At 48.8% G+C, this 60,948-nt stretch overlaps 1 protein-coding gene across 2 annotated transcripts; it reads right to left on the reverse strand.

Moving 5' to 3' along the window:
- Positions 1–29,724: 29,724 nt before the first annotated feature.
- Positions 29,725–58,616, reverse strand: PRSS55 (serine protease 55). Of its 2 annotated transcripts, none has more exons than XM_055288509.2 (5): positions 58,154–58,616; positions 54,179–54,371; positions 52,346–52,596; positions 50,832–50,974; positions 29,725–29,949 (listed from the first exon to the last, which is right to left on the reverse strand). In XM_055288509.2, exons 1-5 carry the CDS (start codon positions 58,500–58,502, stop codon positions 29,860–29,862), a joined length of 1,026 nt encoding a protein of 341 aa, XP_055144484.2. In that variant the 5' UTR covers positions 58,503–58,616; the 3' UTR covers positions 29,725–29,859. The 2 variants fall into 2 exon arrangements, with proteins under 2 accessions (XP_055144484.2, XP_055144474.2); XM_055288499.2 differs by lacking the exon at positions 29,725–29,949 and adding an exon at positions 45,086–45,429 and having other exon boundaries at positions 58,154–58,606.
- Between the last annotated feature and the right edge of the window lie 2,332 nt (positions 58,617–60,948).

The raw sequence follows: 60,948 nt of genomic DNA on the forward strand, positions 1-60,948 counted from the left end.
TTCTCTTGCGGGGCAGCAGCGGCAGCAGAGGCTGGACTCTGGATTGTTAGGCTGTGGGTCTGGTGATCCTTTCTGCATGCATTGTCGCCTGATACCCCATCCCTCAGTCCCGCAGTCTTAGGCCCTTTCTCGTCTTGACCCAGTGAAGCTCCAGCCGTACTCCTGGCCCAGTCTTCTCCTGCCCTGCTGGCCTCTGGTCCCCACCTCTCAGAAGGACCAGATCCCATATTTCAATCCTAAGAGACGCCGCTGGCTCTCTCCTCCTACCCTCTCATCGCACTTTCTCAGGAGCAGAACTTGTCAGCGGCTTTGTCTCCCTCTCCCTGCTTCCCTTGGCATGGACAGCGTAGTGGGAATCATGAGAAAAAACTTCCGGGCTGCCAGCGCCCCAGACCTGCGGAGTTGAGGGAAAGACATGCCTGGATCCCAGGCTCCTCACGCTCTCTGCCGTTGCTGGTGCTGGTCTCTGGCCTCCCAGACGGCTCCCCCATAATACCACAGGGTCAATTCTGACACAGACCAAAGGCCCAGCGCAGGTGCCTCCCGGGCTCCACACCTTCAGCAGCCCCTCTTGGCTTCAGAGGAGGCCCTGCCGCACTCGGCTCCCTCGTCTCATGCCCCAGGTGGGCAAAGCTGCTCTCGACCCTCCCTCCCTGCAGCCCTCGTCCCACAGCCTCTCCTCCTGCTCTGGCCTCCTCCAGATCTCATCCACGCCCCCAGGCCCCACCCACATGCTTGCTCCTTCAGGAAGTCTTCCCTTGTGATCCTATTTTGCAAAGGAGGAAACTGGGATGGGCAGGTTTCAATAACCTGCCCGAGGTTCTGCAGCGAGTGGGGAAGGGCTGGCTTCCTTCATCTGTTGGATCTTCATCTTTTGGATGTTTCCTCCCTCTGATGGACTCAAAAATCAGGCATCTCTCCGCGAAGCCCTGCCTCCTTGGGAAGGACAGGGGTCATGTCTTTAGTGCACTGCCCAGCACAAGTCACTGCAGCTGTATGAGCTCCCCTTGCCCCTCACATAGGGGCGGGAAGCTCAGAATGTGCTTCCCACCACCTAGAACACTTTGGGGGTGCAGGCAGTTCCCCCTGGAAAGACCTCGGTATTAACTGATAACATCAGCTGCCACTTGCCAAGTGCTAACCGCCTCGGAGCCCTCTGCTAACTCTAAGCACATCGCCCCATCTAATCCTCGCCCCCACCTCTCACGTTAGGTCTCATTATTTCCACTTTCAGAGGAAGATGCTGTGCTTAGAAAGCCTGCCGGAGCTCAGCATTTTCCCCACACTTCTGCCTCGCAACCATGTAAGGTGTTATTTCTACAGGACGGTTGGCAAAAGTGGGGTTCAAAAATCTTCAGCCACTGGCCCTTGCACGTGGTGGAGCTGGGATGAAAGTCCAGACCTGGGGACTTTGTTCCCTGGGTCCACTCTGCTGCTATTGACTGAGTGGAGGGAAGGCTCACCGTGGGAGCCCTGCAATGGCCTGCGGGCATTCCCATTGCTTCACCGAGTGGAGGAAAGGAGGTGAGGAGCTTGTCATTGCTTTCAAGGGACAATGAGGCACATCACATATGATGCGTGAGACAATTAACTAGGGGGTCCCAAGACCTGGGAAGAGGTCTTGCTTTTGTTACTAGCTGTGTGTCATGGGCAAATAACTTAACCTCTCTTAGCCTCCTTTTCCTTTAACTCTAATTTGGTGTATTAGGCCGTTCTTGCGTTGCTCTAAAGAACTTTGGGAGGCTGGATAATTTATAAGAGGTTTAATTGGCTCACAGTTCTGCAGGCTGTACAGGAAGCATAGTGGCATCTGCTTCTGGGGCAGCTTCAGGAAGCTTCCAGTCATGGTGGAAGGCAAAGGGGGAGCAGGTATGTCACATGGTGAGGGTGGGAGCAAGAGCAAGGGCGGGGTGCCATACACTTTTAAAAGACCAGATTTCATGTGAACTCAGAGCCAGAGCTGACTTATCACCAAGGGGATGGCCTAAGCCATTCATGGGCGATCTATCTCATGATCCAAACACCTCCCACCAGGCCCCACCTCCAGCATTGGCTACTACAATTCAACCTGAGATTTGGGCAGGGACATATATTCAAACTATATTACTTTCTTCCCGGCAAGAAGCAGAGCGGGAAACGGTGAGCAAGTAACAAATAAGATGCTTGCAGATAGTGATAATCTGATCACTGATATGGAGAAGAGGAACAGATTTGGTAGGGGGACGGGAGAGGGAGAGGGAGGCAGGGGATGGCATCAGCCTGTCCCTGCTGAATCTGTCCCTCATCCCCACTCCTGCCAAGCTGGAGCCAGGCCTGACCTTTCTCCCCTGTGCCTGAGTCATGGGTGATTTGCCTCCTCTTGTACCCTGGGCATGAAAATCTCCATCCTGTGTTTCTTCCACCTGCCTCCCCCTTTCCCTGCCCGGAAGGCATGAAAGCAGTGGCCTTGCTGGTGGTCATATTCCAGTTCTGCTTCCAAGGGGATTCCTTTGCTACGGGGATAGAATTTTCAGCTCTGGGGACAGTTGTTTAGTGGCTGGCTCACTTACCTCACAGCCCTGGCAGCAACCGCAAGCAAAGTCCAGAAACCAAGTGCAAAACCACAACATCTGCATAAACACAAGGAAACGCCAGGCAGCCAGTTCTCCCCACCTCCCATTCCACACCCTTCCCCAAAATACGAAGATTAGAAAGCCATCTACAGCCAACACAGCCATACCCAAAGTGTGAATTCTAAGCCACGGAGAGGGTCCTGGGGCCATTTTAGAATCGCTTATAATAAAACTGGATGGAAGCACAGCAGAGCATGTAATTGAATTCCTCCACTTTACACATGAGGAGACCGAGGGCTGCTCAACTAAGATCACGCAGGTAGAAAGTGGCTGTCCTGTGGCTGTCCCGTGATTCGGCACAGATATTTGGCATCTAGCTTGGTGGCTTTTTTTTCTACCACACTTCTCATCTGCCTTATGCCCAGCAGCCCTGAGCCTGACAGGCCTACAGACTGAAGAATGGAGGAGACACAGCTTTGCATCCTGCGGAGTCTAGCAGAGGCCCTAGGTCACTTTGCTTCCCAGAGGCACATCCGATTTCCTATACGTGTTGTAAGAGGAACTACAGTCGTCTAGTTCCAGTGGTGTTTCCAAGCCCAACAGACTCCCCCAGCAGGGCCAATATTCTGCTGGCCTGGCATCTTCTGGGCGGTGCCACTGTGCTAGGCAGCACTCTGCAGACCTGACTTTTTGACGGAAAAGACAAAAGATGGTCTCTCCCACTCATTAGTTATGAGACTTCTGACAACCCATGTGACTTCCTTGAGCCCCCGTGTTCTTATCTGTACAGTAATCTATACTCTGCTTACATCAATTAGTAGCTAGAACAAAAATAAAATGTCTGCTGTGAAAAGTCCATAGCTCTGCATTCAGCCCGAACTGTTGATCTGTGTCTCCTCCTCCTGACCATGGCCTGGGGGAGCTGAAGATGTGCATTATCTTGGATGTCATTACGCATAACTCTAATTAGTGATTACCAAAGGCCTCAGGGGACTAATGAGGATACCGATCAGATACTTGGACTGCGCAGAGTTGGAACGTGTATTCCCAACAACTTCCTCTTTTTTTGAGCTAGTCTCACTCTGTCACCCAGGCTAGAGTGCAGTGGTATGATCTTGGCTCACTGCAACCTCCGCCTCCCAGGTTCAAGCAATTCTCCTGCCTCAGCCTCCCGAGTAGCTGGAATTAAAGGCACATGCCACCATGCCTGGCTAATTTTCATATTTTTTGTAGAGAAGGGGTTTTGTCATGTTGGCCAGGCTGGTATTGAACTCCTGGCCTCAAGTCACCCACCCACCTTGGCCTACAGGCATGAGCCACTGCACCTGGCCTCAGAAAAGTTTCAGTGGGAGGACTGCTCTGCTCCCAGTAGTTTCTGTAAATACTGATTTCTTGACTCACCAACCTCTCCTGAAGGTGGAACCCAGAGAGGCTGGGCATGGAAGTGGTTATATTTCGGGCTCACAACAGGAGGTTCTACCACCAGCCCCGGCGATGCTGCAGCAGCTGGAACAGCACAGTGATCCCTGTAGAGGCATGCCTCCCAGACACTGCAGGCTCTGTTCCAGGCAGAGGCACGCCTCAGAGACATTGCAGGCTCCATTCCAGACAATGGCAATAAAGTGACTACAGAGCTAAAGCTACCCAACACTAATTTTTGGTTTGTTTGTTTCCTAGCATATATAAAAGTTATGTTTCCAGCCAGGTGCAGTGGCTCATACCTGTAATCCTGGCACTTTGGGAGGCTGAGGCGGGCAGATCACCTGAGGTCAGGAGTTCGAAAGCAGCCTCGCCAAATTGGTGAAACCCGGTCTCTACTAAAAATACAAAAATTAGCTGGGCATGGTGGTGGCATGCCTGTAATCCCAGCTACTCGGGAGGCTGAGGCTGGAGAATCACTTGAACCCAGGAGGCAGAGGTTACAGTGAGCTGAGATCGCACCATTGCACTCCAGCCTGGGCGACAAGGGTGAAATTCTGTCTCAAAAAAAAAAAAAAAAAAAAAAAACTGCCTGGCTGATTGACTAGTAAAGGCTGGTCTGTTACCAGACTATATAGAGGTGGGAAGGCTAAACTGAGGAATTTTGTCTGACAGAAGGGAAGAAATGACTGCAGTGGCCTTCTCAGACCCTATAGGAAAGGCCTGTATGTATCTAGTCAAAGTGTCTACTTAGACTAAGAGGTATTTTAGTTTTTGTGACTCGGGGCATGTTGAGTAAAGCTAATTTGCCAGTCCTGGTTGGGGGCAAATCCCTGAGCTTGATGTGTAGGGAAGGGAGGGGGCCTGAAGAATCCCTGAGGAGTAGTAGAATAGCAGATGGAACACTGAGAAGTTATTTCCTTGAGGATAGATTTCTATGATGGAAGGGAAATAAGAGGTTTTAAGAGGCGGGCTAGTGGCTTGTACTATAGCATAGCCTGCCTTCGCTGGTGTGTGGCAATTAGGCCTGGTGGAACTGCCATCAATAAACCAAGTGTGATCAGGGTGAGAAACAGACAAGAAGGAAATGTGGGGAAATAGGGTGAACATCAGGTGGATCAGAGAGATGCAGTCATGAGGGTCAGGTGTGGTATCAGGAATAATCTGGGAGGCCAGATTGAAGTCCGGGCCAGGAACAATGGTAATTGTGGGAGACTCAACAAAGAGTGAGTACAGCTGAAGGAGCCGGGGAGCAGAAAGTATATGCGTCAGGTGTTTGGAAGAAAATAGATTTTGGAAATTACGAGAGCTGTAGAGAGTGAGTTGAGCATAGTTTGCGATTTTAACGGCCTCTAAAATTATTATGGCGGCAGCAGCCGCTGCACAGAGACATGATGGCCAGCCTAAAACAGTAAGGTCAAGTTGTTTGGACAAAAAGGCTACAGGACGCGATCCTGGTCCTTGCGTAAGAATTCTGAGTGCACAGCCCTGCGCTTCGGCTGTATGTAATGAAAAGGGTTGGGATGAGTCAGGGAGAGCTAGAGTGGGGGCAGTCTCTAAAGCTGTCTTCAAGGAACAGAAAGAGGAGTGGGGGAAGGATTTAGGATCTATGGGGTCAACTAGGTTTCCTTTTGTGAGTTTATGTAACGGTTTTGATAGGATGGAAAAACCAGGTATCTAAAGGTGAAAGTATCCAACTATGCCCAGGAAGGAAGGGAGTTGTTGTTTTGTAGACAGGATTGGGGTTTGGGAGATTAGTCAAACACGATCGGCAGGGAGAGTACGTGTGTTTTTATGAAGAATTATGCTGAGGTAGGTAATGGATGGAGAATAAATTTGAGCTTTGGAAGAGGATACCTGATACTTTTTGGAGAATAAATGCTGAAGGAGCAGAAGTGTGTCTTGTTGAGAAGATTCAAAGGAGGGGTACAAAGAAGAAGGTCATCAATATATTGAATAAGGTGAGAAGAGGAGGGGTGGAAAGAAAGTAAATTATGAGAAAGAACTTGGCTGAAGTAATGAGGGCGGTCCCTGAAACCTTGCGGCAGTACAGCCCAGGTAAGCTGCTGGGACTGATGGGTGTCAGGGTCAGTCCAAGTGAAAGCAAAGAGAGGCTGGGATGAGGGGTGCAGAGGAATAGTAAAGAAATCATGTTTGAGATCCAGAACAGAATAATGAATTGTGGAGGGAGGCACTGAGGATAGGAGAATACATGGGTTTGGCACCATGGGGTGGATAGGCAAAACAATTTGGCCGATAAGGCATAGATCCTGAACTAACTTCTAAGGCTTGTCTGGTTTTAGGACAGGTAAAATTGGGGAATTGTATGGAGAGTTTGTAGGCTTTAAAAGGCCATGGTGTAGCAGGCGAGTGATAACAGGCTTTAATCCTTTCAAAGCGTGCTGTGGGATGGGATATTGGCATTGAGCGGGGTAAGGGTGACTAGGTTTTAATGAGATGGTAAGGGGTGCATGATTGGTCTCCAAGGAGGGAGTAGAGGTATCTTATACTTGTGGGTTAAGGTGGGGGAATACAAGAGGAGGACACAAAGGAGGCTTTGGATTGGGAAGAAGGGCGGCAATGAGATGTAGCTGTATTCCAGGAATAGTCAGGGAAGCAGGCAGTTTAAAGTGTCTTGGCCTATTAAGGGAACTGGGCAGGTGGGGATAAGTAAAAGGAGTGCTTAAAAGAGTATTGTCTAAGTTGGCACCAGAGTTAGGGAGTCTTAAGAGGTTTAGAAGCCTGGCTGTCAATACTTACAACAGTTATGGAGGCAAGGGAAACAGGCCTTTGAAAAGAAGGTAATGTGGAGTGGTTAGCCTCCGTATTGATTAAGAAGGGGACGGACTTACCTTCCACTGTGAGAGTTACTTAACTCTCGGTGTCCGTGATGGTCTACGGGACTTCCGAGGCGATCAGGCAGCGTCAGTCTTAAGCCACTAAGCGAAGAAGATCTGGGAAGGAGTCGGTCAGAGAGCCTTGGGCCAGAGGTCCAGGGGCTCTGGGAGTGGCTGCCAGGTGAGTTGAACAGTCCAATTTCCAGTGGGGTCCCACATAGACGGGAAACGGCTTAGGAGGAATCCTGGGCTGCGGGCATTCCTTGGCCTGGTGGCCAGATTTCTGGCACTTGTAGCAAGCTCCTGGGGAAGGTGGTTCTGGAGGAGTGCCTGGCCACTGCGCTTTAGGTGTTTGGAAGTTCTTGTTTGCTGGAGATGTGGCTGGGGTTTGTCTCACAGTGGAGGCAAGGAATTGCAACTCAGAAATATGCTGCTACTTGGCTGCCTCTATTATTGTACACCTTGAAGGCGAGGTTAATTAAGTCCTGTTGTGAGGTTTGAGGGCCGGAATTTGATTTTTGGAGTTTTATTTAATGTCGGGAGCAGATTGGGTAATAAAATGTATATCGAGAATAAGATGGCCTTTTGACTTTTTAGGGTCTAGGGCTGTAAAGCGTCTCAGGATTGCTGCCAAATAAGCCATGAACTGGGCTGGCTTTTTATATTTGATGAAAAAGAGCTTAAACACTATCTGATTTGGGATAAAGAAAAAGGAGCATTAACCTTGACTATGCCTTTAGCTCCAGCCACCTTTTTTTTTTTTTTTTTTTATTATACTTTAGGGTTTTAGGGTACATGTGCACAATGTGCAGGTTTGTTACATATGTATCCATGTGCCATGTTGATTTCCTGCACCCATTAACTCGTCATTTAGCATTAGGTGTATCTCCTAATGCTGTCCCTCCCCCCTCCCCCCACCCCACAACAGTCCCCGGAGCGTGATGTTCCCCTTCCTGTGTCCATGAGTTCTCATTGTTCAATTCCCACCTATGAGTGAGAACATGCGATGTTTGGTTTTTTGTCTTTGCAATAGTTTACTGAGAATGATGTTTTCCAGTTTCATCCATGTCCCTACAAAGGACACGAACTCATCATTTTTTATGGCTGCATAGTATTCCATGGTGTATATGTGCCACATTTTCTTAATCCAGTCTATCGTTGTTGGACATTTGGGTTGGTTCCAACTCTTTGCTATTGTGAATAGTGCCGCAATAAACATACGTGTGCATGTGTCTTTATAGCAGCATGATTTATAGTCCTTTGGGTATATACCCAGTAACGGGATGGCTGGGTCAAATGGTATTTCTAGTTCTAGATCCCTGAGGAATCGCCACACTGACTTCCACAATGGTTGAACTAGTTTACAGTCCCACCAACAGTGTAAAAGTGTTCCTATTTCTCCACATCCTCTCCAGCACCTGTTGTTTCCTGATTTTTTAATGATGGCCATTCTAACTGGTGTGAGATGGTATCTCACTGTGGTTTTGATTTGCATTTCTCTGATGGCCAGTGATGAGGAGCATTTCTTCATGTGTGTTTTGTCTGCATAAATGTCTTCTTTTGAGAAGTGTCTGTTCATGTCCTCTGCCCACTTTTTGATGGGGTTGTTTGTTTTTTTCTTGTAAATTTGTTTGAGTTCATTGTAGATTCTGGATATTAGCCCTTTGTCAGATGAGTAGGTTGCAAAAATTTTCTCCCATTGTGTAGGTTGCCTGTTCACTCTGATGATAGTTTCTTTTGCTGTGCAGAAGCTCTTTAGTTTAATGAGATCCCATTTGTCGATTTTGGCTTTTGTTGCCATTGCTTTTGGTGTTTTAGACATGAAGTCCTTGCCCACGCCTATGTCCTGAATGGTATTGCCTAGGTTTTCTTGTAGGATTTTAATGGTTTTAGGTCTAACATATAAGTCTTTAATCCATGTTGAATTAATTTTTGTATAAGGTGTAAGGAAGGGATCCAGTTGCAGCTTTCTACATATGGCTAGCCAGTTTTCCCAGCACCATTTATTAAATAGGGAAGCCTTTCCCCATTTCTTGTTTTTGTCAGGTTTGTCAAAGATCAGATAGTTGTAGCTATGCGGCATCATTTCTGAGGGCTCTGTTCTGTTCCATTGATCTATGTCTCTGTTGTGGTACCAGTACCATGCTGTTTTGGTTACTGTAGCCTTGTAGTATAGTTTAAAGTCAGGTAGCGTGATGCCTCCAGCTTTGTTCTTTTGGCTTAGGATTGACTTGGCGATGCGGGCTCTTTTTTGGTTCCACCCCATTGTCTCAGCCCAAAATCTCCTTAAGCTGATTAGCAACTTCAGCAAAGTCTCAGGATACAAAATTAATGTACAAAAATCACAAGCATTCTTGTACACCAATAACAGACAAACAGAGAGCCAAATCATGAGTGAATTCCCATTCACAATTGCTTCAAAGAGAATAAAATACCTAGGAATCCAACTTACAAGGGATGTGAAGGACCTCTTCAAGGAGAACTACAAACCACTGCTCAATGAAATAAAAGAGGATACAAACAAATGGAAGAACATTCCATGCTCATGGGTTGGAAGAATCAATATCGTGAAAATGGCCATACTGCCCAAGGTAATTTATAGATTCAATGCCATCCCCATCAAGCTACCAATGACTTTCTCCAGCCACCTTTTTAAGAGTAAATTGCTGGGCAGGTGGGGGAGGGCTAGTCACACAAGGAAACTGTAAGCCAGACTGGGTGTAAGGAAGGGAGGTGATAAAAGGATTATAGGGTGGAGGAGTGGAGGCTGAGGAAGAATTGGGACGTAGCTCGGCCTGGCTAGGAGGGGAGAGGTCAGATGGGTCTGTAGAAAAGGAAGATTAGAAAGACTCAGCGACGCTTGGGGTTGGGACTGAGGGGACAGGTGGGAGGGAAAGAAGGAAGATTTGAGATGAGTTGCATCGGGCACAGAGACTAGGAAGGGACTAATGTGTGAAAGAATGCCTGGATGTCAGGCACCTCAGACCATTTGCCTATTTTACAACAAGAATTATTTAGATCTTGTAGGATGGAAAAAATGGAAGTGCTGTTTTCTGGCTGTTTGGAACTACTGTTGAGTTTGTATTGGGGTCAAGCGGCATTGTAGAAGAAAATAAGGCATTTAGGTTTTAGGTCAGGTGTGCATTGAAGGGGTTTTAAGTTCTTGAGAACACAGGCTAAGGGAGAAGAAGGAGGAATGGAGGATGGAAGGTTGCCTATAGTGAAGGAAGCAAGCGCAGAGAAAGGAGAGAGTAGAGACATGGAGGGAAGGGGTTTGGGGGTCCGTACCCTCCAGAAAAGTGGGAAAGGGGTCGGGGTGTGGAAATAAGGGGTTAGGGCACAGAGATGAGATGTCAGGGTGCAGAAATAAGGGATCAGGGTGCAGAGATAAGAGGTAGGGGTGTGGAAATAAGGGATTGGGGTTTCTTGCCCCCAGGAAAGTGACACTTGCCGCTAAGGGTGAGGGAGAAGGGGTTGAGGGGTTCTTGCCCTTCCCCCAGAAAAGTGGAGAAGGAGTAGCAACATGGAGAGAAGGGCTTGGCATACTTGCCCCTCCCCCAGAAAAGTGGGACTTGCCACTAAGAGTGAAGGACCAAGGCAGGCGTCCTTGCATGGTCTGACACCTCTGAAACCTGGGTGAATAATCAGAGAGATGTCCCTGCAATGATTAAACACCAACGGAAGGCTGCCTTCCCTAGTCCATGACCAGCTCCAGAGTCTTGGGTCCACAGATAAAACGTATCTCCTTTGTCTCTACAGAAAATGAAAGGAATTGAAATTAAGAGAAGGGAGAGATTGAAGTGTGGCGCCAAACTTGAAAGGAGAAAGAGGTTGAGGGATAGTGAACGAGGTTGGAGAAGAGAGTAAAAAGAGGCTGCTTACCGGATTTGAAATTGGTGAGATGTTTCTTGGGCTGGTCAGTCTGAGGACCTGAAGTGATAAGTGGATCTTTCTCACGGAGGAAAGCGCAGGAGGACAGGGGATTGCTCTCCCAAGGGAGGTCCCCTGATCCAAGTCACAGCACCAAATTTCATGTGCGTCTGTGTGAAGAGACCACCAAACCGGCTTTGTGTGAGCAATAAAGCTGTTTATTTCACCTGGGTGCAGGTGGGCTGAGTCCAAAAAGAGAGTCAGCAAAGGGAGATGGGGTGGGGCCATTTTATAGGATTTGGGTAGGTAAAGGAAAAAGGAGGATTGTTCTCTGGCGGGCAGGAGTGGGGGTCACAAGGTACTCAGTGGGGGAGCTTTTGAGCTAGGGTGAGCCACGAGAAGGAATTTCACAAGACAGTGTCATCAGTTAAGGCAGGAACAAGCCATTTTCACTTCTTTTGTGGTGGAATCTCATCAGTTAAGGCAAGAGCCGGCCCTCTGGATGTGTATGTGCAGGTCACAGGGGTATGATGGCTTAGCTTGGGCTCAGAGGCCTGACACATACCTTAATTTGAAAATATGTTATTGCTAAAAATGCTAATGAAGTAAGCACATGCTGTTGGAAAAATGGCACTAATAGACTTGTTTGATGCATGGTTGCCACAAAGCTTCAATTTGTAAAAAAATGAAATAGATATGAAGTGCATAAAGTGAAGAATAATCAAATGAGGTGTGCCTATAAAATGTTCTTAGGGACTATCGGGTGAGCTATCCATATAGACGAAGCAGGGTCCCCCGGGTGGGGCAGTCAAGACAGGCTCTCTGGAGGTAAACCTTCTTGCCTGGGCTGGGGGATGAGTGACTGGTTCCCTGAGTAGGTCAGAACTATGGCTGGTCCAAGATCTCTTGTCCATTCAGCTAGTGTGTGTTGCAAACCATCTGATGTGTAAAAAGCCAAGTCATTCATGAGATATTTCCTAACTCCAGAGAATAAACCGCCTCTTTCAGAGTGACAGGGCAGCGTGTCTGCGAATCTACTCCCCTGAATGAGTTAAAGCACACTGTGGACTTCACATCCCAGCAGCCTCCCCAGCATCCAGTGACAGGAAGGCTAAGTGGGCCCCTCACCTGGTAGCAGGCAGGTATATGTTCTGGGGCCTGCGTGGTGTTGCAATACACAGACCGTGGACATCTGCAGGAGGGTGGTGGACCCATGCCCCACGGCCCCCATTCCTCCCTAAGGTCTTGTGCCAGGCCAACTTTGCTCATCTGTGTGTCCTGCCTGCTTCACGTGAACAAAGCCTCCCTTTCTCTTGTGCGATTCCACAGATGTGTGTGCGATTCCACAGATGTGTGTTTGATTCCACAGATGTGTGTGCAATTCCACAGATTGCGTCCTGTGTGGAATCTGGTTTTGGATCATTTCAGGTAGCACTGGGTGAGCAGGCCATCCCCACCTCCTTGTTCGGGAACTAAGGGCCAGCTTTGGCTAGGCAAGTGATGAGCTCAAGGTCACAGGGCGAGTTGGAGGCGGCAGCCTCCAGGCTCCTGGCTCTGACTGCTGCAATGTTCCCCTGGCGTGGCTGTGCCTTAGCTCCCACAGGCAGATGGATGCTCCTCCTCAGCTTCTAACCCAGTCCTCCCTGCTTTGCCGAGGCCCTCTTGACTCCAGTGTCTCTGCCCCCCATCACCTGTGGCCACCTGTCTCCATGTGCACCTGGATCCCCTCTCCTGAGCATCTCCTATGGAGAATGAGGGGGTGACAGACCTGGGGGAGCTGTCATCTGGTGACCACCTTCTCTCTCCCACCCCTCACCATCTCCTTCAGGACAGATCTCACAGAGCTGGGGCCATAGGGATCAAGCCATGCTCATCACAGAGTCCCAGGAGCCCAGGCCTGAGGGGCCTCTGGTGGACACGGTGAGGTCAGGGGCACGGGGCAAGGGGCCGGGTCTGGGTGGGGGATGATTTGGCCCCAGCGGCCATCCCGAGCCTGAATGGATGGAAGTCCTGGCGGAAACACCTGGTGGGGACGGAAATCCAGGACAACTTTTATTATCCCTGTTCACAGGTCCATTCAGACTATATTGGGGGCTTCCTATTTCCTCTGCTGGCACCTCACACTCATTCACAACAAGAAAGGCCATTGTGCTCCTGAGTTATGGGCCCAGGAGCCCCACGGGGCGGGCATTAAACACATCAGCCCCAATACTTATTTTTAAAATCGTATTCCCTGCTGAGTTGCGATTCTTATTTTTTCCTCCTCCCACAAAGAAAACTTTATGGGTAGTTTTGTCCCAACTTTGAGGGTGAAAAATAAGTGAAGTCCCTTTCAGGCACCCTGTGGGATCCCGCTGATTGGGAGGGGAGCTCCCCACAGCTCCACTCCGATTCCAATCCTGGCTGTACCCACATAGTCGCTGCTTGGTGTTGAGTGAGGGATTTAACCCAATGTTCAGCCCGTAACTGTCAAATGAGGGAGTGAGCAAGATCTGTAGTGTCTCTGTCAGTTCCTAAATGCGATGATTACATGGAGGGTGCAATGACGAGTAAAATCTTCCACTGGGATGTGACCCGTGGAGAGGAGCTCCACTCAGAGAACGCAAGGAGCCAGGCCCGGTGGCTCTTGCCTGAAATCCCAGCACTTTGGGAGGCTGAGGCAGGCAGATCGCTTATGTCCAGGAGTTTGAGACCAGCCTGGGCAACATGGGGAAGAACCTGTCTCTACAAAAAATAAAGTTAAAAAAATTAGGTGGGTGTGGTGCTGTGCACCTGTAGACCCAGCTACTCGGGAGGCTGAGGTGGGAGGATTGCTTGAGCCCGGGAGTTTGAGGCTGCAAGTGAGCTGTGATCACCCGCCTGTACTCCAGCCTGAGCAAAAGAGCAAGACTCTGTCTCAGTACATACATACACACACACACACACACACACACACGGCAACACATGGCCACAAACCTGGTTGTTCATCTCCATGCAAGAGTCCGCCACAGCTCGAGGAATCACAGCTTCCAACACAGACCCTGGCCAGCACCCCATGATACTAGGAGACTGTCTCCAGGGGTGAGGGTGACTTTCAGCAGAGGCTCCATTTTCAAGTCAGACCCTCAATAAAGATGCATCCAGCCTAGGTAACCACCAACAGAGCAGTGGCTGGCACTCTGCTAGGGCTCCCCTCCAGGGCTGCTGCCTGCAGCTGCTCAGACTCTCCTCCCCAAAAGGAAACTCCTGCACAACTGGGTCTTCCACCTGCCACAGCTTGGTGTTGGTATAAGGCCCCATAATGGCTCCTCGAGTCACCAGGTCAGCTCCACAGTGCATGCAACTCATAGGCAAGCGCCATATTCAACAGAGCACCCGACCAGAGCAGATATGCATTTGTTTGTCTTTGTGTTTTCTCCTAATATTACCTGTTAGAGGAAAAATTATTTGGATGTGTGTTTAAAGGGTAAAGAAGGCTTTACTCAGGACTATCTGGGCAGGTTTCAAGACTGTCACAATAGAGGAGAGAGATTGGCCCAACTTGGAACATAAGAATAAATGGGGATTTATCGCAAGTTAGGGGGTCAGTGGGTGGAAAATCACTAAGGGGAGATATCAATGGGAGGGTATTCTGGCAAAAGCGACCTACCAGATTCTCGCTGAAGGCAGGCCAGGGTGACCAGACACCCCTGAGGGGATGGGGCGGAGGAGGAAATTGACCCGCTGTCAAGGGCAACTAGCAGGATTCTTAATTAAACGGAACTCTATAAGGACAGACAAGGAAGCCCAAGGTGGAGTCTGTGCTGAAAAGAGGGCCCAGAGGAGCCTGTCTCATGTTTGACCACAGCAAGTGACTTGGTCCTGCCCCTGTCCAAACATAGGAAACGGATTTTCCAGGGAAAAACCATGCCTTTCTCTTCTGGGTCTTGATGATCCTACAGTTGATGAGTTCTCTCCTTTCTTCTCCTGGCAGGGAGAGGGTCCTGGCCTTGGGGGGAGTTGGGTCTGGATCCTGACTCAGTTGCCTTTGGATTCCGAGTCCATGATGGGAGAAGTGCTTTGGGAATCACGGGGACAGCCCAGGGCTACTGGGTGCACCAGTCCCTCCCCCAGTGCAAGTAGCTTGCAGGAAGCTGGCTTTCTTCTTCTTCTTCTTCTTCTTCTTGTTTTTTTTTTTTTTTTTTGGAGTCTTGCTCTGTCTCCCAGGTTGGAGTGCAATGGCATGATCTCAGCTCACTGCAATCTCTGCCTTCCGGGTTCAAGTGATTCTCCTGCCTCAGCCTCACAAGTAGCTGGGATTACAGGCACCCACCACCATGCCCAGCTAATTTTTAGTAGAGACAAGTTTTCAACATGTTGACCAGGCTGGTCTCAAACTTCTGGCTTCAAGTGATCCACCTGCCTTGGCCTCCCAAAGTTCTGGGAGTATAGGCATGAGCCACTGCTCCCAGCAAAGCTGGCATTTTTCTTTGTCTCTTTTTCTTCTTCATTACTTAGCTGCTTGTAGCCAAGGGGAGGGGCCACATGGATTGTCAAGCCTGGGAGGAAAGGGCTGGGGTAGGACCTGTTCTCTGTGCAGAGACTCCTTGAACAGTGCCTGCAGGAGTGAGCAAATGAAGAGCAGACGGGATGGGGGCAGAGACGCAGGGTGGGCAGATCCCTGGGATGTGAGGCTTTGTGAGGTTGTGGGACCCTCAACCCACTGTGGCTTCTGAGAAAGGTCCAGGTTTCCCTTGTCTGCCTTCTTAGCTCTGATCTGGGGTTTTGCTATTTTGGCAGCCATTGGAAGTGAAAAATGGAAAAGAAAAGATGCTGATAACCCTAATTATTCCTAGTCCCAGACCTCAGTGGGTCAGATTAGAGCCAGCCTTGGGGTGGGACAGCTGAGCAAAGAGGCCTCTGTAGACCAGCTCTGCTCTCCGTGGTCCTGGGCTGTCCACCTGCCCTCTTGGAAGGTCAAGGAAGCAAGGAGGGGCTGCCACATCTATCTCCAGCTGTGCTTCATGGTTTACTTACTTTGTCTCATCAACCACTGCAAAAGTCCTTTGATAGATTCTAACATCCCCATTTTACATCTAAGGACGTTGGGGTTCAGGGAGGTTAACCTTGCCCTAAGTCACACAACTGCAAAGAGGCTGAGCCAGGATCCCCGCCCTGATCCCCACCCATGCTGCCAAACCAGGCAGTACTACCCGCTGTGCCACAGCGCCACTGTGAGAACCTCGTGGGTGCGTCTTTGTGTGGTGTGGAAAGGCTTCCTAGGATGATCTGTGTCTCTGCCAGTCAGAAGATTCTTCTCTGAAATCCCGATCACTTCTGTCTCTTTAAATTGGGGGGCTTCCCGTCCGGGAAGAAATGAGGAGCGCCTCTGCCCGGGCGCCCCATCCGGGAAGAAGTGAGGAGCGCCTCTGCCCGGCCGCCCCATCCGGGAAGAAGTGAGGAGCGCCTCTGCCCGGCCACCCATCGTCTGGGAAGTGAGGAGCGCCACTGCCCGGCCACCCACTGTCTGGGAAGTGAGGAGCGCCTCTGCCCGGCCGCCCCGTCTGGGAAGTGAGGAGCGCCTCTGCCCGGCCGCCCCGTCTGGGAAGTGAGCAGCGCCTCTGCCCGGCCACCCCGTCTGGGAAGAAGTGAGGAGCGCCTCTGCCCGGCCGCCCCGTCCAGGAAGAAGTGAGGAGCGCCTCTGCCCGGCCGCCCCGTCCGGGAAGAAGTGAGGAGCGCCGCTGCCCGGCCGCCCCGTCCGGGAAGAAGTGAGGAACGCCTCTGCCCGGCCGCCCTGTCCGGGAAGAAGTGAGGAGCGCCTCTGCCCGGCCGGCCCGGCCGGGAAGAAGTGAGGAGCGCCTCTGCCCGGCCGCCCCGTCTGGGAAGTGAGGAGCGCCTCTGCCCGGCCGCCCCGTCCAGGAAGAAATGAGGAGCGCCTCTGCCCGGGCGCCCCGTCCGGGAAGAAGTGAGGAGCGCCTCTGCCCGGCCGCCCCGTCCGGGAAGAAGTGAGGAGCGCCTCTGCCCGGCCGCCCCGTCCGGGAAGAAGTGAGGAGCGCCTCTGCCCAGCCGCCCCGTCCGGGAAGAAGTGAGGAGCGCCTCTGCCCGGCCGCCCCGTCCGGGAAGTGAGGAGCGCCTCTGCCTGGCCGCCCCGTCCGGGAGGTGAGGAGCGCCTCTGCCCGGCCACCCATCGTCTGGGAGGTGAGGAGCGCCTCTGCCTGGCCACCCATCGTCTGGGAGGTGAGGAGCGCCTCTGCCCGGCCACCCATCGTCTGGAAAGTGAGGAGCACCTCTGCCCGGCTGCCCCATCTGGGAAGTGAGGAGCGCCTCTGCCCGGCCACCTATCGTCCGGGAAGAAGTGAGGAGCGTCTCTGCCTGGCCGCCCCGTCTGGGAAGTGAGGAGCCCCTCTGCCCGGCCGCCCCGTGTCTGGGTAGAAGTGAGGAGCTCCTCTGCCTGGCCGCTCCGTCTGGGAGGTCTACCACGGAGGCCAGAAGCAATGTGGGGGCTGGACGTGGTGGCTGACGCCTGTGGTCCCGGGACTCTGGGGGGCCGGGTTGATCACTTTGGGCTAGGAGTTCGAGACCAGTCTGGCCAACTTGGCGAAACATGAAGAATACAACAGACAAACCAACCAACCAACTCAGTGACAACAAAACAGGTCTACCCTGGAGTCATACTCTAATTTTTTCTATTTTCCTCCCTTTCTGATCCTTTATCCCACTTTCTTTTTCTTCCTCTTCCTTCTCCCTCTTCTTTGTCAAATAGAGGATTGAGTTATTGTCACTGATCCATATAAAGTCCCTCTCGCATTTATTTTAACTCCCACCCCCATTTCTATTCCCCGACTTCCCATGTGCAACCTTCCTAATATGTTTGATACGCATCTTTTTGTTTGTATGTATTTTTAGAAAATGTTTATTGTTTTTGTATGCAAAAAAAATTAATTAAAAAAAAAAATGTCAAAAAAAAAAAAAAAAAAAATGGGGGGCTTCCTGGAGAAAAGCAAACAGACCAGCAATGAGCCAAAGGAAACCTCTGAAGAAGGAACGGACTATAGGGGAGGAGCACATGCCTCCATCTCTCCGGGATGCAGCCAGTGCTTGCTGTGCTGGCCCCGCTCACAAGGAATCCTGCAGCCTGAACTGCAGACTCCTTATTCCTCCTGGGCCCAAGGGCGTTTCCTCACCTCATCCAGGGCACTCAGCCACTTGTGCCTGAGGGTACGTACACACACATGCAAACCCATGCATGCACACGCATGCATGGGGACACGCATGCATGGGGTCACACATGCACACACATGCACACACATTCATGCCCACACATACGGGCACACGTGCACGCAGACACACATGCACGCACATGCATGGCACACGTGCATACATGACACACACATGCATGGCACACACATATGCATGCACACACATGCACACACACACTACGGAGTAGAAGCCTAAATCTCAGGAGTCACTCAGGGACACCCAGGACACCACACATCTGCAGGGCAAATGACTCGCGCGAAGTGGAGCTGTGGTTCCCATGAGGACAGAGGCAAGGGCTCCTCGGAGCCTTCAGCACCCCTCAGAGAAGCTTCCTCAGGGCAAGGGAGCTGTAAAATAGTTACCAGATGGACTCATGGGGACATGGGGTGTGTCGGGGGCAGGTGGGAGGTAGAAATCCCCAGGAAGTTGGAGTTAGTTCCAGAGAGGGGATCCCCAGCAGCTCAGGGATTTTCTGAGCCGGAGCCAGGTGGGCCAGAAGGCAGGAGGTGAGAGGGATTAGTGAGGGATGAATTGGATTTAAATGCACGGACACTAGTAATGGGGGAGTGGGAAGAGTGGGGTGGGGGTGCTGAACAGTCCTCAAAGACTGGCTCTGAGTTCAGAGGAGCCCTCGGCCCCCCTGGCCTCCCCTTCTTTCACAGGTTTGACCTAGGGGGCTCCTCGACAGGGCAGCTGGGCTCTGGTTGAACATGAGTGTGGGAGGGTACTGAGGACTTCCTGGGTTCTAGTTTTAGCTCTGTCCAGGCTCCCTGGGTGGCCTGGGGTGGTCCCAGGGTGAGCTGAGCCCCAGCTTCCTAGCCCCGTCTCAGTGGTCTCCAGACACGCTCTGGCTCGTAATGCTGCTGCTCTGCGTCTCGTGGTGGGAGTTTACTGCCTTCCCGGGGTTGTACGTCCACCTCCAGCATAGGGGAGCATCCTTTATTGACAGGATCTAGGCTTCCAGGAGTTTCCACCCTGGTTCTAGAGTCTGCCCTTGAGTTACTCAGAGTAAATGTGCCCCTCTGCTCCATGGCAGCCCCTGATAGATCAGGAACCCCCCACCCGCCACCGTCCCACCTGCATCATGGTGCCCTGGTCTTCTCCGGGCCTGGCCTCTGAAGTCTGTCCACTGGTGACAGAGTCAAGTCTGTCCTTGCCTTCCATGAAACTTCCAGGGCCTGCCAGGTCTCCCTCTCCCCTCTGCCTGGTCGGTCAATGTTCCTTTGAAGACGTACGTGTCTCATCAGCTTGTGTCTCTGTGGCTGCCGAGAGTTGGCCCTTTCCCAGGACAGCCTCAATTTCTAAGATGCCACCCTCTTCCCCTTCGACCTCTCCCGTGTGCCACCAATCACCCAAACTGCTCTTTGCCCAGGCCCTTCCTGGAACCCCATGTCACTGTCCCCAACCAATACCGTGAAGATGGGGCCGGGGTCTAGGCTGGCTGCACCTGTTGTTGGAGGAGCCCCATTCCTTCTCTTGTTCTTTGAAGGGTTAACAGAACCTGGAGCCCAGAAGGCCAGGGTAGGAAGCTGGCTCCAGAGCAAGGGGAAATCCCCTGAGATGTGACTTTCTTATCCAGGCCACAATGCTGAAAGTGAGCCAGTGGGGGAAGGGCCACAGCCAAAACCCAGCCACCCCAAGCAAAATTCTGAATGGGCTGCTCCACAATGTGCAAAGTTTGGTGGGGGTTGGGGGCCAGCCTGTTGACAAGTAGCAAGGTCATGGCCCCCGTCAGCACTGTAAACAGGGGCGCACAATGCCCTCCCTTCCTCCGGAGAGGCAGCTCCTCTCTGGGCCAGTCCCGTGGGTCCAGGCCTCCCTGTCCCCCATCCTTGCGGGAGTCTGACACTGAAAAGCCGCTGCTGCTTCCTCAAGGAAAAGCCGAGGCTTTTGTGAGCTCAGACTTCCTCCTTCTGTGGGAACCGCTCCTGGGCCTATGAACATCTGCCTGGGACGTCTTTCTCAGAGGCCCGAGGTGGGAAAAGAGGAGGGGTGCTGGCTGCCAGGGAGGGGGCTGCAACTCGCAGGGCTGGGATTGTCATCACCAGACTGGGGAAGAGAACAATGGGGGACCCCCAGCCCCCCTGGCTTGGCTTCCCTCTTCCCACAAGCCTGCTCTTTTGTGCTTAGAGGGAGGCCAGGGGAATTCTTTTGTTTGCTTTTGTTTTCCTTGTTTTGTTTTGTTTTTGTTTGGCATTTGGCTCCCCCCACCAGGTGGGGGGTCGGGAGTGCGGAGGGGGTGGCCCAGGCAGAGGGGCAGCGATGGGGTTGGTGGGAAATCCCGCAGCCCCTCTGGGAGGAAATGTTTTGGGGGCTTCGTGAGGTGAGGAGAGTCAAATGTGGGGAGTCGGCGCCAGATGTTTCACTCCTGGGCAGACCCGGCCTCCGAGGCGTGTACTCTCATCTGGGCAGCTCATGGAGACCCTAGGCAAATGCAGTGCAGGTGACAGGTGCCCCTGGTCGTCCGAATGGCCGCTGGAGGTGTGGCCTAGAGCTCTCTATGGAGGGGAAGCTGGAAGCAGCTCAGACTCGGGGACTCTGATCCTTGCGTTCAGGCTGCATTCCAGGAAATGTGTCCAAGGAAGTCCTGCCCATGCTCCCAGTGTGGCTGCCCCACGGGTTCACCTTGCCTGCTGCCTGGACAGAGCCAATTTATCAAGACAGGAGAATTGCGAGGCAGAAAGAGTAATTCACGCAGAGCCGGCTGTGTGGGGGATCGGAGTTTTATTATTACTTTGTTAACGAAGAGAGTCAAACTCTGTAAAATATCTGAAGAGATTTATTCTGGGCCAAATATGAGTGACCATGGCCTGTGACCCAGCCCTCAGGAGGTCCTGAGAACATATTCCCAAGGTGGTTGAGGCACAGCTTGGTTTTATATATTTTAGGGAGGCACGAGACATCAATCAAATATGTTTAAGAAATACATTGGTTTGGTTCAGAAAGGTGAGGCAATTCAAAGCTGGGGGCTTCCAGGCTATAGATAAATGTCAACATTTTCTGGTTGACAACTGGTTATCTGAAGACCTGAGACCAGTGGAAAGGAATGCTTAGGTTAAGGGAAAGGATTGTGGAGACCATGTTTTATTGTGCAGAGGAATCTTTCAGGTAGCAGACTTCAGAGAGAGAGCAGGTTGTAAAATGTTTCTTATTAGACCTAAAAGGGTGCCTGGCTGTTAGTCAGTTATCTACTGGATCTGGAAAGAAAGGAAGGAAGACAAAGGGGGAAGGGGATTCTGTATAGAATGTGGATTTTTCCCACAAAAGACTTTGCAGAGCAATTTCAAGGTATGAAAGGAAATATGTTTTGGGATTAAATATATTTTCCTTGTCTCATAATGTTATGCCAGAGTCAGACTGAAAAATAAGTCACAACATATCGGGTCACATAAAACCCTTCTGATGAGAATGTATGGTTTGTAGGGTATGGCTCCCTAGACCCCTTAGGTAAGAATTTGGCTAAGATAAAAAATCAGAGCTTAGTCCTCAACTTAAATCAGTCTCCCCAAGCATTGAGGGATTTGCATTTTTAAAGATAATTTGATGGATAGGGGCTCAGAAGAGGGGAGTGCTGATTGGTCAGGCTGGAGATGGACTCAGTGGGGGTCCAAAGTGAGTTTTTCTTGCTGTCTTCTGTTCGTGGTTGGGATGGCAGAACGGGTTGAGCCAGATTACCAGTCTTGGTGGAGTGCAGGGTCTGCAAAATACCTCCAGCACTGATGTTAGGTTTTACAATAGTGATGTTATCCCCAGGAGCAATTTGGGGAGGTTCAGACTCTTGGAGTCGGAGGCTACATGACCCCTGAACTGTAATTTCTAATCTTGTAGCTAATTTGTTAGTCCTGCAAAGGCAGACTGGTCCCCATACAAGAAGGGGGACTTTTTGGGAAAGGGCTGTTAGCAATTTTGTTTCACAGTCAAACCATGAACTGAATTCCTTCCCAAAGTTATGCCCAGAAGTGAACACGGACAGCTTAAAGGTTAGAAGCAAGATGGTGTCGGTGAGGTCTGATTTCTTTCACTTTTGTGAGCTCTCACAAGTTATAACTTCCCCATTTATGATTTTGCAAAGGCGGTTTCACCAGCTGCAAATGCTATTTGGTTCTCATGGCTGGAAAAGACATGGCGCACTCATCCCAGAACACCCAAGAGTGTCCAGAGAAGTCCCACCTCTTGGGAAAGAAACTGCCTTGACTTTGATTCTTCGCAAGCTCCAGCATGAGGTTCAGGGCACAGGAACACTGGGCTATGGCAAAAGAGCTCTGTTCTGGAGAAAAACCCCTCAGCCTCCAAGACAGAGTGCCAGCAGTCAGAGGAACAATTGCCCCCAGTCACAGAGCTCGGCCAGACCCCCCCAATCAGCTGCATCTTAGGCCAGTTTGCTACCCCTGAGACCTGTGTGGGTGTCAGTGTGGACACTCACATTGTCTTGAGCTCACACCCGAGTGGCCCACACATAAGTACATGAAGAAGGCAGAGGAAACGGCCCACTTCAGTAGCTCGGAGATGATTCAGAAAGATTTCCGAGGAACTATCCCTGAAAACAACTGAGTACTTTGTGTTATGTGTGGATGAAATGAAGACCTCAGCTTCATCAGCTGACATTTCTGCCACATCTGGGATGCCTCAGTTTGGCTTTCAGGGCAGCAATGCTCAGCCCTGACTGCACAAGAGAGTCATAGGAGAGTTAAAACAACAACAACAAAACCCATCTCTACGAAGAGAAAGAGAGATATGGCACAGTGATAGTGCCATATCTCAGCTACTTGGGAAGATGAGGTGGGAGGATTGCTTGAGTCCAGGAATTTGAGGCTGCAGTGAGCTATGATTACACAACTACACTCCAGCCTGAGAGACAGAGCGAGACATTGTCTCAAAACATACCCCCCAAACCAAAAAGCAACAACATCAACAAAGGCATTTGTTGTAGAAAAGAGTTAGGCTGTATCTTATAAAACTGAAATGCAATTATTACAGAACCCAGCATTTGCACTCTTGGCCATTTATTCTAGAGAAATGAAAAGTTATGTTCACAGGAAAACCTGCACCTGAACGTTCATGGCAGCTTTCTTTGGGACAGCCTCAAACTGGAAACAATCTGGATGTTCCTTCATGGGTGAGGGTGGAACAAACTGTGCTCCATCCATGCGAGGGAGGTCTGCTCAGCAGCAAAGACGATGAACTCTTGTTGCACATGACAACTTGGGAGGATCTCAAGGGAATGATGCTGAGTGAAAGAAGCCAGTCTCAAAAATGTTCTTGGAGAATGTGCGATTCCATCTAAATACATTCTTGAAATATCAACATCAGAGACGGAGGACATGAGTGGTTGTTCAGGGTTAGGAATGGGGATGGAGCCTGAGGGGTAACTCGAGGGATGTCATTGCCCTGTGGTCATAAAGCAGTTCTGGCTGTTGTCACTTGTGATGGTCACACGAATCTGCACACATGAGGAAATTGCACAGAACGATACGCACCCACATCCACAGGCATGTAAACCAGTGAAATCTGAAGAAGTTAGGCTGGGTGTGATGATGCATGCCTGTAGTCCCAGCTACTTGGGGGCTGAGACAGGAGGATCACTTGAGCCCACAAGGTCGAAGCTGCAGTGAGCCATGTTCCCACCATTGCACTCCAGACTGGGTGGCAAAGTGAGACCCTGTCTCAAAAAGAAAAAATAGAAAATGAAATACGAAGAAGTTGTGTGGATGGTACCAAAGTCATCCTCATGGTTGTGACACCATCCTGGAGTTCTGCAGGGCGTTACCACTGGAGTTGAGGAAAAGACATATAAACCTGCTGTTTGTTGTTTTGCAAATTTCTGTGAACCCATAATTGCTTCTAAATAAAAAGTAAAAACCAAAACCTGAAACAAAACATTCCAGCCTTCATCCCTACCTGCCCTTGAGTCAGATTCTTGTCAAGTACACCCATGGAACAAGGGCAAGGCCTCACACATTAGCCACTGTTAGAGTCTTTTATTAGGCACAGAGATGAAGAAAAGAGTTAGGCCAAAGGTGCCATCTCCCCCGGAGCCTCGTCCCACACACTGGAAACCCCGACCAGGACACCACAAGACAACGGGCTGGATGGCTGGGATAGGAGCTGTGGGACACCCCATCACTAGGGAGCTGGTTGTAGACTGCAGCAGAGTGGTTTTGTATCCTGCACCTGCACTCTAAACAGAGTGCGGGAGAAGACCTTTACTTCATTAGCCCTGAGGAGAAGGGAGAGGAGGTGGAGGTGGCTCCAGAGCTGCTCCTCATAGGCTCCCATCCTCTTGCATTCTGGGGGATCACAGACTGTTCTGCCAAGACCCAGATAGGCAGTGCTTCGATGGAGCCTGTGTGGATCCACACAAGGTCATCCGGGCACCACGGAAGAGCAGTTCCCGTAGAACTCTGTTGGAGTGGGCCGGGGCATCAGTATTTGTAAAAGCCTCCCAGCTAATTCTGCTGGGAAGCTGGGCTTGAGACGTCCTGTCTAGCTCGGCATTAGGAGGAGCCAGAAGTCTGCTTTCGGCTTCTGCCTGCAGCGTGGCCCCAGGTAAGTCAGCATCCTGCTCCACTTTGGTTCCTCATCTGCAAAAGTGCGGGCCTGGCCAGCCTGAAAGGGAAAGCCACTGGGTGTAGGATTTGGAACTTGCTCCCTGGCCACTCTGGCACCTGCTGCTATGAGCTGCAGCACAGCCTCCCTGTTGGTAGAGAAATGGTCAGGACATGCAAAAGCCACACTCATCAACCACAGGACTCAGTGAGGCTTTTTCCTGGTCATAAGCAGGACAGTGAGCAAGGCTGGAGAAGGAGTGCACCTGCTACCATATGCCACAGCTGCATGCTATGTCTAGAGCTTTCTAGAGCAACTCCTCCCTCAGACTAGGAGAGTCTTTTGCACATTCACATACATGCATCTAAGAGGGGAACGTGATGGTTTTCACCTACACATAAAAATACATTAGAACAATGTCCTAGATCCTAGCTCATTAGCTTTCTCATTCGTTCAGCTAATCCACGTGTCCATTCAATCCTTCATTCGTTCAGTCCCCACACACTAAAATGTGACTCATCATCACCGAGCTCCGCTTACATCAGGTTTCAACTTCTCACTTGGGATTTCATGTTCAGGCTGGAACTCTGGGGCCTCTAGAAAAGTCCCAGCTCCTTGAGTGACAGAAGCAAATAAAAAGAAAAGAAAGCCCCAGCTCCTTGCTATTAGATCAGGGCTTGAAATATAATGAAGTAACCAGGATAAAGACAAGGCTAGGGGCTTAGTGAGGAAGCAGGGAGCTAGGCTTGGGATAACCTAGGAAGAAAAGGGCTGGTACATGTGCTGGTAGCCAAATTATCGGTGCTTGGCTGGAGAAATCACACCTGCACGCCTGTGTCAAATGTCTGCATCTGTCTGCATCATTCGTGGCATGTTCACAAATGTTATGTGGACATGGGCGTCCAGGGTCATGAAGGTTTAGGGAAGGCCAGGTTCACCAGATGGAACAGTACTTTATACTGCAGAACTTTCCAGAAACTTTACTTTGCTGACACAGTGAATTTCCAATATGAAGATGGAGACACAACCAGGAGAGTTTCCCAAACATGCATTGATAGGGTTTGGGTCTGTGTCCCTGCCCAAATCCCATGTCGAATTGTAATCCCCAGTGTTGAAGGTGGGGTCTAGTGGGAGGTAATTGGATCATAAGGGTGGAAACTTCATGAATGGTTTAGCACCATCACCTTGGTGCTGTCTTGTGATAGAGTTCTCATGAGATCTTGTTGTTTAAAAGTATGCGGCACCTCCTGCCTCCTGCTCTTTCTTGTTCCTGCTCCGGGCATATGAGATGTGCCTGCTTCCCGTTTGCCTTCCGCCATGATTCTAAATTTCCTAAGGCCTCCCGAGAAGCAGAAGCCACTATGCTTCCTGTACAGCCTGCAGAGCCATGAGCCAATGAATGCTCTTTTCTTTATAAATTACCCAGTCTCAGGTATTTCTTTATAGCAGCGGGAGAATGGACGAACACAGCCACGAACATGGAGCATCTCATGGGACCCTTGGAATTGTTACCTGAGGGCAATGACAAGATCTGTTGGAAGGGACGGCTGACTCTGGGTCCCCAGAGAGGCCAGGCTCATGCCAAGGGCCAGGCACCCAGGTCAAGGTTGGGGACAGGAGGAAAAGGAGTCAGCTGGGATGGCAAGGGTGTGATCTTGGAAGTTTTTGTAGGATTTGGGACCAGGAGTGACTTGAAAGTGACCAGAACACATTCCGTCGACTTTAGAGGAAGAGGCAGCTGCTTCTCCCTGGGTTCTGAAGGACTTGGAGCAACCCAACTTAGAGTGAAGGCCGACTCTAGCGAGCAGGAAGAAGAGGGCGGATATCTCATCTGCAGGGGACAAAGATCCTGGCAAGAGAAGGAGCAGTCCTGGGGGGTGGCAGAGGCTTCCCTAACAGAGGCTTCTTCTAGACTCACAGCCCGGGCAGGATGGGGCCTGGTTTTCTAGTCTGAACCAGAACCTTCCCTCCCATGGTTAATCCATCAACTTAGCAGTCATAAGAAACCACAACTGGGGGAGCTGTTGTTAGAAGTCTTAGAATCCAAAGGCCTGAGAATCGGTAGCTCTGATGTTCAAGGGCAAGAGAAGATGGATGTCCCAGCTTGAGAAGAGAGAGAACGAATGTACCCTTCCTCTGTCTTTTTGTTCTATGTAGATTTTGTCCTCAGTGGATTTGGTGATGCCCACCCACATGGGAGAAGGAAGATCTTTCTTACTCAGTCTTAATATTCAAATACTCATCTCTTCTGGAAACAGGCTTGCAGATACACCCAGAAATAATGTGTTCCCAGCTATCTAGGCATCACTTAGCCTACTCAAGTTGATACATGAAATTAACCATCACACCCTCTTTCAGCCTCTGAGATCCAGCATGTCCCGTCTTGCTACAAGGGTGTTGAGCACATTGTGCCCTTTGCCTGGAATGCTCTTTCCTTCATTGTTCTCCTACTTGTCACTTCCTATTTTGGTTTTAAAACTGAGTACTTCCATCTTTCTAAGAACAAGAGAATGAGTTTATTATCTTTTTCTTCTTTTCTCTTTCCTGCTTTTCCTCTACTCCCCACTTCCTACTTAACTCTTTAGAAGTGCAGTTATAGCCTTTTACTTCCCCTTCACCAGGTACTGTCTACAGGGCAAGTTCAGCTAACTAGTTGCTTAGTATCTCCAGTGTGGAACTCTCTCACCTTGAGAGAGAGCAATCCATCTACAACTCAAAGTATCCCCAATGTGAGACTCTCTCCTACCTGGAGATTGCCTCAAGAGAGAGCAGTCTATCCACAACTCAAAATATGGCCAAAATGAAACTCTCCCACCTTGAGATATTCAATCACTTTTACAATTTAGTTCTGCCTGTGAAGGTGCCAACTCAACCACCTAGTAGATAAAGCACCAAAGTGAGTTATACAGACCCCTACCTGCCTGCTTCCTCCACTGCATGCCATTTAGGACAATTTTCCTTTTTTTTTTTTTTTTTTTGAGACAGAGATTCGCTTTTGGTGCCCAGGCTGGAGTGCAATGGTGGGATCTCATCTCACTGCAACTTTTGCTTCCCAGGTTCAAGCGATTCTCCTGCCTCAGCCCGCCAAGTAGCTGGGATTACGGGCAGGCACCACCATGCCAGGCTAATTTTCTTGTATTTTTAGTAGAGATGGGGTTTTGCCATGTTGGCCAGGCTAGTTTCAAACTCCTGACCTCTGGTGATCCACCTACCTCGGCCTCCCAAAGTGTTGGGATTACAGGCGTGAGCCACCGAGCCCTACCTGTGAATTTTCCTTTTAAAAGCACCTGCTTTCTATTCCAAAACAGAAGCAGCACCCTTAAGGCAGAAAGCCTGTACTTCTTCCCCTAAGCTAGATCTGTAATAAAAAGTCACTTTCTTTATACTCTTGTTAATTAAACTCTGCCAGCAAAGAACAACTAAGCCTGTGTTTTGGTTACAGTTTCAATGCCCTGTTCACAGGAAGACTTCTAGGAGACTGTCCAGAAAGCAACTCCTCCTCTCATCTCCACTTTCTCTCTACAAAGTCATGTGGACAAACGGAGACAAACTAAAATATTTGAAGAGATTTATTCTGAGCCAGATATGGGTGACCATGGCAGATGGCACAGCCTAGGAAATCCTGAGAACATGTGCCCAAGGTGGTCGGGCTACAGCTGGTTTTATACATTTTAGGGAGACAGAAGACATCAATCAATACATATAAGATGTACATTGGTTGGGCATGGGGCTTCCATTGTCACAGGTGGATTCAAAGATTTTCTAGTTGGCAATTGGTTGAAATAATTAAATTGTTATCTAAAGACTTGGAATCAATAGAAGGGAGTGTCTGGATTGTGATAAGGGATTATGGAGACCAAGGTTTTTATTATGTAGATGAAGCCACCAGGTAGCAGGCTTCGGAGAGAATAGATTGTAAATGTTTCTTATCAGACTTAAGAAGAGGCCAGACTCTCAGTTAATTCTTTCCTGGATCAGAGAAAGATCTGGAAAGGGAAGAAAATTACAGAATGTAGATTTTCCTCACAAGAGACAGCTTTGTGAGACCATTTCAAAATATGTCAAAGAAATACATTTTAGGGTAAAAAGCTTCAATTTCTTTCAGGGCCTTCTATCTGTTATGTTGGTATCTTATTGCTACAAAGAGTCTGTTTGGTCAGTCTTAATGCCTCTGTTTTAATGTGAATGCTGGCCAGGTGTGCCTGAATTCCAAAGGGAGGAGGGCATAATGAGGCATGCCTGATCCCCCCTTCCCATCATGCCCTGAACTAGTGTTTCAGATTAACTTTGGAATGCCCTTGGCCAAAAGGAGGGGGTCCATTCAGTTGGTTGGGGGGCTTAGAATTTTTGATTTGCATTCATGTTTATTGCAGATGCAACTTACATATATTTGTGTAGTGATTTCACAGATGCCAGTCTTCCCCATACTGTATATGCTCCACAGAGCAATGCCTGTTCCTTTTTGCTCACTGCTCCATTCCTAGTCCCATGCCCATGGATGGCTTCTCAGGAGGCATCTGTTAAATGGTTGTGAGACAAATAGAGGACATCAGGACAAACAATAGGGGCAGGTTGGTGGGGCTGAGCATTCAGAGTGAAAGGGATTATAATTAAAACTTGTCTCACCCTTGGATCCTTTACAAAATAATTGTTGGGTTATTTTCTTGGTGATGCAGTGATCCATATTGATTTTAGAAAATGCATGCATCTAGGCTGGGGGATCTAGAAGTCTGGAGGGTGGCCACAGGAGCAAAAACCATGCAATGCAGGCAGAGGAAGTCCTTGGAGCCCTGTTCCCTAGCTTACAAGACCACACGCCCCAAACCTGGCTGGCCACCAGGGCTTGGGTTGTTCTCAGCAATTTCATGGAGGATGACCCAGAAGGCAGGAAGTCTACCTGGGCAAGCTATCTAAACCCTTTTAGGTCCCATTTTCTTAATCAGTCAATAGGTATAAATAGTAGGGCCTACTTCATTTGGCCATACTGAGGATTAAGTGAGATTTTACATACAGTGCTTAATAGTACACATAAAAAGTGTTAAAGAAGTATCATTATTAAATCAGTCATCATTCAAAGTTCCACCAAAGCAAGCAGAGTCCTGGCCCCCTCTCTTGCCATGAAATAAAACCAGTAGTCATAATCACGATGAGGCCTATTTCTCCTACCGAGGCAACTTGTTCTCTTTGCTAGTAATTGCCTGGATTTTCGTTATTAGACAAGAAAAGGGAACCCTTTAGCAATAATTTGAGGCTACTCCTGTCACAAAGCATGAGCATCATCAAAATGGAGAGGCTTTGGTTGATTTTTTCAGTCATTTGGACAGAAAACGCCCTCAAAGATTTTCAGCTCAAAGCTATGCCCAAGGGTATGTTCTCTGCCTGAAAAAATGGCTCCATGTAGAAGAAAGAGCAAGGCATCAATTTTGCAGATGAAAGGTGTGAGACCCAGGTGGCTTTGTTTGAGAGCTTCCGGTGTTCATTCTTTGTAAAGTGGGAAAATGGCTTTGCTTTTTTAAAAAAATTAAATAAAATTGACAAATTAAAAAACTGTATGTATTTATGATGTACAATGTGATACTTTGATTTATGTATACATTGTGAAGTGGTTACTCCAATTAAACTAATTAACATATCCATCACCTTACATATTGCTTTTTTGTGGTGAGAACATTCAAGATCTCTTCTCTTAGCAATTTTCCAGTCTATAATACATTATTACTGTATTAACAATAGTAACCATGCTGTACAATAGATCTTCAAAATTTATTTCTCCTGTCTAACTGAAATTTTGTGCCCTTTGACCATTTCCTACCCCGGGTCTCATAACCACCATTCTACTCTGTGATTCTATGAGTTCAAATTTCTTAGATTCCATATGTGAGATAATGCAGTATTTGTTTTCTGGGCCTGGTTTAATTCACTTAGTCTAATGTCCTCTAGGTTCATCTGTGTCATTGTCAATGACAGAATTTCCATCTTGTTTAAGGCTGAATAGTATTTTATTGTATATATATATATATATATATATATTACATTCTTTTTATCATTCATCTGTTGATGGACACATAGGTTGTTTCCATGTTGTGTTAGTCCATTCTCACACTGCTGTAAAGACATACGCAAGACTGGGTAATTTATTAAAAAAAGAGGTTTCATTAACTCACTGTTCCACATGACTAGAGAGGCCTCAGGAAACTTACGATCATGGCAGAAGATGAGAGAGAAGCAAAGGCATGTCTTACATGGCAGCAGGTGAGAGAGAGAGCAAGCAAAGGGGGAAGAGCCCCTTATGAAACCATCAGATCTCGTGAGAACTCACTCACTATCATGAGAATAGCATATGGAAAACAGCCCCCATGATCCAGTCACTTCCCACCAGGTCCCACGCTCTACACATGAGAATTATGGGGATTACACTTCAAAGTAAGATTTGGGTGGGAACACAGAACTAAACTACATCACATGTCTTGGCTATTACGAATAATACAAGCATGAGAGTGCAAATATATTTTCAACATACTGATTTCAGTTCCTTTGAATATATACCGCGAGGTGGGATTGCTGGATCATATGGTAGTTCTATTTTTAGTTTTTGAGAAGCCTCCATACTGTTCCCCATTTTGGCTGTATTAATTTACATTGCCACCAACGGAGTACAAACACGCCCCTTTCTCCACACCCTCACCAACACTCACTATCTTTTGTCTTTTTGACAACAGCCATTCTAACAGGTGTGAGGTCATATGTCTTTGTGGTATTAATTTGCATTTCCTTGATGATTGGTGATGTTGAGAAGTTTTTCATTTAGCCACTTATGTGTCTTCTTTTGAGAAATGTCTATTCAGGTCCTTTGCCCATTTTTAAATTGGGTTGTTTTCTTACTATTGAGTTGTCTGGATTTTTTGTACATTTTGGGGATTAACCCCTTAGAAGATGCATGGTTTGCAAATGTTTTCTCCCATTCCATAAGTTGTCTCTTTACTCTGTTAATTGTTTCCTTGGCTGTGTAGAAGCTTCTTAGTTTAGTGCAACACCATTTATCTAATTTTTTGCTTTTGCTGTCTGTACTTTTGGGGTCATATCTAAGCTTTGCTTTTTCAACCGAGTGCTCAGTAGATTAAAGTAGGAAGATGTTTCCTGGAGGCCTCCAGCTATCCTTAGCTTTGCTGTGATTAATACTCCCATGATTTCACTCTCTCAAAGAATGGGATTCTTTAAAAGTTCCAGTCTTGAGGGCATCAGTAAGTTAGAAACGGGCTCTCTGCTTTCAATCAAATAGATCCCAGCGTTTGTTCTAAGAGAAAGATGAGGAGGTTCTTCATAACCAGTAGCTTCCAATATTCTTTATTCTAAGCATGAAGACATTTCCCTTTGCACAGAGCACCTTAAGGCTTATTGAGGCAAGGCAGGAAACGGTGCCCTTTCCCCACTAACTTCCAGCATGTTCTGCAGTGCATCTCAACATCCGGCTGCCCTGTATTGCTATTATCCAAACGGGCAATGTTTCTGTCGTTTAACTGCCTCTTTGGGCAGGAACATTTGAAAGCAGGGATTTTGCAAAGGTTCTGCTTTTGGAAGAATTTGTTGGTTCCTATTAAATGGGCAGATGGAAAGCAGAGGCAATCTGGAGTTGCTTTACAGTGAGGACAGCACGGGGCTTGACACAGGAGAGGGAGGAGTGCGATTTTTTGTGTCCCCCTAAAAGGATGGGGTGGCAGCTTCTCCCCATCACCAAGTGCTCTCAGAGCCCGTGCAGATGGAGAGACATGGTTCCACTGTTCTCAGCTGTTCCCTTCAGCCCCTCTCATTGGCACACTGGTCAGCGTTGCCAGGGTTAGGAGGTGAAGCCCGTCTGTGGAGTGCCCCTACCTTGCACAAGATGACCTTGCAGGACATGCAGTCACAGGGAAGCTGGTCCTCGATCATTTGGGATTCGTGGCCTCAGTTCATGCCTCCACCTGTGCTGCATCTCACAGCCTGCAATGCTGCCGGTTACCCTGCCTTCCCCACCAGAGGTCGAGCTCCCTAAGACAGCCACCGGGCACTGCCTGTCTTTGTGTTTCCCAGCACAAAGAAAAGAACTGAACACTTATTCTGATTCGATAACAGGAAGAATAAGTGAATGAATGAATGAGCGAGTGACTGCATTTTAAAGCCAAGGGTGTTTCTGCCTCACAAGCTCATTGTCTTAGAAGAAAAGAAGGCAAATAAGGAGATCAGTAAGAAGTCCTGTGTGCCCGATTGCTTCCTGTGCCTTTCGACCTTCAGCCATGAAGCATGACCTTTATTGCTTGTTGAGCACAGACAGCTTTTAAAGGATATCCTTCCACTGCCCTCTCAGAAGGAAGGGGTCTTGGAAAGTGCTCAAAGCCCATCACTTGCAGGACCTTTTGAGTATGCTGTGAATAAGAAGATAGTAAGAGAAGGTGGCAGCAACAGGGGATTTCAAAGTGTCCTGGAAGGCTGGGTTCATGTCAGCTATTGGGGCAGAAAAACGTTTTAGTGGGAGTAATTGATTTATTCAGTGTCATCTGAATGTGAAAGAAGACAGGATAGCTGAGCAAGCAATCCTCCCTCCAGCTTTCCATCCACCCCTACAGATGTGTTTGTGTTCATGCACACACACACTCACGTGCACACACACACATGCCATGTCTTTTGCACGTACATCAGGTGATTAACACAGGTATTGAATGGAAAGCTACATCTTCAGGAGAAGCTGATACAGTAAAAACCAAGGTAACATATCCCAGGGTAACGCAGTTGTCATCAAGCATTGTCTCGGGGCAGGCAGGCAGGAGAGGAGAAGGCTGGTTGGGAAACTACAGGCAATTGGTCTCAGAAGTAGGGAGGCAGAGATTGGGTCCCTGTGCCCCAATTTTCTCCAGTCAACTCGACAAAACGCCATCAGCTGGGAGTGTTCTGGAGTTTGCAAGTCCCATCAAGAGTCTTGGAAGTCCCATCAAGAGTCCCAGAAATTCTTGATGTTTAAGGCACAGCAGCTAACTGCCACCAGGTGGTGCCACACCAGAGCCAGGACTAGGACAGGGGCCAGGGACGTGAGGCCAGGCTGCCGACCCCACAGGCTCGGCCCCTTCCTTCATTGACTTGGCCATAACCAGCCTTGCATTTCAGGAGCTGGGAGTTCTGGACCCCCACTTATGTGTTATGGGGCTCACTAGGTAATTCTCTGTGGATAACCATGACTTGGATAGCTAAAATGCCTTGTGGGCCGGGGGCGATGGCTCACACCTGTAATCCCAGCACTTTGGGAAGCCGAGGGGGGTGGATCACCTGAAATCAGGAGTTCGAGACCAACCAGCCTGGCCAACATGGAGAAACCCCGTCTCCACTAAAAATACAAAAATTAGCAGGGAGTGGTGGCGGGCACCTGTAATTCAGCTACTTGGGAGGCTGAGGCAGGAGAATCGCTGGAAGCTGGGAGGCAGAGGCTGCAGTGAGCTGAGATCGCGGCACTGCACTCCAGCCTGAGTGATAGAATGAGACTCTGTCTCAAAAATTAAAAATAAAAGATAAAAATGACTTATGGATTATCAGTGCTTCTCTATGAATCATTTTACTGTAGCAAGACTGAGAGCCAGGCTGGGAATGGGGCCTTACCTCCACCTTGCAGATAAGAAAATTGCAGTTTAGAGAAATGACAGAGTGGGGAGCTCCTGGCTGTGCCTGTGCTGTTTCATGGTCCCGAGCACTCCATCTTTCTCCAAAGTCAGGGGGAGAGACACAGCTGAAAAGGGGCACTGAGCGTGGAACTGACGTCAGGAAGCCCCTGCCTGGTACCCTAACATGGCCACTGAACAGCAGGTGGGCCTTGTTTCACATCTTAGAACCAGGGTCATGATGATCTGTAGGGTCTCATCACTGTCACATTTAGCAGGGCTTGGTGAGCCCCTGCGTGACCCCCAGTGTGCTGGACACAGGCTGGACACGGGCTTAGCCCCGAACCCAGCCCACATCCCAACATGCCAGTGCCATCATCCACCCTCTGAAATGCCATCAACCTCGGGCCCTTCCCTATCCCCGCAGGCTGCGCCCCTCCTAGGCTCTTACAACCATCTCCCAGCGGGGCACTGGCTCTGCGGCTGTACCCTCACTCCCACTTCCCACACCAGAGTTTCTGGGTTTGGATTGCGTCACTCTTGCTCAAGCCTCTTCAGTGGCCCTCCGCGGCCATGGCTGCTGCAGGGACCTTGCAGAGGCCTAAAGGACAGCACCCAGCTCCATCCCTCATCTGCCCCCGCCTCCATCCTAGCACTTATTATGATGAGGTGACTATCCGCTTACATCCATCTCCCCCTCTAGACCAGGGTAAGTGAATGTTTTCTGTCAAGGTTCAGGTAGTAAATGCTCCAGGCTCTCAGGGCCACCTAGCCTTGCTTGCATCTATTGAGCTTATGCCTATATATACAGAAGCACCCACAGACCAAATGCCAGGGAACAGGCATGGCTGGGTTCCCATAAGACACACAGTGGGCTTGATCCAACCCCAGCCTCAGTCGGACCCCTGCTTTTGACTTTGATCTCTGGGGCTGGCCATTTTCCTAGTCTGTCTCCCCCACCACCAGGTCCCCAGCACAGTGCCTGACACACAGGAGATGCTTAATAAAAGGCTTTTGAGTGTGTGTGTGACCAGGAGAGCTGCCTGGAGGGGGCACGGGAGTCCTGTGGCTGCCCTGCGGATCCAAGTCTGAGGCTTAGGAGCCGTGGGTGCCTCCTGCTGCTGGGTCCCGCCTGTGCCTGGGCTTCTGTCCCAACAGCTCCTCGTCTGCTTACGGAGGACACTTGCAGGCGGGGGGAATGGCCAGGGCTAAGGTGTTGGCCCAGATTCCTGGCTCACTGTGTCAGGAAGGAAAGGGTCCAAAGTGACCCCAGCCTCAGAGTGAGGGAAACTGTCTCCCAGCTCCCAGGACCCAGTGGAGCCCCGCGGTGCCACAGCCCATCAGATGCAATGCCTGGGCCCCGGGACCCACCCGTGAGGGCCCAGCAGGGTAGCAGCCACAGGGAGGGTGGGGACACAGCCTCTCCTGGAAGGCTCCAGCCAGCTATCAGGGAACCTCTGCTTCCCTCTCCCTCCAGGGCTCTGTCTGTCACCTGCCTGGCTGTCCCAGGTCTCCAGGCCTGACCAAGCACAGGGAGACACTGAAGCCCTCATGCCTGGTCTGGAGTCACTTTGCCACCTTGAGGCGACATCTGGGAACTGCACCCCACCCCAGCCAGGCCCACCTGAGCGCTCGCTGCCTGAGCCCCCTCTCCAAAGCCCGCCCCAGCTGCCTAAGGAAGCCTGTTCATTCTGCAAAGCTCTGGGAATCTCTGTCCTGGAAAGGCCCAGAGATCCCCCGAGACACCCTTTCACACGGAGCAGTCCTGTCCTGAGCCTCCTGTCCTCCAGGTCTCTGCTCTCAGCCGGGCCTTCCCTGTGACCTGCTGTAGGAAGGAGTCCCTCCTCCGCCCACGCTCCTTATTCCCTGTTCCCCTCTGTTCTCTCCACCAGTCACGTTCAGCAAAGCTGTGTGTTTACGGTGTCTGTCCCCCTAGAGTGTCGGCTTCTGAGGGCGTGACATTTTGTTCCCTGCTCTTCCCCGTGACTGGAACAGCAACGGCACATCAAAGACTCTCAGCAAATGTTTGATGAGTGAATGAGCAACACCAGATCCGCAACAATCCACCAAGACTGGGGCGGGGCGGGGGGTGGGGGAAGGTGAGAGGAGGGAAGGAGAAGGGGATAGGAGGGAAGGGGAGAGGGAGGAAGGAAGGGAGGGAAAGAGAAGGAGGAAAAAGGAGTGGGAAGGGAAGGGAAACGGAGGGACGGGAAGGGGAAGGTGCCAGATTGGGATTTCGAGCCTGGGTGGTGCCTGCTAACGGGGTTGGCCGGAGGAGCAGAGCACCCGGAGGCCCAGGGATGTGGCGAGGCAGCCGCGGTGTCAGAAAGAGGAAGGCAACTGAGGCTGAGGGCCCTGGAATCTCGCACATTCCAGGCTTCAGAAAGATCACGGTGGAGTCCACCTCCGGAGTCCATAAAAGGTAAGTGTGGGGTGGGGATAAGTCTAGAAGCAGCTCTGCAAAACAGTGCAGGTTTCCAGTCCACCGGAAGCTCAAAGAGGAGAGAAAAGACATGGGCTCTCGGGGAGGGAGGGGGGCGTTGTTGGAGGCCTGGTCTTTAGGTGAGGGCTGATGCCCTTGTGTCAGAGCCCACAGGCTGGCGCACGCCTGGACCACTACGCTCACCCCTCGGTGGCTCACTCTGGGAAGAGTGTTACAAGGGAGATTGTCTAGTGACAAGGATGGCGGGAATTGTGGAGCTATAAATAGGAGCGGTGACTGCAGTAGCTGAGATGTGTGGTTTGGGGATGTCATGGCTCCATGAAGCCAGAGCGTGGTCTTCCAGCCTGCACACTGCCATCTCCTGGGCTACAGCGAGGCTGATGTGGCTCAGCATAGGATTCTGTACTCTTGGGCAAAGCTAAGGGCTGGGTCGGGCACCGTGGCTCACACCTGTAATCCCAGCACTTTGAGAGGCTTGAGGTGGGAGGATCATTTGAGCCCAGGGGTACAAGGCCAGCCTGGGAAACACAGGCCAACCTTGTATCTACAAAAATAATTAGCCAGGTGTGATTGCACACTCCTGTGTGCAATCAGCTACTCAGGAGGTGGAGGTGGGAGGATCACTTGAGCCTGGGAGGGTGAGGCTTCGGTGAGGCTTCAGTGAGCGGTGATTGGGTCACTGAACTTCTGCTGGGCAACAGAGGGAGATCCTGTGTTTTTTGTTTGTTTGTTTGTTTTGTTTGTCAAGAGCAGGCAGCAGAGGGCTGCCTGTAGGTGGTGAGTTCTCCACGTGCGACCAGGAGGGCTTTCTGGAGGGGGCAACAGGAGCACTGTGGCTGCCCTGCGGATCCAAGTCTAAGGCTTTGGGGCTCGCTGAGGCTGGGTTGACAGGGTGTGTGGTCAGTTTTCTGATGCTGGATGCGTTGTTACTGCAGAGGCATTCCACAGTGCAACTAGCTGCTGGGATTGGTGTGAAGAGCATCAAGGGGACTTGATCCTGTTGCAGGGAGGGATTTAGGGGTGAGATAGGGAACTGGCTAGCCCTGAGGGTTATAAGGGTCTGTGGCAACCCTGGGGTCGTGTGGCTAAGCTTTGTCTGGGGTCGTTTAGTTCCCTGAGTGTTCAGTGTATGGCAGGCTTTGCTCATGGCTTTTTCTGCATCGTCACAGCCTCAGTAGCCTTACTCTGTCCATGCAATGATTCTCATTTTACAGGCAAGGGACCTGGGACTTAGAGGCTCACGTTCTTGGGGCTAAGCTTTGAGCCATGGCCAGCTTCATTCTGGAAGCTGGCTCAGCTCAGGGGAGCCTAGTTCCCCTGGGCATAAGTGACACCGAGCCCTGCCTTTGCTCCTTGGACCTGAGATGGGGGCTGCCTTCCTCTCCCCATCTGTGCCCAGCAGCTGCTCACGGAGCATCTGAGCCTCAGGGTAATCTGGGGACAGCGCTCTGGCAAGAATCTCTGCAGGGAAGGGCCCAGCATTCACACACGCAAGCAAAGAGCAATAAGCCAGGACTAAAGATAGAAGATGCCTCTTACTGGGCCGGTTCTGATGTAAAAAAGCAGAACTCGGAATTAAACAGGCACTTTGCATTGCAGAGCAACAGTGCCCAATTAAGCTATTCTGGGCTAGGACACTGAGAAGCTTTGTGTTTTTACTGCTCAAGACAATGAATAATACATAAGTCTCTACAGTCTCAATTCAAACGATGATTCATTAGCCACACCGAAAGCTTCATTCCGTTCCAATCCATATTCTAATGTGATCCTCTTATACCTTAGACAGCCTGGGCTTGGTAGCCAGGTGGCCTCTATTTCTTGGTGATTAAAGTCTGGGTCTTCTAGGGAAATGCTTCTGAAGTGTGGAACAGGGCCTACTGCTGGTCTGAAAACTGCTTCTTACTGGCCCATGAAGAGATAAGCATAGAAATGGAGAGTAGATGCTTAGAAACCTTTACAGCAACTTAAAGTTAAGTGGGTTATTGCTTGACTGTAATAATAAAGTTTGCAGCCTGGGCAACATGGCGAGACCCCGTCTCTCCGTAAAATAAAATTAGCCAAGCATGATGGTGCACACCTGTGGTCCTAGATACTTAGAAGGATGAGACAGGAGGATCACTTGAGCCTGGGAGGTTGAGGCTGCAGTGAGTCCTGATTGCACCATTCCCTTCCAGCCTGGGTGATAGAGTGAGACACTCTCTCGAAAAAAAAAAAAAAAATAGCGTGGGCTTGCATTTTATTTGTTCATTTTCAATTTCATTTTCCGAGCAGTTCAATTTTATGTTTTATGAAAGTATTGGTTTGAAATAAGTTGGAAATTTCAAACAAAGCAAAACCAAAAACCAAAAGCCCTGGTCTTTTTCCTCACAGATGGTCTGAGAAGCATGGGTCCAGGCCACCATGTCCTGTTTGTTGAGGCTGGGTCAACAGAGTACACAGTCAGTTTTCTGTCCCTGTTAAGATTAATATAAAAATTCTATAAATACATACTTTATCTCCTTTCTTCTCTTGAAATCTATGAGACAAAGTTAAATAATGTAACAATTATAGTGAGGTATTTTTGGATTTATAACATATGTAGATGTAAATATATGAAAATAATAACAAAAAAAAGAGGAGGAGGAAATAGGACTACGTAGGAAGAAAGTTTTGATCTCTTACTAGACATAAGTTAGTCTAAACCAGAAGTTAATTCTAATGAGATGTGTATTATAAGTTCTAGTGCAACTACTAAGAAAACAACTCAAAAATATAATTAGCATCATTAAAAAATTAAAATGCTACACTAGAAAATACTGACTTGACGCAAAAGGCTATAAAGGAAGGTCAGAGGGACAAAAAGGAAAAGCATCATATAGGAAAACAAACCAAAATGGCATATGTAAATCAAACTATATCAATGATCACATTAAATGTGAGTGGACTAAAAATCTAAAAGACAGATTGTCAGACTGGATAAACAAACAAGTTCTATGTGTTGTCTACAGGAAACACATTTAAATTCACATCTATAAGTAGGTTAAAAATAAAAAGATGGCAACAGATATACTATGCAAATGGTAATGATGGAAGAGCTGATATGGTGCTAATAATATCAACAAAATAGACTGTAAAACAAAAAAAGTCATTAGGGATAAAGAGGGACATTTTATAATGACTAAAGGGTCAACGATTCAGAAAGATGTAACAACTGTAAACATATGTGCATCTAACAATAGAACATTAAAATATTGGAAGCAAAAAATGACAGAATTGAAGGAAGAAAGAGACAATAACAGAAGTTGGAGACTTCAATCTCATGTTAAATAATGGATAGAACAACTATACAGAAGATTAACAAGGATATAGAAGATTTTGGCAATACTATAAACCAGGTAGACCTAACAGACATCTATAGAACATGCTACCCAATAATAGCAGAATATACTTTTTAATATAGAGTACATAAAATATTCTTTAGGATGGACCATATTCTAAGCCATAAAGCAATTCTCAAATTTTTAAAAGGATTGAAATAATACAAAGTATGTTCTCCAACCTCAGTGGAATTAAATTAGAAATAAATAACAAGAATAATTACAAATATATACAAATTAAACAGCACACTCTTGGAATAACCAATGAGTAAAAAGAGCTCACATGGGAAATTAGAAAATACTTTAAGGTCAATGAGAGTGAAAACATAACACACAAAATCATATGTGATGCACTAAAGCAGCACTGAGATGGAAATGTATAGCTGTAAATGCTTATATGATATGAAAACTAAAAGATATTCATCTCATAAAAGTAAAAATTAGAGAATACTAGAAACTAGGAAGGATAGGGGAAAAGGGAAGATAGGGAGAGATTTGTTAAAGGCAACAAAATTATGCCACTGCACTCAGCCTGGGTGACAGAGTGAAGACTTTGAGAGAAAAAAAAAGAGAGAGAAAGGAAAGAAAGGAAAGAAAGAAAGAAAGAAAAATCAATCAGTCAATCAATCAATCTATGGTTCAGGCATGCCTGGCTCTAGGGGCTATGAAAATGTCACCAGGATGTGATGTCTTCATGCTTTGACTTCACTCTCAGGGCAGTCACCTATGCACGGGGTCCCCAGAAGCTCCGGGCTTACGTTCTCCAAGGATCAGTCCTAGCAGACAGAGAGCTGCTGGTCTCAAAGAGCCTGTGCACATCCCAGGTGAAGTTCTGGGACTTGCTAAGATTGGCAAGCTTGGTTCTTAGGGCCATCCTGAAAGACATCCTGAGGTCCTGGGTTGAGGGCCTCTCATCGGCCAGGTCTGGTCCCATGCAACCTCTGGAGTCAGAGGTAGGGTCTACCTGTCCATAAGAAGTGGATCTTGACAAAGGTGAGATCAGAAACTGGCAATGAGGAAGAGGGTTCCCCCAAATAAACTGGAGCCACTGGGTACACAGCAGACAAAACAGCCACAGACACCTGAGCCTTGATTTCATATCCCTGCAGGAAGTTGACTTTTTTATTTTATTTATTTATTTATTTATTTATTTATTTATTTATTTATTTATTTTTGAGACGAAGTTTTGCTCTTATCACCCAGGCTGGAGTGCAATGGCATGATCTCGGCTCACTGCAACCTCCACCTCCTGGGTTCAAGAGATTCTCCTGACTCAGCCTGTCAAGCAGCTGGGATTACAGGCACCTGCCACCACACCCAGCTAATTTTTTTTTTGTATTTTTAGTTGAGATTGGGTTTCACCATGTTGGCCAGGCTGGTCTTGAACTCTTGAACTCAGGTGATCCACCTGCCTCAGCCTCCCAAAGTGCTGGGATTAGAGACATGAGCCACCGTGCCTGTCCAGGTCATCTTTAAGGAGACGTTTGGGCTGCTCTCAAATTACCCACCACAAAACTATTGTAAAAACTCACCCTTTATTCTTAAATACAAAACATTATCATCAGCAATTATCCTTTAGGGCAGAGGTTTTCAAACTTTCCTTTATTGTCTCAGCTTTTTTTTTTTCCCATGGTGCTTCTAGGCCAAATGAAATACCTAACAATTGCATTTATTACGTTGTTAAATTTAAACACCTTAGTAGCAGTGGTCGACTCCATGTCCAACAGACGTTGTTTCCCTTTATGTCCAACAGATGTCTCTGTGTGTCTGTTTTGTCCCCACACATCAGCACTGGGGTACCACACTGCAGTTTAGACACTGCACTGTCACTCTAGGTATGAAAACTCTCTTGGGACACACATGATAATCCTGTAGCCTGGCTAATCACAATTGACTGGATAATGTTTAAAGTGACAATTTCCGTGTCATGACAAAACGTTGCTTTCACTGGTGAAACAGGGCCAGGTGTGGTGACTTATGCCTGTAATCATAGCACTTTGGAAGGCCATGGCTGGAGGATTGCTTGAGCCCAGGAGTTAGAGACCAGCCTGGGCAACACAGTGAAACTCCCATCTCTAAAAAATAATTTTAAAAAATAAGCCAGGTGTGGTGATGTGCGCCTGTAATCCCAGCTATTACAGAGGCTGAGTTGGGAGGATTGCCTGAGATCTAGGCGGCAGTGAGCTGTGATCATGCCACTGCACTCCAGCCTGAGCGACAGAGTGAGACCATGTCTCAGAAAAGAAAAGTGAAGCAGCAGCATTGCTTCCACCTCATTATCCAAGAAGGCCCTTCACAGTACAGAAGCTCTTCCACCATATTGGTCAGGGTTCTCCAGAAAAAACAGAATTAATAGGAGAGCTAGATTAGATAGATAGATAGATAGATAGATAGATATAGTTGATATAGAGATGTCGATATAGATATAGATGATATAAATATAGATACAGATATGAAGCTGTTTATTTTAAGGAATTGGCTCACCTGATTACAGAGACTGGCAAGCTCAAACCTAGGGTGTGGACTGGCAGGCTCGAGATGCAGGAGAGCCGATGGTGCTGCTCTGGTTTAGAGACCAGCAGGCAGAGTCCCAGAAGAGGTGACAATGCACATGAAGTCCAAAGGTGGGCGGCTGGGGAATTCCCTCTTGTGTGGGGAGGCCAATCATTTTTGTCCTACTCAGGCCTTCAACGGATTGGATGAGGCCTGCCCCATTACGGAGGGCAATCTGCTTCTTCAGAGTTTACCAATTTAAACATTAATCTCATCCAAAGATCCCCTCCAAGTTGACAGATAAAAGGAACCACCACACTCCCCAGCAGCCTTCACATGAGCAGTACGTTCAACATGCACCCTACCATCTTGGGAGTCCCAGGAGAGAGAGAGAGTCTTGTTCCTGATAACTCCAGCAGAAGTCTTGGTCTCGCTCTTATGACCCATAAAGCCCACAGCCCATGGCTGCTCCCATCCCTGTGGCCAAAATCAATGTCCTTCTAGGCCAGGCTCGAGTTCTATGCCCACCCCAGGCCCCAGCAAAGGGCCAGGCATCCGGAACTATGCAAATTGGAGAGTGGGTGAAAAGGGAGGGCCCCCACACAGAAGTCAGCGGGCAGTGAGCAGGAAAGTGGAGTGGACACTGGCGATGTCCTGAGTTGGTGAACACTCTGGCTGGCCACCCTCCACTGGGCCTGCCTGAGTCCCAGGTTCTTAGGAGCTTCTGAAAAAATGGCTTCTAGACATTGTAGCTGTAGGACCTCTGGAGGAGGAGGGTTAGAGTGGGAAAAAGGAGAACTAGGAAGCTTTTTTTCTTTTTTCTTTTTTTTGGAGATGGAGTTTCACTCTTGTTGCCCAGGCTGGAGTGCAGTGGCACAATCTCGGCTCATTGCAACCTCCACCTCCTGGGTTCAAGCCGTTATCCTGCCTCAGCCTCCCGAATGGCTGGGATTACAGGTGCCTGCCACCAGACCCGGCTAACTTTCGTATTTTTTAAAGTAGAGATGGGGTTTCACCACGGTGGCCAGACTGGTCTTGAACTCCTGGCGTTAGGTGATCCACCCGCCTCAGCTTCCCCAAGTGCTGGGATTACAGGCATGAGCCACCGCGCCCAGCCAGGAAACTTTTTTTCAGTCTCTTTCTGGAGAACACTCAGCCAGGCTGTAGGTCCCCAGGAAGAGCCCAAGCTTCCATTTAAGGATTTGCATTTCCTGAATTGCCTTTGCATCTTTGGTGGTGGCCCAGGAAATTCAAATCCAGAGGAAAGAAGCACGTGGCAGCACTGGGTCTACATGAGGGGAAGACAGGAACATGTTTTCAAGGGGCTTCTTGTGAATGGTGGTCTGCCGCACACCAGCCCATGCAGCTGCATGCTGCAGGGTGGGGGAGTCCTGCCTGGTGCAGGTGGCAGGGGCATTCCACACGCTGGTGGAACACGGCAAGCAACTTGGAGGGGCTGAGCCGTGGAGGGAGGTCAGCTGAAAGAAGAGGCGAGAGCCTCTGAACGTGAAGAAGAGAGCAAGAGGGGAGCGTCATCAGCTTGGCTCCAGGATGAGCCAGAAGGAAGAACTGGTGACAGCTTGAGTGGCGGAAAGGGGAGCCCACGCCTGCCTGCCCCAAAAGAGAGAAGGCCCAAGATAGGGAACGGGAAAAAGGTGATTTTGAAAAGTGGGTGTGTTAGTCGTTTTCACACAGCTGATAAAGACGTACCTAAGACTGGGTAAAGAGGTTTATGGACTCAGAGTTCCATGTAGCTGGAGAGGCCTCACAGTCACGGGGGAAGGCAAAAGGCACCTCTTACATGGCAGCAGGCAAGAGAGAAAAAGGGCCAAGCAAAAAGGGAAACCTCTTATAAAACCATCAGATGTCGTGAGACTTACTCACTACCATGAGAATCGTATGGGGGAAACCACTGCATGACTCAATTATCTCTCACTGGGTCCCTCCCACAGCTCGTGGGAATTATGGGAGCTACAATTCAAGATGAGATTTGGGTGGGGACACAGCCAAACCATATCAGTGGGGTCCTCAGGAAAAATTAAGGATGCTCGATAGAAGGGTTACAATAAGCTGTTGTCCTTAAGGTAGGGTAAGCATAAGCACGTCGTTCTTTCTGTCGGGCGGGAGTGATGTAAAACACCATGTGAAGGCTGCCTGGGCAGCGTGGTGGTTCATCTCATATGTCAACTTGGAGGGCACCTTTGGATGAGATAGACATTTAAATTAATAACTTTTGAATCAACAGATTGCCCACCATAATGTGGGTGGGTCTTGTCTAATCTGCTGAAGGCCTGAGTAGAACTAAGAGACTAACTTCCCAGTGCAACAGAGAATTCTTTGCTCTCATCATGTCCACCACTGAGAAGTCTTTCTTGAGGGTAATGGCCACAGACAACAGTCGCTGCCTTCACCTTTCAGCCCCTGGACTCAGCCACGCCTGAAGTCATCATGCCAGCCCTGGATATTTGTTTGTTCGGTTTTTTTTTTTTTTTTTTTCCTGTTATATGTATCCATAAATGCCTCATTTTGGCTGAATTCAGTCAGAATCAGGTGACTGTCACCTAGAATGGAAAGAGTCCTGACTAATCCACAGAACCAAAGTGCAGTCCCCAAACCAGGGTCCCAGCGTGACATTCTGGTCCTCCCGGTCCCAGTCTCAGTTTCCATCCTTGAGCCCTGAGCTGTAGCCAGAGCCTCTGCTGGAGACGCATTTGCATGCACCCTCCCTTGGTTAAAAGAATAGCCTGTATTTTATTATCAGTACACAATAGCTCTGAACAACACATGGGACAGAGCACAGAGCAGGAGCCGGGATCTGGGGCTGCCTGGCTGTGGGACTCGCGAGACTCGGAAGCCCACAGGTTTCTGTTTCACAGAGGCCCTCCTTTTCGCTGCGTTGAAGGGCCTGCCCTCTAGCTGGGTCACTTTCTGGATCCAGAGGTTGTAGTTCACCAAAGAGGTGTATATCCCTGGGGTGTTCTTCTGTCCACAGCTCTTTCCCCAGCTGATGATGCCCACCTGGTGCCACTTCTCACCAGGCTCTGGGGTGCAGACCAGAGGCCCCCCACTGTCACCCTGTGGGCAGAGAACACAGCTCAGCAGGGAGTCCAGTTCTAAGCTGCCCATCTGAGGCTGGGCACAGCTCATTCACGGAAGAGGAGTCCTCAGCCTCCCCAGCTCTGGCTGCCAACCCACCCCGTCCCTGCTCCAGGGGAGAAGCGTGTGGCTGCCAGGTTGGCTCTGGAGGTTGTAGGGGTGTAGAGCATTGGGGGTGGGGTGCTGTGGATGAGACAGGACTGAAGATGGGGGAGGAAGGGGGAGGACTTGGTGAGAAAAGACCACTCCATCTGCAGCACAGAGAGATGCAGGCCAAGGGATGAGTGGAGACTTGTTTTGAGGGTCTTACCAAATGAGAGGCTCTGGAAAGGGCAGGAAAGGGAATGGGACATGTGAAGTGTTGCAGGGCGAAGAACTAGGTCTCCTTTATGTTCTTGCAGAAGCACAGAGAGAAGGACATTCCTTTTTAATTCAGCCAAGCTTTTCAGAATGTGTGACCCTTCCAGGATGGAATCATATGGTCTGTGACTCGCATAGTTATCCATTTATGTTGAGCTTCTGAACCAAGTCCCTGCCACGCCCCACGTCTACATAAATCAAACAAATGCCCCACATCCTTCCGTCCACCTTCACACAAGGCAAATGAGCCTGCAGGAGGAGAAAGGGCTTGCTGAGGGTTCTGTTGTAGACTAGCTGGGATTGGAACCCAGGGTTTTCTTTTTGTTAATTTTAAATTAATTATTATGGGTACATAATAGTTTTATATGTTTATGGGGTACACGTTTTGACATAGGCATACAATGTACAGTAATTAAATCAGGGTAATTGGGGTATCCATCCCGTCAAGCATTTATCATTTCTTTGTATTAAGAACATTTCAATTCCACTCTTCCAGTTATTTTGAAATATACATTTGTTGTCTATAATCACTTTATTGTGCTACCAAATACTAGACTTTATTCATTCTAACTGTTTTTGTGCTCCTTAACTGGAGTCCCCACCCGCTTTCCTCCACAGCCTCTGGTAACCATTTTTCTTTATCTCCATGAGTTTTTTTTTTTAAGCTTCCATTTATAAGTGAGAATATGCATTGTCTTTCTGTACCTGGCTTATTTTACTTAATGTAATGTCCTCCAGTTCCATCCATGCTGTTGCACAGGACAGGATTTCATTTTTTATGGCTGAATAATATTCCACGGGTATACTGCCTAATTTTCTTTATCCATTCATCCATTCGTGGAAACTTGGGTTGGTTCCATATCTTGGCAATTGTGAATAGTGCTACTATAAAAATGCAAGTGCAGATGTCTCTTCGATATACTGATTTCCTTTCTTTTGGATGGATACCCAGAAGTGGGGTTGCTGGATCATATGGTAGTTCTATTTTTAATTTTTTTAGTACCCTCCATCCTGTAACCCAAGATTTTCTTATTTTCTTTTTCAACTTTTATTTTACGTTCATAGGGTACATGAGCAGATTTGTTACGTGAGTAAATTGCATGTCACTAGGATTTGGTGTACAAGTGATTTAATCACCCAGGTAGTAAGCACAGTATCTGATGGGTAGTAAAAAACTACCTTACCCTCTTCATACCCTCTCACTTTAAGTAGGCCGTGGTGTCTATTGTTCCCTTCTTTGTGTCCATTGTATTCAACATTTAGTTCCAACTGATAAGTGAGAACATGCGATATTTGGTTTTCTATTCCTGCATGAATTCACTTACAATAATGGCCTCTAGCTGCATCCAAGTTGCTTCAAAGGACATGATTTTGTTTTTTTTTTAAATGGCTGCGTAGTATTCCACAGTGTACATGTACCACAATTTCTTTATCCATTTCACCATTGATGGACATCTAGTTTGATTCCATGTCTTTGCTACTGTGAATAGTGCTGTGATGAACATATGCATGCATGTGTCTTTTTGGTAGAATAATTTATATTCCTTTGGGTATGTACCAGTATTGAGATTGCTGGGTTTAATGGTAGTTGTGTTTTAAGTTCTCTGAGAAATCTACAAACTGCTTTTTACAGTGGCTGAACTAATAATTTACATTCCCACCAGGAGTGTATAAGCATTCTCTTTTCTCTGCAACCTCACCAACATCTCTTATTTTCTGACTTTAATAACAGCCATTCTGACTGGTGTGGGATGATGTCTCATTGTGGCTTTGATTTGCATTTCTCTAATAATTAGTGATATTGAGCATTTTTTTCATATGCTTGTTGGCTGCATGTATGTCTTCTTTTGAGAAGTGTCTGTTCATGTCCTCTGCCTTTTTTTTTGAGACGGAGTCTCTCTCTGTCACCCAGGCTTGAGTGCAGTGGCGCAATCTTGGCTCCCTGCAAGCTCTGCCTCCCGGGTTCACACTGTTCTCCTGCCTCAGCCCCCTCAGTAGGTGGGACTACAGGCACCCACCACCACGCCCAGCTAATTTTTTGTATTTTTAGTAGAGACAGGGTTTCACCATGTTAGCCAGGATGGTCTTGATCTCCTGACCTCGTGATCCGCCTGTCTCGGCCTCCCAAAGTGCTGGGATTACAGGCGTGAACCACCGCGGCCGGCCTCTCTGCCCATTTTTTAGTGAGATTGTTTAGTTTTTGCTTGTTGAGTTGTTTAAGTTCCTTATAAATTCTGAATATTAGACCTTTGTCAGATGCATAGTTTGCAAATATTTTCTCCCATTGTGTAGGTTGTCTGTTTACTCTGTTAATAGTTTCTTTAGCTGTGCAGATGCTCTTTAGTTTAATTAGGCCAACTTTTTATTTTGATGCAATTGCTTTTGGAGACTTCCTCATGAAATCTTTGCTAAGGCCTATGTCAAGAATGGTAGTTTGTAGTGTGACTTTCTTTTAGTGTTTTCACAGTTTTAGGTTTTATATTTAAGTCTTTTATCCATCTCGAATTGATTTCAGTTGATGGTGAAAGGAAAGGGTCCAGTTTCAATCTTCTGTATATGGCTGGCCAGTTATCCCAACATGATTTATTGAATAGGAAGTCCTTTCCCCATTGCTTGTTATTGTTGACTTTGATGAAGATCAGGTGGTTGTAGGTGTACAGCTTTATTTCTGGGTTCTCTAACCTATTCCATTGGTCTATTTGTCAGTTTTTGTACCAGTACCGTGCTGTTTTGGTTACCATAGCCCTGTAGTATAGTTTAAAGTTGGAGAGCATGATGCCTCCACCTTTGTTCTTTTTGCTTAGGATTGCCTTGGCTACTTGGGCTGTTTTCTGCTTTCATATGAATTTTAAAATAGTTTTTTTCTAATTCTGTGAAGAATGTCATTGGCAGTTTCATAGGGATAGTATTGAATCTGTAAATTGCTTTGGGTATTATGGCCATTTTAATGATATTGATTCTTCCTGTCCATGAGCATGGAATGTCTTTCATTAGTTGGTGTTGTCTCAGATTTCTTTCAGTAATGTTTTGTGATTCTCATTGTAGAGATCTTTCACCTCCCTGATTGGCTGTATTCCTAGATATTTTATTCTTTTGGTGGATATTGTGAATGGGACTGCATTCTTGATTTGGCTCAGCTTGTATGTTATCTGGTGTATATAAATGTCACAAATTTTTGTACATTGATTTTGCATCCTGAAACTTTGCTGAAGTTGCTTATCAGCTCTAGGAGACTTTGGGCAGAGACTGTGGGGTTTTCCAGGTATAGAATCATATCATTTGCAAAGAGAGATAGTTTGACATCTTCTCTTCCTATTTGGATGCCTTTCATTTCTTTTTCTTGCCTGATTACTCTGGCTAAGACTTCTAGTACTACCTTGAATAGGAGTGGTGAAAGAGGGCATCCTTGTCTTGTTCTGGTCCTGAGAGGGAGGCTTCCAGCGTTTGCTCATTGAGTATAATGTTGGCTGTGGGTTTGTCATAGATGGCTCTTATTATTTTGAGGTATGTGTAACCTAGGATTTTCTGATGCCAAAGCCCATGCCCTCTCTACGTTTGTTATATTACTCTCTCACCAAAGGAGCTGAGCAGCTACAACCTTGCAAGCAGTCTTCAGTGGAGAGATGATGTCCCATTCCATGATCCTTGAGAGGTGACTAGAATAAATGGAGTATTATAACAGACTCTAATGAGGGAGGACAGTTAATGTTTTCTGGTCATGATGTGTGTGGTGCGTCCTTGCACTGCTATAAAGAAATACCTGAGGATCTCCAGCCAGGCCACCTTCTCTTCACCTTTTAGAGCCTTTTTGTTTTCATTTTACAAGATACTCTCCCGTGCTTTTAGTTGTACTTAGTGGGAGGGGCTGGGAGAATTGTGTTTACTCCGCTTGCCTAGAACCAGAAGTCTCAATTCTGTGTGCATGTTTTTTTGTTTTTTGTTTTGGTAATAATTTAAATTGCCCAGAAAGTGAAGAAAATACAAGGTTCATGTGTCTTTTTGGTCCCCACAGTATTCACCACATGGGGGGCTCCTAAACCTAGTGCTATGCTGCCAGGGTCTACTTCTTACCTCACAATGCCTTCTCCTTTCTCTTTTCCCTTTCTGCCTCCAACCCCTGTTCCAGTACCCACTTCTCAAGGCTCTCATAGCCTATCAGGGAAAACTACCAATTTTCTCACATTAAACCATAACAGATAGAGAAATATCTTTCTTTTCCATGGGGCAGCCTCTCCATCACTGTTCAGAATATTTATCATCTTCATTTTTGGTTTTATACCAACAACAAGGTCCACTGCCTGGCCAATGAACAGGTCCTTAGTCTTCAGCTGGGACTAAGCAGTTTCATCAGGGTGGCTACTTTTAAGATGAAGAAAGCACCTCTGAGCATTAAAGACAAATTTCATCATTCATCCTTAGACCCAAAGGAAATTTATGATTTTTTTTTCTATTTTTCTGGCTATCAATAATTTTTTAGAAAGAATGTGTGTTCATTTTATTAAAGAGAGGCAAAGAGACCAGTCTTTGGTTCAATGAAACCCACATGCAACACCCAATATATTATCATTGTTTGTTTCTCCACTGCCTGCCCAGGAAAGTGTAGGGTCCCGTAGGTGAGGAACCATATCTCATTTACGGGTCTCCAGGGCCTTGTATGCTCAACAAAGGTTTTTAAATTAATGAACTAAAATGACTTCTTATATAGATACCAAATCCTCCTTGAATTTTTTTTTTTAAGAATTCCCAGAAATGAGAAAAGCCTTGGCACCCTGTCTACCTAGTGTACCTGAAGAAGATCAGAAATAGTTAAGCAGGGTTGCAGCATGTTGACTCCCAGGGTGCTCACTCATAGCGCCGGAGGCTCTGCAGTCCACATACTCATTCCCATGGCTGAAGGCCCTCATTGCCATACATTTTCCAGACTCAGAATTGTCTGTTCGCAGCAGAGAGAGAACACCCTTGCAATGGCAGTTCCGAGAGGGTGAGGACCTATAAGGCGAGGGAGGGTACCCCCTAGTTACCTGGCAGGCATCATAGCTCTCATTCTTGTATCCAGCACACAGCATATTTTTGGTAAGTTTTGGTAACACCTTTGAACACTCCTCCCAGTCCATGATGACCATTGGCGCTTTCATCAGATCCGTTTTCACAGAGTTTTTGTCAGCTGGCCCAGAGAGAAAGCACATTAGAGAAGCCACCGGGCCTCATGTCCCCACACTCATGATGCAGCTGACTGTGCCCTCGGCCCTGTGCCCAGCAGCCCCCATCCCCTGCCTTCACAGGCTCTGCAGCCCCTCACTTCCTTCAGGTTACCCCACGCCTGCAACTTACCCACTCCCCTAACAACTCCCACAACTACTGGAATTATTCTTCTTATTCACAACGAAACTTCTACTCCCAACAAGACTTCCAACTTGACTCCAGTCAGCCTCACAAACTCAGCTTCTTGGAACTGGCTACTGACTGTTTCTCAGCATAATCCTGCCTCATCAATACATTTGCCTATTGTGACATTTTATTACATGAGGATGGCATTTCCTTCACACAGGGCCTTCGAAAGTGGGTTTGCACTCCTGGTAAAAAATCTTTAGGTCCTCAGCAAGGGCAGGTTGGCAGAGTGTCTTGAGATGGGATGGGATTAGAGGGGATTTGCTGAGGCCCTTTCTGGGCCGCCAGATGCCGGGAATTCACCTGGATTCCTCTCCATGTCATTAACTCTGACCATAAAGAGACTTCACATTTCTTCCCCTGATTGAAGATTTTTAAACTTGTACATGCCCATGTGCCTCCTCTCCCTCTTCTACCTTTCCAGGAGTGCCTGGAGCCCAGAACCAAGGTCCCACCACTTTCCCCTCTGGTTGCTAAACTCCTGAAACACCCACAGTCATCCAGGCCCAGGCTCACTGCAAATCATCCCTGTGGATCCAGAGCCTTCTTCAGGCTGACGCAATGCTTTGCTGTTGTCATCCCCTCCCCTCCCCTATCTATTTGCATTTGGTTTTGTTGGGTTTTTTGGGGGGACAGTCCAGTGGGCCGTTCATTATATCTTTCTGTCCCAGTAGACTTTCTTCTATTTTGGCCAAGTAACAGCATAACAACAAGTAACAACAGCTTCATTTCTAAGAAGAGCCAGGCAATGCTCCAGGACCATCAAAGCCTAGCCCAGGGTGGGCATCTCCAATGCCTGGAGGAGCCAGGTAGGAAACATACCCGTGGGAATCAGGGAAGATGTTTGTGAATACAGAGTAGAGGGGCCTCTGGCTGACTGCAGAGTTTAAATTCGATTAAACACACAAACCACACTGTTCTGTGCTAGCTGGATGAGACTGTACTAGGGGACTGGCTCAGACCTGATATCTCAGCTTGGGGTTTCGGCACTCAAAAGGAGCTAAGGTTTGGGCTCTGTGAGCCTCCACTGTGCGGGAATCTGCTCCAACGCAAGTGCAAGTCTTGTCCTCATTCCTTCCTCAGCTTCCTCCCCTCTCCTTCAGATTGCAGTTGCTTTTTCCCCAGGGGAAGCTGAGCAGTCACGTACCAGCACTGGTCTGGCCCCAGCCTGCCACCCAGCATTCGTGCCATGTGGCGGGGCCAGGCTGCATGGGGAGGCAGATGGGCACCTTCAGGTCATCAAGCACGATGGGCGAGGCCAGCAGCAGCAAGGCAATGTCATTGTCCATGCTGGCTCTCTTAAAGTCCTTGTGAAGAATAATGCTGGCGACCTCCTTTATTTCCAAGGATGAGCTAGTTAAGTCATTGGTCCCCAGCACGACACTCAGTTCTTCTGGACTGATGGCAGAGAACCAGAGAAGGGTGAGTGGAAGGGGAGGAGAAGTCTCAAAAGTGGCAGAATTGGCTGTGCCCAGAAACCTAAATCCCATATAGCTCTAGGACCTTGAGACCCTGCTGGGGCTGCTGCTCAGAAGGTGTGAGGATTGGGAAAAGGTAGGAAAAAAAAAAAAAAAAAACAGCCGGTGAGCAGACCACAGCCAGAGCACTGCACCATCAGGGGCCCCAGAGGTGTGAATGAGGTGCTTCTTTCTAACACAGCAAAGGCAGAGCTGGGTTTAGAGCACTCTACGGAGCCCACAAAAAGCTGCTTGGCATGGATCAAACTGACCTTCAGATAGGTAAGGCATTCATTATTATATCTGTTTTATATCAGCCGGTCTCCCAACACTTTAGAAACTCAGGACCAGAAGTTAGTCTAGACCTGCCACTGACCAAGCAGACAGGATCTTCAGTAATAAACCCACATTCAGAACCCCATGGGGTATTTGATATCCCATGACAGCAGGTGCCACAAGGGTCTTTGGTTATGCCATGAAGAAACTGTCCCTGGGTTTTTGATTAACCTTCTAAAATCAGCCTTTCTGTGTGTCTTCAAACTTTCCTGAGCTGGTGTAGCAGAAAGCACAAGTGCTAGAGCCAGAATTTGAATTTTGTCTCTATATACTAGGGGGGTACTGTGGGTGAGCAGCCTCAATTTATTGGACCTCAGTTTCCTTATCTATAAACGAGGGCTATTCATTCTGTCTGCTCCAGGGGTCACTGTGTGATTAAATGAGTTAATAGAGGAAAGTTTCTTTTTCTTTTTTTTCTTTTCTTGAGATGGAGTCTCGCTCTGTGCCAGTGGTGCGATCTTGGCTTCACTGCAACCTCCGCCTCCTTGGTTCAAGCAATTCTCCTGTCTCAGCCTCCTGAACAGCTGGGACTACAGGCATACACCACCACGCCCAGCTAATTTCTGTATTTTTAGTATAGATGGGGTTTCACCATATTGGCCAGGCTGGTCTCGAACTCTTGACCACCGAACTCTTGATACACCTGCCTCAGACTCCCAAAGTGCTGGGATTACAGGCGTGAGCCACCACGCCCGGCCAATAGGGGAAAGTTTCTTAGTAGGGTCCCCAGCACATAGTCAGTCATTGGTAATGCCAGGCATCCATCCACATGCTGTCACACAGAGAACGCTCTGCAAGGAGCAGGAGAGTAGGGGGTCAGGTGGCCCAGGAAGCCAGGCTTCCAGAATTCGAAAGATTTCCCCCTAGATGGACTTGAATGCCCTAGGAAAGGCATTTGGACCAAGCCGCTTGGCTCCATCAAGCCACAGGTGTTCCGGGAGAGGGTAGGTGTGACCTAAGGGAGGTCATAGTCATTGGTCCTGGATGATGTGAGGAGGACACAGCCTCAGGCTGGCTACCTCCGCTTCCTCACGGATAGGGGGGTGGGTGGATGGGTGGCAGCCATTCATGCCGACTGGATACCGAACAGTCACAGGTTCCTCTCAGCCACCAGGTGTGGGTGAGGGGGAGGGTGCCCCAGGGGTGGGTGCCCTGAGAGGCAGCAGTGGGAGGCTCGTGGTACTTACGACAGCTCCTCGGAATATAAGCAGTGAGCCGCAGTGAGAATCCACCACTTGTTGAGGATGGAGCCGCCACAGAAAGGTTCACTTCTTGCCTGAATACTCACCTGCCACGGAAACTCACCCACCTCCGCTTCCATCCCCCCTGTGATTCTGGAATACCGAGTTCTTCCCTCGAAAATGGATCTGTCACCACATTCTGGTGGAATGAAAGAGAGTGGAAAGGAAAAAGGGAAACATTTAGTCAGCATCCAGTGTGAGCCGGGGACCGGGCTGGAAGGAGGAGGCTTCCAAGTGGATATCCTCGTCCCCATTCTAGAGAGGAGCTCACTGAGGCTGGCGAGCGGGGCAGCCCTTGTGACATCAGCTGGCAGTTGCTTTATTTTGTCTACACAGAGCTCAGCAGCAAATAGAGTCAGAAGCATTGGCTCTGACTCTAACCAGCGTTTGTGACCTCAGGAGAGTCACTTCACTGAGCTTGCTTCTGCTCTCATCCAGGAGAAATCGGAAGAAAATAGTGTCCAAAGCCAAGCCCCCGTGGTGGGCAGGACAATAGCCCCCCCAAAGAGGTCCAAGTTGTAATGGGCCATGTCCCCAGAATCTGTGAATATTTTAGCTTGCAGGGAAAGAGGGGCTTTGGAGATGGAGTTTGGGTTGCTAAGCACTGCTCTCACAGTGGCGACATGATGCTGGCTTTTCCGAGGGGCCAGTGGAATCACTGAGGGCCTTGAGAGGGGTGGAGGGAAGCAGAAGGTCAGGCAGAGGGAGAAGTGACTGCAGAGGAAAGGCAGAGAGATGCAACATAGCTGGCTTTGAAGATGAAGGCAGGGGCCCAGAGAAGCTTCTGGAAGCTGGAAGTGGAAAGGCAAAGAATTCTCCCCTAGAGCGTTCCTACTGAACGCAGACCTGCCGCGCCCTGAACTCAGCCCCAGAAAGCCTGTGCTGGAGGTCTGTCCCACAGCACTGTAGGATAAGACATTTGTGTTGTTTAAGCCACCAAGTGTGTGGTCATTCATTTCGGCTGCCCTAAGAAACCACAAGGGGCAGGGCATAGAAAGTGCCAGAACCTATGGGAAAGCCCTGGCTGTTCTAGGTTAGTCAAGGCTGAGCAGCTCCTTTACTTGGGGGACTGAGAGCAAAGCTGTAGGTGCCTGTGCGGAGGCAGGAAATTCCCCTTCCAGACAGAGGCCGGGTCCAGCTCCTCGCCCCAGGAAGAGGAGATGGTCTGTTAATGTTCGCTGACTTGAATGTCTGCCTTGTGTTCTGGGACGAGGCATGAGCTTGACTCTAAAAAGCCCAAGACCCTGTTCTTGTCTCTTTCTGGCTGCTCATTTTCCAACCATCAGCTCAACAGAAGCTGTGAGTGTGTTGTTGTTTGGGTGACCCCGTGGTGGTCATTTTTGGTTTAAAAAAAATACGGGAGTAAGAACTTAGCAATGTGCATCCAGAGCCTTCTGCTGTCAGCAATGCGTAAAGGTTCTCTTCGGGTCTGTTTTTTTTTTTTTTTTTTTTTTTTTTTTTTGAGAGACGAAGTCTTGCTCTACCGCCCAGGCTGGACTGCAGTGACATGATCTCGGCTCACTGCAACCTCTGCCTCCCAGGTTCAAGGAATCCTCCTGCCTCAGCTTCCCAAGTAGCTGGGACTACAGTTTTTGTATTTTTTAGTAGAGGCAGGGTTTCACTGTGTGTTGGTCAGGGTGGTCTCGAGCTCCTGACCTCAGTTGAGCCGCCCGCCTCGGCCTCCCAAAGTGCTGGGATTACAGGCGTGAGCCACCGTGCCCAGCCTATTCGGGACTTTTGGATCCACACTTCCTCTCTGATTTTATTTACAGAAGACGCTTACTGTGTGTCAGGCACTGTCGCAAGCACCGATTCACTTGGTTATCATAACTGCCCTATTGAGGTAGGCCCTCTTATTTTCATCCTCACTTTACAGTTGAGACAACTGAGGCACAGAGAGGTTAAGTAGTTTGCCCAAGGTCACACAACTAGTCAGTGACTGAACTAAGATATGAGCCCCAGGCCGGCTGGCAACAGAGCTGGTGCTCTCACCACTGCGCCTTGTGGCTCTCTGCCTGAAATATTCTTCCCCAGGCAGCTACCTGGCTCACCTCCTCCCTACGCCCAAGAATCCCTTCTTCAGAGCGGCCTTCCCTGACCTGTGTCTATAACAGCCCCTCCCATCCTGGTGACTCCTTATTTCCTGCCCTGCTTTACATTTCTTCATTGCATCCTCCACCCTCCCCCTCCTACATTATCAGTCCCTTTTGCCTGACTCTGGTACCAGAACGTAAGCTCCAGACGGAGAGGGCAACATGCTTGTGGGCTGATTCCCTGATTCAGTGATTCCATTCCGGGAGTCTGGAAGGCAGCACATGTGTGCATCTGATGATGTTCACTGCAGCGATCTCTATGATCGTGACAAATTGAAAACAAGCTAAACGCTAGGGTTGACTAAAGTAAGGCACATCCATATCATCAACTACTTCTCAAAGACACAAAATTAGGCTTATGGGGGATTTTTAACGACACCGGAAAATGTTTGTGACATAAAATTGAGTGAAAAAGGATGAAAATCTTATTTAAAACTTGTGATTTTATTATGTTAAGAATGTGGCTTTATAAGTATGGATAGAAGTACATCAAAATGCCGAGTGTCTATGAGCTGGATTGGATGGTGGGCAGCTATGATGGGTGCCCTCTCCCTCTCCGTCTGAGATATGGAACATGGCACGTGCTCAGTGTAGGCTCTCGGCGAGACAGCCCAAGCTTGAATCCAGGCTCTGTTACTTATTCACTAAACGATTTAGGGAAAGCTGCTTATCTTTGGGTACCCATCCCCCTTTCTTCATTCCTAAAATAAGCATAAGATAATGCCAACTTTATAAGACTGATGTGTGGATGAAATGAGAGGATGGATGTTGAAGCGACCAACAAAGTGCTTGGACCAAAGTCAACTCTCCAGAATTAACTGGCAGAAGTTCTCATATCCATTTTCATCAATGGGACCCATCCCCCACATTCTTGGTCCTGAGATCAACCGAAAACATCTGTATGGAATCCTGTGGACTTTTAGGTTCATGCAAGAGCTGAGAGCCTGGAAGCAGTGATGAAAGCAGAAACGGCTGCTTCTGAGTGATCTGAGCAATCATGCATTTTGGGCCCCCTTGCAATGGGATACCAGAGGAGCATGTTCTGCTGATGCTCTCCCCTCATGCCTCCCACCCCTTGTTCACACAGAGTGCAGTGGACCCTAGGCTGGACTGAAGGAGGCCAGGTGAACCTGCTGTGTTCTGGGCAAGAGGCGGTGTGCACAGGGCAGACAGCCTGGCGCTGTAGTCACCCAGTGCAGGCCAGGCAGACAGCTCTATCATTTCCCCATGGGGCAACTTTGGGCAAATTCTCATCCTCAGTGAGGCTCTGAGTTCCTCATCCACACGTGGCCTGAGAGCAGATGCCCCACCATGTTGGTATGGGCATTAAACACAGGGAAGTGCTCGACCCCTAACAGTTGCTAGGTACCCCAGCATCCCTGAAGTCCCAGCCATCCCCTTGGAGAAAGAAATGAGCCACCAGGGAGCTCTGGGGGGCCGGGCACAAGGACAGAAGCACCCTTGAACTTGGCCTGACTGAGCTAGGCATCCCTGGGTGTCTGTGGCTCCTGGAAGCCTGGTGCTGATGGGAGCCACAGAGGCCCGGGGTAATGGTCCCCCTCCGAGTGGGAGGACTCAGTCTCAGTTAGTTCTAGGCAAGAGCTTCAGGGCAGCCTACTATTCCTTTGAGGATAAAGTGTCAGATCTCAATACCAAAACTCAGGGTTAGACAGGTCAAACACTGGGCCAGCGGAGAGAGGAGAAAAAGGTGAAGTGGTTTGGAGGGAGGGGTATATGAGGATCCCTGGAGCTCTGGCCTTGTGCTCTGCGATCCACCCTCCTGGCAGCCAGTCAGCTGGACCATGAGCCCCCTCTGCGCTGTACTCACCACTGACTGGACCGGCGGGATGAGGGGGCTGAGGGTGGTGGGCCCCCCTAGCCCCGCCTAGGATAGCCACTCCAGCCTCTGGGAGAGGAGTCTGTGGACCGAGCTGAGTTCCTGTGACCAGGGACAGGAGCAGCAACACTGAGAACAGGAGCATGGCCTTGGGCTGTGCCGTGGGCCCGGGGGTGACAGAGGCCAGGGCTGAGGGAGTGAGGCTCACAGCCTCCAGCTTAGATCCAGAGCCCCCAGGTGATGTCACAATGGGCTGTGGAGCCAAGAACTCAGACTGCAGCCACGAAGACTTCTTTTCTGACTGTTTTGTTTCTAGGATGGCTGCACAGTGGCACCTCATCTCAGGGCCTTTCTTATCCCAGGTTCCCTTCTGCCTGACCCGGGCACCACCCAGCTTCCTGAGTGTATTAGTCCATTTTCATGTTGCTGATAAAGACATACCCGAGACTGGGTAATTTATAAAGAAAAAGAGGTTTAATAGACTCACAGTTCCAGGTGGCTGGGGAGGCCTCACAATCATGGCAGAAGGCGAAAGGCATGTCTTACATGGCGGCAGACAAGAGAGAATGAGAGCCATGTGAAATGGGAAGCCCCTTATAAAACCATCAGATCTTGTGAGACGTATTCACTACCAAGAGGGCAGTATGTGGGAAACTGCCCCATTATTCAATCATCTCCTACCGGGTCCTTCCCACAACACAGAATTATGGGAGCTGCAATTCAAGATGAGATTAGGGTGGGGATGCAGCCAAGCCAAGTCATTGAGCCCCCGGTGGGCACGATGATGCTTTCAGCCATTGTCACCCCCAAACATTTTTTGAGGCTCACTTCAGACCACGGCTTCTCTGTGAATGTGGGAGTAAGATCTGGGGGAAGGGCTTCCAGCCTGGACCCTTGGGAATGGGGTGGGGCCCGGGGACAACTGAAGGCCTCTGCCATCACCAGCACCCTGTGGGGTACAGCTGCCTGCTTAGTTCTCTGCCCAGGACTCTGACCCAGGGCCTCAGGTGTGGCCGCACAGGTCAGGTTGAGAGGTTCTGGCTTCCCCTCATGCCCAGTGTGGCAGATCCCAATCCCCCTCCTACCACCTTCTAGATGGATTCCACATGGCTCCCAAGTCTCCTGATGGGCCTCTGTGCATTCGAGATGAAATGAGCAGCCTCGGTTGGAGGTTGCTGGTGTATGGCCTCCCTGGGTGTCAGTGACTCAGTCATGGGCTTTGGACCTTGTGTATTTTTAAAACTTGCACACCCCTCAGCGCGCTGACCCAAGTGGGCTTACCCAAGCAGCCTGGGTAAGGCACTGCCTTTCTGGCCACAGGCTGAGCCTAGTGGTTGGAAGTGACTTATGGGCTCAATCGCCAAAGTGCCCACGTGTCTACCTGCCCAGTCTTACCTCCTTGGTTTTCTCATCTGCAGCAGAGAAACACAACCCTCACTGGCATGCAGGTTACTGTGAGGCTTAAAGTGAGATCACATGACCAGCGAGGTGGCCTCTCATGGGTGTGGCTTGAGCTACTGCCCGGGGAGGAGATTCCAGGACTTCTCTGCTCTTTCTCCCAAGGCAGCTCCCTGGCGAAGGTTGCTCCTCACTGCTCAGGCATCCCCTCCGAGGCTGAGCCACAGCCTGCTGAGTGGCCCTGGGTGGTGCCCTCCCCACCTGCTCTGAACCATGCCTCACCCATCTCTTCAACAGGGGATGCCTGGCCCTGATGGAGGCCAGGACATTCCTGACTGGCATGCGGGACAGGAGCCCATAGCACACCCAGGCACCTGGCCCTCGTCTCACCACTTAGTCTCACTCCTTGGCCCTCAGGGTGGCCTCATAGGGATCTCCCTGGCTTTCCTCTTCTCCTCCTTTGGGCCCAGGTCCCCACTGGACCTGCTACTCACGCATCTGCTATATGCCAGTGCTTTCTCCTTCGCTCAGTTTCTATTGGTTCTGGGGGTAGGGTGTGGAGGGGAGGAGGAGCCTGGGCTCCAGGTCTGATGAGGGAATGGAAGATGACAGCTTATCTCACAGATGGAGAGACAAGGGGCATGGGCATATCCACTGTAAAGTGCTGCTCATTTTCAATAGAAGTATCTGAACAAAATCATCCGTCACCCCCAGAAGGATTGATTTCCTGCTGAAGACCACCCTGTAGAGTCTGTGTCCCTCCCAAGAACATGACTTAGGTCTATTCTTGTGAAATACTCTTGCACTGTCCAGCTTTGCTTTGCAAATCTTCACAGCGATGCTGGGTTGCACAATGTTCCGTCTTCTGGATGGAGACATCCCAGCCTCACAAGCTGAGCTCTGCACAACTCCAGAGGGCGCCATCCTTCATAGACTACAATGGGAAAGTCTCTCCCTTGGACTGGGCAAATGAGGGGGTCCAGGGTGAGAAGAGCAATGCCAGTGCTCTAGAAGGAATCTGATGAAATTCAAAGAGGAAAGGAGGCACATGATGATATAGGTCGGATATGGGTTGCGTGGGGACTGTTGCCTGGCTGACACCCCAGAGGCCCCTGGGTGGCACTGCCTTGGGGTCTTTACCAAAGTCTTGGCCAGTGGTTCTCTGACTATCTTAGCCTGTTTGTGTTGTTATGACAGAATACCACAGATTGGGTAATTGGTTTTTTTTTTTTTTTCTTTGAGATGGAGTCTCACTCGGTCACTCAGGCTGGAGTGCAGTGGTGCGATCCTGGCTTACTGCTACCTCCACCTCCCGGTTCAGGTGATTCTTGTGCCTCAGCCTCCCGAGTACCTGGGATTATAGGTGCACACCACCATGCCTGCTTAAT

This window comes from Symphalangus syndactylus, chromosome 1 (genome assembly GCF_028878055.3).
Source record: "Symphalangus syndactylus isolate Jambi chromosome 1, NHGRI_mSymSyn1-v2.1_pri, whole genome shotgun sequence".
NCBI lineage: Eukaryota > Metazoa > Chordata > Mammalia > Primates > Hylobatidae > Symphalangus > Symphalangus syndactylus.

Coding starts and splice junctions, on each gene's coding strand:
- PRSS55 (XM_055288499.2), bottom strand. CDS start 58,502: ATGAGGTGCCACTGTGCAGCCATCCTAGAAACAAAACAGTCAGAAAAG. Junction 54,372..58,153: donor TCCCGCCGGTCCAGTCAGTG/GTGAGTACAGCG, acceptor TCATTCCACCAG/AATGTGGTGACAGATCCATT. Junction 45,430..50,831: donor AGAGCTATGATGCCTGCCAG/GTAACTAGGGGG, acceptor CTCTGCCCACAG/GGTGACAGTGGGGGGCCTCT.